The 72,089-nt window shown below is 45.7% G+C and overlaps 1 protein-coding gene across 1 annotated transcript; it reads right to left on the bottom strand.

The window, feature by feature from the left end:
• Positions 1-18,925: 18,925 nt before the first annotated feature.
• On the bottom strand, positions 18,926-48,588 carry LOC120393758 (GTPase IMAP family member 3-like). Its single transcript, XM_039518256.1, has 4 exons — positions 48,570-48,588; positions 46,514-47,307; positions 45,867-45,947; positions 18,926-19,045 (listed from the first exon to the last, which is right to left on the bottom strand). Exons 1-4 carry the CDS (start codon positions 48,586-48,588, stop codon positions 18,926-18,928), a joined length of 1,014 nt encoding a protein of 337 aa, XP_039374190.1.
• Positions 48,589-72,089: the final 23,501 nt, after the last annotated feature.

Here is a 72,089-nt window from a genome sequence, read left to right as displayed (position 1 = left end):
TGATTTGCAGTTTATCACATGGGTTTTTGAAAGAATCATATACTTAGTGTTTAAATTAATCATTTGGCGAAAAGACGAAATGAAAAAACATTTGAAAAATGTCCAAGGCCATGATGCAGAGAGGCCACACCAGGGACTCAGTACAGTGCCGTGTGAAAGTTAAGGAGCTCAGACAAGCCTACCAGAAAACCAAAGAAGCAAAGGAAAGGTCCGGGGCAGGGACGAAAACATGCTGCTTCTACGCTGAGCTCCACCACCACTACCCCACCCTGTCCGTGGATTCCGAGGTGGGGGTGGTAATCTCAGCCATGGCTGAGGATTCTGCAGACGGGGAAGATGAGGAAGAGGAAGAGGAGGACGAGCTTGCAGAGAGCACACAGCACTCCATTCTCCCCAACAGCCAGGATCTTTTTCTCAGCCTGATGGAAGTACCCTCCCAGCCCTCCCAAGGTGGTATCCCAGATCATGAAGCCATGGAAGGGACCTCTGGTGAGTGTACCTTTGTAAATATAAAACATGATTTAAAAGCAAGCGTTTTTTAATGATTAATTTGCCCTGAGGACTTGGGATGCATTCGTGGCCAGTACAGCTGCTGGAAAAGTCTGTTAACGTGTCTGGGCTGGAGCGGAAATCCTCCGAGGACATCTCCATGAAGCTCTTCTGAAGGCACTGCAAAAGCCTTTGCAGAAGGTTTCTGGGCAGGGCAGCCTTATTCCGTCCTCCATGGTAGGACACTTGACCATGCCATACATGTAGCAAGTAATCTGGTATCATTGCATGACAAAGCCTGGCAGCGTATGGTTCTGGTGTTTGCTGGCATTCAAGCAGCATCCCTTCTTTATCTCGCTGTGTTATCCTCAGGAGAGTGATATCATTCATGGTAACCTGGTTGAAATACGGGAATTTTATTAAGGGGACAGAGGTGGCTGTACCTACTGGGCTGTTTGCCTGTGACTGAAAAGAAATCCTTTCCTGCAGTTAGCCAAGCAGGGGGGTGGGGGATTGGTGCTGAGCTTTTTCGCATTTGGCTAGCAGGGATCTTCCTGATACCAGCCACATGGTGGGGAGAGGGGTAAAGCGATCATCTCACAGAATTGGATAGGTGGTGGTGGGGTTTAGTTCGGTTTCTGCTGCTGCACGTTAACAGGAAAACTGCAGCACTCAAAGGGCTTTGCTTGCTATTTGGGAAAGGAGGGCGCTGGATATATGAAGGCTGCAGAAGTCGAAAGACAATGGCTTACCATGGCCGCATGCAAGTTGAATTCTGTTGCCTGGACCTGCATCTGTGATCTCTAAAACCGAAGCCGCAGGCACTCAATATAAGATGCAAAATGCAACCTTGTACTGAAATCACATGTGCTATGTAATGTGAATAGTGCTGTTCAATGTGAAAGAGTATAAGCATTGTTATGTAAAATGTATCTTTTTAAATACTTCTCTCCCTTTTCTCCTTCCCTCCCGCAGCTGCAAATTTTTTCCAGAAGGCTATCTCAGATAAGGCAGTGAAAAAAACGCACACAAGATTAAATGTTCTCGGAAATCATGCAATCGGTCCACAATAAAAGAGCTCATCTGAATGAAGGAAGGACATGGTATCAAAGTAAAGGAAAGATGACAGTGAATGTGAGGACAGGAGGACCAACGTGAGGACAGGAGGGACGCTCGAGATGAGAGGTGGTGGGATGCAACCCTGGGGCTACTGCGTGAGCAAACGGACATACTCCAGCAACTGGTGGAGCTTCAGGAATGGCAGCAGGATCAGAGTGCCACTGCAGCCCCTGTATAACCGCCCTCCCTCCTCACCATGTTCCATAGGCTATGGCTACATTAGCGCTTCAAAGCGCTGCCGCGGCAGCGCTCCCGCGGCAGCGCTTTGAAGCGCTAAGTGTAGTCAAAGCCCCAGCGCTGGGAGAGAGCTCTCCCAGCGCTGTCCGTACTCCACCTCCCTGTGGGGAATAACGGACAGCGCTGGGAGCCGCGCTTCCAGCGCTGGGGCTTTGACTACACTGGCGCTTTGTAGCGCCGCAATTTGCAGCGCTGCAGAGGGTGTTTTTTCACACCCTGCTGCAGTGCTGCAAATTTGCAAGTGTAGCCATATCCATAGTCTCCTCACCCAGATGCCCAAGAACGCAGGGCGGCGAGGCTCCGTGCACCCTCCCACTCCACCCCAGTGGACAGCTGAAGCAAAAGGCTGTCATTATTTTGAACTTTTGAATTGGCCTTTTCCTTCCGTCCTATCCTCCTCCCAAACCCCACCTGGGCTACCTAGTCAGTTATGTTTATAATCAATTAATAAAGAATACATGATTTTTAAATGATAGTGACTTTATTTCCTTTGAAAGCAAGCTGTGATCGAAGAGGGGAGGGCAGGTTGCTTACAGGGAATGAGTCAATCAAGGGGGTGGGTTTTCATCAAGGAAAAACAAACAAAACTTTCACACCGTAGCCTGGCCAGTCATGAAACTGTTTTTCAAAGCTTCTCTGGTGCGCACCGCTTCCTGATGTGCTCTTCTAATCGCCCTGGTGTCTGGTTGCGTGTAATCAGCGGCCAGGCGATGTGCCTCAGCCTCCCATCCTGCCATAAAGGTCTCCCCCTTATGCTCACAGAGATTGCGAAGCACACAGCAAGCAGCAATAACAATGGGGACATTGGTTTGGCTGAGGTCTGAACGAGTCAGTAATGTGCGCCAGAGTCCCTTTAAACGTCCAAATGCACATTCTACCACCATTCTGCACTTGCTCAGCCTGTAGTTGAACAGCTCCTGACTACTGTCCAGGCTGCCTGTGTATGGCTTCATGAGCCATGGCATTAAGGTGTAGGCTGGGTCCCCAAGATAATTATAGGCATCTCAACATCCCCAACAGTTATTTTCTGGTCTGGGAAGTAAATCCCTTGCTGCAGCCATTTAAACAGACCAGTGTTCCTGAAGACGCGAGCATCATGAACCCTTCCCGGCCATCCCACATTGATGTTGGTGAAACGTCCCTTGTGATCCACCAGTGCTTGAAGCATCATTGAAAAGTACCCCTTGCAGTTTATGTACTGGCTGCCCTACTGCTCCGGTGCCAAGATAGGGATATGAGTTCTGTCTATCGTTCCACCATAGTTAGGGAATCCCATTGCAGCAAAGCCATCCACTATGACCTGCACATTTCCCACAGTCACTACCTTTGGTAGCAGCAGCTTAGTGATTGCTTTGGCTACTTGCATCACAGCAGCCCCCACAGTAGATTTGCCCACTCCAAATTGATTCCTGACTGGTAGCTGTCTGGCATTGAATGTTTCCACAGGGCTATCGCCACTCGCTTCTCAACTGTGAGGGCTGCTCTCATCTTGGTATTCTGGCACTTCAGGGCAGGGCAAAAAGCAAGTCACAAAGTTCCATGAAAGTGACCTTATGCATGCGAAATTTTCGCAGCCACTGGGAATTGTCCCACAGCTGCACACTATGCGGTCCCACCTGGCATTCCATAGCTAGAACCTGCCCCATTAACAACATGATCTCCAAAGCGCCAGGGCCCGTGGATTGAGAGAATTCTGTGTCCATGTCCTCATCACTCTTGTCGAAGCACTGCCGTAGCCGCCTCCTCCTCGCCTGGTTTTGCAGGTTCTGGTTCAGCATAAACTGCACGATAATATGCAAGGTGTTTACAATGTTCATGACTGCTGTCTTGAACTGAGTGGGCTCCATGCTTGCATCTGCACAGTTCACCCAGGAAAAAAGGAGCAAAATGGTTGTCTGCCGTTGCTTTCCGGGAGGGAGGGGGAGGATGTACCCAGAACCACCAGTGAAAATGCTTTTGACCCCATCAGGCATTGAGATCTCAACCCAGAATTCCAATGGGCAGGGAGACTACAGGAACTATGAGATAGTTACCCACAGTGCAACGCTCTGAAAAATTGACACTAGCCTCGGTACATGGATGCACACTGCCAAATTAATGTGCTTAGTGTGGTCATATGCAATCGACTTTATACAATCGGTTTCCAAAAATCAAATTCTGAAAATTTAGAGTAATCCCGTAGTGTAGACATACACTTAGGAAAGAAGATGTGGGAATGCTAAACACTGAGGATGGGGTGGAGACTAAAGATACTCTGGGCATAGCCCATCTCCTAAATGAATACTTTGCCTCAATTTTAAATAAGGGTAACGAGGAACCTAAGGGTAGTGGCAGAGTGGCTAATGGAAATGAGAATAGAGAAATAGAAATTACCACATCTGAAGTGGAAGTCAAACTTAAACAGCAAAACACTACTAAATCAGGGGCCCCAGATCATCTCCATCCAGGAATATTAAAGGAACTGACACATGAAATTGCAATCCCAATAGTAAGGATTTTTAATGAATCTGTTAACTCAGGGGGTCATACCCACAGACTGGAGAATTGCTAATATAGTACCTATATTTTGAGAAGGGGGGGAAAAGGTGATAAGGGAAACTAGGTCTTTTAATTTGTCCTCAGAGGTACACAAGGTCTTGGAACAAATTTTGAAAGAGAAAATTGTTAAGGACATAGGCGGAAATGGTAGCTGGGATAACATACCACATAGTTTACAAAAGGCAGATCTTGCCAAACCAACCTGATCTCTCTCTTTGAGACGATAACTGATATTTTTTAGATAAAGGAAATGCAGTAGAGCTAATATGCCTGGATTTCAGTAATGCATTTGATAGAGTTCACATGGGAAATCATTAGTTACATTGGAGAATTTGGGGATTAATAGGAGAATTGAAAAGTGTATACAATGGGATTCTGTATGATTGAAATATGATCATTTATATAATTAATATTGCCCCTGTTAGACAAGTGCAACAAAACATATATAAGATGCCAATGGAAAAATTATGATTCCATAAAGATGATTATCCTGTTTAAATCCATGCATCATCAATGTATCTGAAGTTATGAATATCTGTGTGTCAGTATCTGTATTTGTTCCTGGGGTAACACCCAACAGGTAATATCTACATCAAAGCCAGACAGCTTTGTGTTGATGGCCCATCAGAGGCTATTAACTCTCACAATCAGCCATAGAAGAAACTCATTCTGCCCAGATGGCTCTTCCTGCAGACAACTGAGCCTCCAAGTGGCCAATGGCTGCTGCTGTGAGTCAGCAATCCATGTAAGGGCAGGTGACTTGCTCATGTGACCCTGGACTCCATCTTGTGCCAGTAATTTTCCAAAAAATGTGCTAGGAGCTTTGTTTTGGGATAGTAAAATTTCAAGCACATGGCAGAGGGTATAAAAGACCCTTGAATCATCTCCATGTTATCTCTTTCCTGCTCTGATTCTCTGGACTGTGGATTTACAACTAAAAGGAGCATACTGAACTTGGAAGCTACCAGAGACTTTACAAGTCAGCCATTTATTTCACCGCTGCTTCAAACTTGATACAAGAAATTTGCAATGATGTATATATATTATCTATTAACTATTTTAACTCTCTTCTCTTTGTGATACAGGAGGGTCAGGGAGCAGTGGGAGAGTAGTAGAGGGGAAGTATATAAGCCCTAGGCTAATTAAGGTGTGGTTCCCTGAAGATGAGGGAGGGTTGCTACAGGTTAATTGGAGCACCTGTAGTCAATTAAGGCCCTGTTAGCAACCTAATAAACCCCCCTGCTTCAGGCAGTCAGGGGGGAGGGAGGAAGGAGAGAGGACTGGAGCTTGGAGGTGCGCTGTGAGACTTGGAAGATCAGAGAACCAGAGTAAGGGAGACCCTGCCCCAGCAGGGGAGGGAGACTCCCTCCCTCAGCGTTTAAGGACTGAAGGTACCCCACGCAATGGGGAAGAGGGTAAGGACCCGCAGGGGTTGAGAGGGGCTGGAACTCAGAGTGAGAAGGAAACCCAGACCCCTCTCCTGCTTCCCTCCTTTATCACCTTCCCGGGGCAATAGTGGGGCCCTCGGTGCCCCAAGAGCAGGGGCAAGGGGTGGCATCTTAGCAACCCCCACCAAGGAAAGCGCAGGACCCACCATACTATATCGGCCATCTTGTCACACATGGTGTAGAAGTGGGATTTCTGCACCATGAACATAATCCAGAGTGGGTCACAACCACCCTGCCTCAAAATAGAGGATCTGGTCAAAGCACTAGTGCAAGCCACTGCGCCCAGCAGGAGGCTACCCGGGTCCAGGCAGCTGCCCAACAGGAGGCCATGCAGCTGCAGCAAGAGACCAATCACCTGCTGATGATCCAGGTCACCCAAGATCGGGCCATGCTGCAGGAACTAGTGAACCAGGTGAAGGCCCTTACGGAGTTGAGCCGCGGGTCTGATGGGACACAGACCATACGGGCCAGCTACTGTCGGCAGAAAAAGAACCAGGAGGATGATGTGGAGGCATACCTCCTGGCCTTTGAAAGGACAGCCCTGAGGGAGGCCTGGCCCCGAGACCAGTGGTCAGGTATCCTTGCCCCATTTTTGTGTGGGGAGGCCCAGAAGGCCTACTATGATATGACTGCAGAGGAGGCAGCAGATTACCCCCGACGGAAAGCAGATATCCTAGCCAGGGCAGGGGTAAAGATGGCCTTGTGAGCGCGGAGTTTCCATGAATGGCAGTACTGTGAAGAAAAGACACCGCGATCACAACTATTTGACCTAATCCACCTAGCCTGAAAGTGGTTACACCCAGAAGCTGTCAGCTCAGAGAAAATGATGGAGCTCTTGGTGCTGGGCCACCATATGAGGGGACTACCCACGGGTCTCCGAGCCTGGGTAGCCCAGAATGACCCCTCCACCTATGACGAACTAGTCACCCTTGTAGAGAGACAACTGGCAGCCCGTGAACTATTCGAAACCCCGGGAGGTGAAACACGGCGTTTCAGGAAGCCAGTCCCGACCCCGAGGCCACGGATCATCGAGAACTCCAGGAAAGCCATAGCTGGGAGAACAGGCACCAGGGAGTGGCCTGAGGCCCCAAAGGGACCTGGGTGTCTGTGAGGAGAGGGTTGGGAAAGCGAGTCAGAGGGCCCAAAACAGAGGCCAACCTCCGGAATAAGATATCGCTGTTATGAGTGTGGGGAGTTGGGGCATATAGCAGCCCAGTGCCCCAACAGGGATGAGCCCATGCAATGTAATCTGGGGGATCCCGGGGACCAATGTGGCCTAATCAGCCTGGTGGGGGTTGCGATGGCCCAACATGAGTACACCAGGCCGGTAAAGATGAATGGCATCCAGACCATAGCTTTGGTGGACTCTGGGAGTGCTGTCATATTGGTCTCAGGGAAGCTAATGGGGCAAAACCAACTGAGCCGAGCCAAGAGCACTGGAGTGACCTGTGTCTATGGCACAGTAAATTTCTACACCACAATTCCAATACGGATTGAGATCCAGGGAAATACTGTCAAGATGACTGCAGGGGTGGTCCCCAAGCTCCACTACCCAGTCTTAATCGGCAGGGACTTTCCAGGGTTCGAGAGTCTACCCCCCCACATCGAGTTAGGGGAGGGAAGTAAACCCCGAGCAGAATGTGAAGTGCCCACGGATGACTCTACCACAATTTTGGCTGGATTTTCCCCAGAGTTATTTTCACCCCCTGGAAAGTCCCGGAAATCCAGACGGGAAAGGAGGGCAGACAAAAGATTAGGAACCAGGATCTTAGCAGCAAACCAGAGAACTGCCCTGGTTAGGAGGGGACCCCGTGGAGACCCAGAGACGGGGGCCCCCAGTATGTGCAGAAGCACCCCAAAAGAAGGAGGGGAGCCCAAGTCAATAGAATCAGGCCAGATTGGTCCCGCATGCTAATGTTTCGGGTAGGACCAAGTCGATGACCCACTGTATGCGAATGTGAGGGAAGAAGTAGTAGAAGTAAATGGTGTGCCAGTAGAAGGGAAAACCAAAGGCACAGGGCCAAACTATATAATCAGGCAGGATCTGTTGTACCGGGTAGTGCCAATACAGGGGGAAATAGTAAAACAGCTCTTGGTGCCATGAAAGCATACTAGGGCTGTATTAGAGTTAGCTCACAGTCTTCTGTTTGGGGGATATTTAGGAGCAGACAAGACCCTGAATAGAGTCCTAAGAAGGTTCTATTGGCCAGGGGTATGGGCAGAAGTCCAACGCTATTGCACCTCCTGCCCAGAGTGCCAGATGCATAGTCTCCGACTTCAGTTAAGGGCCCTGTTGGTACCCTTGCCCATAATTGAAGTTCCTTTTGAAAGGATAGCAGTGGATCTAGTGGGCCCACTAGAAAGAATGGCCCAGGGCCACCGAAGCATACTTGTCATCCTGGACTATGCTACATGGTACCCAGAAGCCATTCCTCTAAGAAACCCCACGTCCAAGGCAATCACAAAAGAACTGATGCAGGTTTCTGCTAGGGAAGGAATCCCTAAGGAGATCCTGACAGATCAAGGGACTCCCTTCATGTCGAGAGTAATGAAAGACTTATGTACCCTGCTCCACATCCAAGCCTTGCGGACCTCGGTCTATCATCCCCAAACAGATGGTCTGGTTGAGCGATTTAACCACACTCTGAAGAGTATGATCCAAAAGGTGGTGGAGATATATATACATATACAGAGAGCATGAAAACGTGTATATATATCTCCTCAATATATGTTCTAGTCTATGCATCTAAAGAAGTGGGCTGTTGCCCACAAAAGCTTATGCTCAAATAAATGTATTAGTCTCTAAGATGCCACAAGTACTCCTGTTCTTTTTGTGGATACAGACTAACATGGCTGCTACTCTGAAATAAAACCAAATTGCATACCGGAGGCAAAAAGAGAAGAAATTAAGGCAGAAGTAAGGAAGATGCTGGAACTTGGGGTGATTGAGGAATCTCACAGCCAGTGGTCCAGCCCTATTGTCTTGGTCCCCAAGCCTGATGGCACCCTGAGCTTTTGTAATGACTTTTGGAAGTTAAGTGAGGTATCCCAATTCGATGCTTACCCAACACCACATATTGATGAGCTGGTGGATCAGTTGGGCAAGGCCCGATACCTGACCACCTTGGATTGACAAAAGGTTGCTTGGCAGATTCCCAGGAAAAAACCTGCTTTCTCTACACCTGATGGCCTCTTCCAATATACTGTCCTCCCTTTTGGGCTCCTGCAACTTTTTATAATAGGAGATATACCTATCTTCTAGAACTGGAAGGGAGACCTTGAAAGGTTATTGAGGCCAGCCCCCTGCCTTCACTAGCAGGCCCAAGTACTGATTTTTGCCTCAGATCCCTAAGTGGCCCTCTCAAGGATTAAACACACAACCCTAGGCTTAGCAGGCCAATGCTCAGACCACTGAGCTATCCCTCCCTCAACTTTCCAATGATTTATGGACAGATTACTTCGACCCCATGCCAAGTATGCTTCTGCTTATTTAGATGATGTGCTAATCCATAGTCCTGACTGGGAGCTGCACTTGGAGAAAGTGGAAGCAGTACTAGATATTCTTAGACAGGCTGGCCTCACCACTAACCCATCCAAATGTGCAATAGGGCTAGCCAAGGCCAGATACCTTGGATATGTAGTTGGAAGGGGCCTGGTGAAGTACCAATGGAACAAAGTGGAGGCAATACAGAAATGGGCCCGCCTGATTCACAAGAAACAAGTCAGAGCATTCTTAGGGATGGTAGGGTACTATCGATGGTTCATCCCTCACTTTGCCACAAGGGCAGCACCTCTGACAAACCTGATAAGAGCTTGGGGACCAGAGATAGTTAAGTGGACTGAGGAAGCAGAAGAAGCTTTCACAGACCTAAGGACAGCCCTTTGCAGCCATCCAGTACTCATGGCCCCAGATTCCACAAAGGAATTCATCCTACAAACAGACGCCTCGGAGGTAGAACTTGGGGCTGTCCTTTCACAGATGGTGGGGGATGAGGCGCACCCAATCCTTTACTTCAGCCGAAAGCTCCTGCCCAGGGAGCAACGGTATGCTGCAGTAGAAAAGGAATGCCTAGCAATTAAATGGGCCATGGAGATTTTACAGTACTACCTGCTTGGGCAGCAGTTCACCCTTGTGATGGACCACGCCCCACTCCAATGGATGCACACAAATAAGGAGAGAAATGCACGAGTGATTAGATGGTTCCTGTCCCTACAACATTTTCACTTCCGGATCCAGCAGAGCTGGAAGTCAACACAGTAACGTGGACAGCCTATCACAACAACACTGTATTTTGTCCCAAGTAGCCCAACCGCATGGTGTTGAGCAGGGTGGGGGGATATGTGGTACAGGAGGGCCAGGGAGCAGTGGGAGAGAGGTAGAAGGGAAGTATATAAGCCCTAGGCTAATTAAGATGTGGTTCCCTGAAGATGAGGGAGGGTTGCTACAGGTTAATTGGAGCACCTGTAGTCAATTAAAGCCCTGTTAGCAACCTAATAACCCCCCCTGCTTCAGGCAGTCAGGGGGAAGGGAGGAAGGAGAGAGGACTGGAGCTTGGAGGTGTGTTGTAAGACCTGGAAGATCAGAGAACTGGAATAAGGGAGACCCTGCCCCAGCAGGAGAGGGAGACTCTCTCCCCCAGTGTCTAAGGACTGAAGGCACGGCTGCACGGGGGGGGGGGCAAGTGGGGCAATTTGCCCCAGGCCCCGGGCTCCACAGGGGCCCCCCACAAGAACGGTTGAAGCTCTCTCCCTGGCCCGACCCGAACCCACCTCTGCCCCTCTCCCGGAGCCGCAGCGCATCCAGGAGCATCCCTGGACAGCTGCAGCGTGGCTCCGGCGGAGACTGAGCTCCTCCCTTCTCAGAGCCACATGGTAAGGGGGTGAGGCTGTGAGCTCCAGCGGGGCCTGAGGTCCCTCTGCTTGGCTTGGAGCTTGCAGTACTAGAATCATAGAATGCAGTTTTAGGATGCATCAGGCGAGGTATTTCCAGCAAAGATAAGGAGGTGTTAGTACCGTTATATAAAGCACTGCTGAGACCTCATCTGGAATACTGTGTGCAGTTCTGGTCTCCCATGTTTAAGAAGGATGAATTCAAACTGGAACAGGTTCAGAGACAGCTACTAGGATGATCCGAGGAATGGAAAACCTGTCTTATGAAAGGAGACTGAAAGAGCTTGGCTTGTTTAGCCTAACCAAAAGAAGGTTGAGGGGGGATATGATTGCTCTTTATAAATATATCAGAGGGATTAATATTAGGGAGGGAGAAGAATTATTTATGCTTAGTACCATTGTGGACACAAGAACAGATGGATATAAACTGGACACTAGGAAGTTTAGACTTGAAATTAGACGAATGTTTCTAACCATTAGAGGAGAACAGCCTTCCAAGGGGAGTAGTGGGGGCAAAAGACATAGCTGGCTTTAAGACTAAGCTTGATAAATTTATGGAGGGGATGGTATGATGGGATAGCCTAATTTTGGCAATTAATTTGGCAATTGATCTTTGATTATCAGCAGGTAAGTATGCCCAGTGGTCTGTGATGGGATGTTAGATGGGTTGGGATCTGAGTTACTACAGAGAATTCTTTCCTGGGTGTCTGGCTGGTGAGTCTTGCCCACATGCTCAGGGTTTAACTGATCACCATATTTGGGGTCAGGAAGGAATTTTCCTCCAGGGCAGATTGGCAGAGGCCCTGGAGGTTTTTCGCCTTCCTCTGCAGCATGGGGCACGGGTCACTTTCTGGAGGATTCTCTGCAGCTTGAGGTCTTCAAACAGCAATTTGGGGACTTCAATAACTCAGACATAGGTTAGGGGTTCGTTATAGAAGTGGATGGGTGGGATCCTGTGGCCTGCATTGTGCAGGAGGTCAGACTAGATGATCATAATGGTCCATTCTGACCTTAAAGTCTATGAGTCTACTTTGTGTACTAATTATGATGTGATGTGTTATGTAGCTAAGGCAATGAAACAACCCCAGCATATTATTATAATCAGGACAGTAATGCTTGCATTGCTTTTGTTTAGTCTAGGAATGTGTTATTGTTAGATATAATTGGAGATATACCCATCTCCTAGAACTGGAAGGGACCTTGAAAAGTCATTGAGTCTAGCCCCCTGCATTCACTAGCAGGCCCAAGTACTGATTTTTGCCCCAGATCCCTAAGTTGCCCCCTCAAGGATTGAACTCATAACTCTGGGTTTAATAGGCCAATGCTCAAACCACTGAATTATCCCTCCTCAATTTATAATAACTCTAATAACAAAAATGCCTTTCATGTTCATACTAATCATGCATTATTGTTATATCCAGCTAAGATGTATAGGGCTAGTCCTGATCCTTTGGAGCTAGAAACAGAAATACAAGGCATGATACAATTGGAGGTTTAAGAATGTTAGTTGTGCTAAAGACAAGCACAAAATGGGGGATTGTGGAAACAGGGTTAAAGGATTTAAATATAGGCTTCTCAGTTGTAAGAAACAAAGCAACTGTCGTGCTAAGTCTTAGCCTAATATCGCGGGACCTGTAGAAGCAGGGCTCATGTCAGAAGCAGGTGGGAAGACAGCAGAGTAGAGTCAGTGTGATCCAGCCTTGAGACAGCGATGTTTTGAGAACAGAAGTGAGAAAATACAGGAATGGGCAGGACAGAACATAAACAAACTGCAGATGTTTTTAATTAATGCATGCCATTAAAATGTATAAATGCTTGTGTGATATTGCTTGTATTTTGAAGAAACTGAGGCAGAGATGCTCTCTGTCAGCTGTGTTCTTCCCTTGTAATTGCATGTCCTGAATAAAGCTGTCTGATTTTGTTCCTTCCAACCTGAGAGTGGAGTTCATTTCTTCCACAGTTGCAATCCTGCACATAGGGGTTGCAAAATTAATAGTAATTCTAATTTCTATGGGCCAGTTTTTGAGACTAGAATCTACAAAACCCTACAGTATTAAGTGGGAATTCTTACATATTCAATAGAATTAATATACAATAAATAGATCAGGCAACATATCTCAGTGCGTCTTTCTAACATCTCCTTGTTAATGTCCAGCCATCAGCTGAAATGTTATATGGCCAATGGTAAGCTCCTGATCTTTCCCCCAAAACTCCTGTTACTCAAACCCATACTCTTGGCTTCATCTTTGACTCTCCCTTCTCTTCTGACCCACACTTACAAGCTACATATAAATTTTGCCATTTCTTGCTGCACAATGTCTCCTGGATGTGACCTTTTCTCTCTCACTACACTGCCAAAACTCCTCTCCATACCTTGATCATTCCACATCTTGACTATTGTAATCTCCTCTCTGGCTGACATCCCTGCAGTCTGTCTCTGCAAGTGAGAGTTAAGGGTTAACTGGAAGAGTTGTATGGGAATCCTATCAATGGAAAAATGTGCTGTGCATTGACAGAGCCCTGGAGAGGAGGGAAGAACTGGAATAATGGGGAGATTGCACATTAGGACCGAGGTACATTAGCAGAGCAACAAATCTTGTACAATTTTTTCTGCCATATACCTGGCTCTACTCAGTCTCACTTTTCCAACCAGTAATAATTCCAGAGTCATCCAAAATCAAAACAATTTAAAAACAAACAAACAAACTGCCATTTGGTCAGAAACACAGAACATTTGGTAGTCCTGGAAACCTGGATTTCCCTCTCCTGTTTGAGGAGACAGCCTATTCCCATCAGGTGAGGAGGTGTTCATCTGTTCTGGGGAGCCATTGTAGCTGTTCAGGTGGATAAAGGTATATCTGAGCTGTAAGTTGAAACCTATCCTTTTTGGAAATTTAATTTTCCACCACAGGGAAAGCTGAGTACAGCATAAAGGCAGCAATGGGGACACAACAAGGCCTTTGATGTCACTTTCTTACCATGGGAAAGTTCATCTCTTTCCAGATTTTCTTTTTCCATATCTGGGTGATTCATCTGTAGAAAAAACACAGACCCATTTACAAGCAGTTTAATGTGGAAATTCAGAAAACAGTGATGGACATACAGGCATGGGATACACATCTAAAGGTATGGCTACACTTACGGTTTGCAGCGCTGGTAGTTTGCAGCGCTGGTCATCCAGCTGTGCAGGGCCAGCGCTGGTGTGTGGCCACACTCACAGCTACCAGCGCTGGTGTGTGGCCACATTTGCAGCATTTGCAGCGCCGTTGGGAGTGATGCATTATGGGCAGCTATCCCAGCATTCAAGTGGCCGCAACGTGCTTTTCAAAAGAGGGGGGTGGAGTGGGGTCTAGTGTGACAGGGAGCGGGGGGAGAGAGAGAGGGGATTTTTGGAGCCAACACTGTGTGTTTAGCTTCCTGCCTTGAAAAATCAGAACATGTTTCCGACCCCTTAGTCTTAACTCTTAATTGCAAACAGCCTGCAGCCAACACGACTCCCCGCTGTTTCATTCACTCCCTGCCTGCCTCTCATTTGATTGTTTACAGCCAGGTACAGATGATCACAGCAAACAGGAGCTCTCTTTGTTTTTTAGATAAGCAGCAGCGGCAACGGAGCTCCACGTGGAGCTCGTTCATAACAAAACAAAGAGAGGCTACATAACAAAACAAAGAGAGTAATTTATAAAAGCATTCTGGGATACATCCTTATACCCTGGAGGCCAATCACAGCGCTGGTGTGTGGCCACACTTGATGACCAGCGCTGCAGCACCAGCGCTGGAATCCTTATTCCCCATGCCGAGTGAGGTGTACGGCCAGCGCTGCAGCCAGGGAGTTGCAGCGCTGGAAGTGCCCTGCAGGTGTGGCCACTTACTAATTGCAGCGCTGGTGGAGGCTTTCCAGCGCTGCAACTCGCCACTGTAGCCATACCCTAATACCTCTTTTATGACCTCTTGTAGAGAGGTGGTCACCTGCTCCAGCTCTGGCAGGGCTAAAGTCAGCCCTGGGAGAGGGCAGAGGGCTGGGAGAAAAGCCCAGGCTGATTGGGGAAGCAGCCACAGCTGGGCCACGCCCCAGTCAGGGGGCAGCTGGGCCCTATAAAAGGCTGTGAGCAAGGTGCTCACACAGTCTCTCTCTGACTGTAGAGAGGGAAGGTCCTGGCTGCCAGGGAACTGAGCAAGCTACCTGAGTAGAGCAGTGCTGGGGGAAGCCCAAAGGAGCTGGGAAGGGCCTTGTGCTGGACCTAAAGAGGTTCTGGGGCTGCAAAGGGGCAGCCAGGGGCAAGGGAAAGGCAGCAAGTCCAAACCCCCCTTGCTGATGATGACTGGCTCTTGTACTGCAGTCTACCTCAGGAAGCGGGGGCTCGTTCCTGACTGGCAGTAGCTGTAGACTGAGGTGAGGTGGGAATAGAGGGTTGGGAGTCCCTGGGGAGGGGATACCCTGAGAGTGGGCAGAACCCCTAGCTACAGGGGCACCACAGTCTGGGAGGAACACAGGGCCCAGTGGCAAACGAGACACTGGCAGGGGGTGCTCCAGAGCTGGTAAAAAGAGCTAGTTTCTGGACCACCAGCAGGAGGTGCCAGAGCGGTGAGTCATCACGCCGCTACACCTCTCTTCTGTACAATTGTGGAATTGGCAGAAAATTAAACCTTCTCTTATGATAGGGAAAATTTGCCCCACCTGTCTAGCCTAGGTTATTATTTGCTTGCAGCTTTTATTATAGTAGGCCTAAAGGCCTATAGTCTAGACAACTGTGATATATAAGCCAAGGTTTGCATTTTTGCTCTTATATGTTTATCTGTATAAAGGGCATTCAGGGAAAATAAGGAACCGAAAGAAGGAAATAAGATAGGAGTATTCAGCTTGTTTTTGCTTTCTGTATAAATTTTAGCTGGCATAAGTAACCGCAAAGAAAGGGTCTTAAGACTGGCAGACCACCAACAAAAACTGCCCAAAAACAATGAAAGGAAAAACCATATATGGAAAAAAATTGCAGTAGCTTGCTTATGTTATAAGTGTTACTCCCAAATAAGGGAATTTTAAAAAATGCTGATTTGCGGTTTTAACCTTTATAAACTTGATAAGATTTGTAACAGGCAGAGGGGAGCTTAACCCTTATAGGGGAAAACGCTACCTCTCTCCCTGCATGCATGCTTGTACTCCAATAAAGTGCCTCAGGCTGCCTGATTCTAAATTCAAAGGTGTGGTCAATTTTTTTACAACAATTTGGGGGCTCGTCCGGGATCCACAGATGGCATCCCTGGATCGGAGGACCGCGGGCGGTTCCCTTCCAGACCCCAGGCCCATCTGACAGGTAAGAGACCTTTTAAAATCTCTAGAGGGGTCTGAAGGAGGACTGATCCGTAGGCTCCGGCTTGGGGTAAGTCACAAGCTGGATCTAAACTTTTAACATCAGGCAGGCCGGACGCCTTTTCTTAAGGTTGGTTTGACCCGTGTAAATCCCGGTGTGGTAACGGGTCCGGAGTTGTTTGGTTGTTTGGTTGTTTAAAAGTGCCGGCAAGCTCAAGCCTCGGACCCGCGCTCCTTTTCGTCCGAGGGAACTAATCGCCTTTTTAGGAGTTCGGGGGTTCTGGAGCCGCCAGGTCGGGAGAAACCAGAGCAGTATTCGCCCTGGCGACTGTGCCAGGAACGTCCCTGTATGTGTGTGAAGGCCAAGCGGCCAGTGTGATTGTCGGTTGTGGGAAAACGCCCCGAACCTTCCGCGAAGCAAAAGCTAGTGACCGGGAGTGTCTCGAAAGCAAGCCCCACAACCCTGCTTGAAAAAAGACTGTGAAAGCTTCCCCGACTGGCAGGCCTTGGTAAGTGGCTAACCAGTCGAGGTGCATGTACGTTCCCTGTCCCGTTACCCTTTTCCCTCTCCACATCCCCATGATCCTGTGACCGCTCTTTAAGCACTGCCTTCACCGAAAGGCCGCAGGGTCCCTTTGTTTCCACCCCCCCGGAGCTATAAGCTCCCTTCCCTTCTCGGAAAGGAGAAAAGCCCCAGGAAAACCGCACTCCCCAGACCATTATCCAAGCCAATAATAGTTGCATAATAGTTAACTCATTTAACTTAAAAAATTCAATTTTTAATTTAATTACTAACTCTGGCACGCACGCAATTTATTGGCCAGCAAAAAAAAAAATCAACTTTCTTTGTCTTTTATTATTCCAGTTAATTAAACTACCCTAGTATACCCTAGTATAATTTAATTACTTACCTGCTGATAATCAAAGATCAATTGCCAAAATAATTTAAGAAGCTAATTTGCATTAAAACATAAACTTCAACTTTAAAATGTTGTGCAGTTTTAATAATGACATTCATTATCCTTCCTGACCTCTGTGATGGAGGTGGGGCCCCTGAATGGAGGTTCTCCCACAGAATAATCATTCACCCTCTGTGTGGTTATCTGAGCAAAAGTGGCACATGGCCAGAAAGAGTTAACAAACCCATAGACTGGATGACCCAAGATTGACCTTTAAAGACTTGTTAGGAAGGCTTGGTCTGCACTACCTGCTGAATTGGCGGGTACTGATCGATCTATCGGGGATTGATTTATTGCATCTCTTCTAGAAGCGATAAATTGATCCCCGAATGCGCTCCCTGTCGACTCCAGTACTCCAGTTTACAAGAGGTGCAAGCGGAGTCGATGGGGGAGTGGCAGTGGTTGACTCACCGCCGTGAGGATGGTCAGGTAAGTTGATCTAAGATATGCCAACTTTGGCTACGCTATTAGCATAGCTGAAGTTCCATATCTTAGGTCAACCCACCCGCTAGTATAGACCAAGGCGAAGATGTACATGATAACAACGTCATTCCACTAGGCTGGAGCAGAACTTTGAACTGCAAACCTGTATTGTTAGAGCTAATACTAATTCTGTGTGTTTACTTATATCTCATAGATGTTAACAGTGTAAACAGACAGTTCCTGCGTATTGCCATGGCTATTGCTACAGAGATCAAAAGGGAAGGGTAACTTTTAGATGAACCTTGAAGTAATGACTTTGTTTATCTGTCTCTTTAAAATTTGTGGTGAACTGTATATGAACTATTTAATGGATAAATCACCTTGTGTTAATCTGCATAGATAATTGCCAGTGATGCCTGGGAAACAAGAAGTCACATCAAAAGAATATTGTTCACCCAGGACTGAATGGTTAAGAGGCTTCCAGAAATGTATAAAAGCCTGAGAAACTGATTCTGTTTTTATCTCAGATTTCCTTCAGGTTTCATACAGGGGAAACCTAGGCCATAAGGACTGAGATCCCAGTCCTCGGCTGGAATCACTCTGGACATGGACATTGGGCTATAACTTATTGACTATTTCTAAAATTACTCTTTGCAACTATAAGCTCACCATCTCTGCTATGTATCTGAATCTCAAGAACTGAACTCATATCTGTATGTATATTGACCTTTAACCAACACACTCTCCCTTTTCTTTTAAAATAAATTTTAGTTTAGTTAATAAGAATTGGATGTAGCATGTATTTTGGGTAAGATGTAAGTAATAATTTGACCTGGGCATGTGGCTAGTCCTTTGGGATTGGAAGAACCTTTTCTTCTATATGATTAAATAAATTTTTTCAGTAATCATCATATTTTGATATTGGTAACTGGATGGAGGCCGGAGACTGGGCACTTTAAGGGAACTGCATTGTTTGAATTTCTGAGTAACCAATGGGGCAATACAGAAGCTGTTCTGTGCTGGTTGGTAAATCTAAGTATTGGAATATCCACCAGCTTTGGGGTTTGTCCGCCCCATTCTGTTTGCAGTTCACCCTAATTGAGCGCCCTCAGCTGGCTCCCACAGGGCACACCTTGTCACACCTCCTCTCCATAGAGGGGAGAAGACACAAAGACACAGGGGTCTGCTAAATGGGGCAAAGGGAAACAAAATGTGGGTTCACATGTTTAATACAGGGTTTTTTGGGGGGCGGGGGGGACCATGATCAAACAACCCCAGCTAATGACAAGTACTGCAAGGGAATCAATGATCACCAACCAGAGGAATTCTGCCTGTATGTGAGACTGTGTGAGCCTCAGGAAAGTGCAGAGAGATGTCCCATGACTAAGCTTCCTCCTACTGGACTTAGGTGTTCAGCTCGGCCAGCGCCAAGAGGAGATGCACAAGAAGATCCCAGGATTTGATGAGGCCAAGGACAAGGTGTCCAATGATAAAAATATGGGTGAAAAGTTCAGTCAGAAGCTCAGAAAGAAGCAGAAGAGGGGCTGCACCCTGGCACAGCGGCGATAGACATGCACAGTCTCTTTCTCACCCATATCCCCATGTAGGAGGCACCAGTGGATGTCCCCAACAGCCTAGGAAACAAGGGGGAGTACAGGCTTGTACACGAGGGACCCTTGCACTTGGACAGAGGCAGCAGCTCCTGTGCTTGCTGTCCGGGTTGAACACGAGACAAGAAGGTCACAGCCTGTATGCAGCAAGATCATGTACAGATATGGGTCAAATCTTGTTCCCTGTTCACAGCCCCAGCAAATGAGCATCTTGCAGGGCTGTTTCACAGGGTTCAGCAGGTGCTCTGATGATATAGCTGCTATGGTTTGGCCCAACCCCAAGGAGTGGATTTGCTGGCTGGTGGATCCATACGCTTGGATCAGTGCACGAGGAAGCAAATCACTCTCCATGTCCCCCTCCCTCTCCTTCCAGTCCTAAGTCTCCTGGTCACTAGGGCAGCTGAAAGAAGCAAGGTCTGGGGACACCTTGAGTGAGGTCCTCACCATCAGGGTCCAGGGCTAGCTGCATCTCTGTCCTCTTCCTGGTCTTTCTGAGTGCACTCCCCAGGTCTCAGGCCTGATGTCTTCACCATTCCCAGGATGGAAGCCCATTGTTCTGCCACTCTCAGACTGAGCCCTGGGCTGCAGAACCATTCTGACCCTGAAGGTCTGACTGAGTTTGGGTGCCTCTTTGGGATTCTGTGACTGTCAGGGTTCCCTCCCCACTCTGAACTCTGGGGTACAGATATGGGGACCTGCATGAAAGATCCCCTAAGCTTATTTCTACCCGCTTAGGTTAAAAACTTCCCCAAGGCACAAACTCCTTCCCTTGTCCTTGGATGGTATTGCTGCCACCACCAAGTGATTTAGACAAAGATTCAGGAAAAGGACCACTTGGAATTCCTATTTCCCCAAAATATCACCCCAAACCCTTTCACCCCCTTTCCTGGGGAGGCTTAAGAATAATATACTAACCAATAGGTTAACAAAAAGTGAGCACAGAACAGACCCTTGCGGTTTTAGGACACTAAAAACCAATCAGGTTCTTTAAAAAATGAACTTTATTATAAAGAAAAAAGTAAAAGAAGCACCTTTGTAAAATCAGGATGGAAGGTAATAAAAAGATTTTAAACACAGAGGATTCACCTCAAGGCTCAACTTCAAAGTTACAAAACCAGGAATAAACCTCCCTCTTAGCATAGGGAAAATTCACAAGCTAAACCAAAAGATAATTTAATACATTTCCTTGCTATTACTTACAATTTCTGTAATTTTGGATGTATCATTTCAGTAGGAGCTGGGTTACCTGCTTGGTCTCTCTCTTTGTCCCAAGAGGGAACAAAACAAAGAGCACAAACAAAACCTTCCCTTCACCCCCAGATTTGAAAGTATCTTCTTTCCCCATTGGTCCTTCTGGTCAGGTGCCAACTAGGTTAATTGAATTGATTAACCCCTTACAGGTAAAGGAGAGATTTTATGCCACCCTCAGCTGTATATTTATGACAGTGACCAAGAGTAACCCACACATCTCCTGGGTGTGGTGTTCTGTCCCATCTAGTTGCACTGTAGTGGCTCATGAACTAAGCTCCAGAGATCCCCAGTTCAATCCTGCCCAGTGGTAACCAGGTGTTGCAAGTTGGGGCTTGTCTACGATTTCAACTGGGAAGACCTTGAAACTCAGGATGTGCTTCCTCAGCTAGGAGAAGTATGTAACCCGCACATGGCCTGGATGTAATGTTCTGTCCCATCTAGTGTCACTGAGGCCACTTAGAGAGAGGGTAAGAATGGTGTCCCTAGCCTCTGTTCGTCAGAGGATGGGGATGGACGGCAGGAGAGAGATCACTTGATCATTGCCTGTTAGGTTCACTCCCTCAGGGGCACCTGGCATTGGCCACTGTCGGTAGACAGATACTGGGCTAGATGGACCTTTGGTCTGACCCGGTACGGCCTTTCTTATGTTCTTATAGTTAAATGAGTTTGCTCTACAGTGTTAGCTAACAGCAAGGTGTCTTTTAGCTCATGCGGTAGAGGCTCATGCACTGAGCTCCAGAGGTCCATGGTTTGATCCCGCTCGCCAACGACTGGGGTCTGTTGGCATTACACAAGCATAGAGTGACACAAAGACCCTCCTTAAAGCAAAAGTATTATTTAGGTCATAGGAGCAAAGCTTTAGAGAGAAAGGAGAAACAACAAAAGGTCTACACATGTGTATCCTACCTAGAGTCCTGTCAGGCCAGCTTCCCATCACCCCTAATCTCTGGGCCTGGAGGTCAGCCTGTTCCCCTTAACTGTCTCCCTTGCTGCTGGAGAGTGTGTGTGTGTCTTTTAACGTTGAGTGAGGCTCTCTGTTCGCCTGTGTTCATAGGGTTGGGCCCCTTCCCTTTGCAAGCTACTCTGCAGGACAGCCTCTTCTTGAATTAACCCTATATATTCATACAGCAAACCCCCTAACAGTGACACGACAAACAGAACATTGGCAGTCACAGTCACAGGCAACTCCAGCTCCATTACATGATTCCTGCCTTTACATCGTACTGGATGGGCATGTTCACAGCCAGGCATAAGAGGCTTTCATGTGCCCTCTCATGCTAGCGTTACCCCAGAACTTCTAGGTCTGAAGTTTTGGCTGGAATTTATGTGGGGTAGTCTTTAGTCAGTGGATGTAAGTTACATTTTCACTGTGATATTGAGATGGGATTCTTCAGCTCACTAAACCTCCTTAATACTTGCAATTTCTTCTGATTTCAGAATTGAGCTAATCAGTCACAGAAATGCAGGCGTGAGTGAACTTTAAATGGCCAATCCACAGCTTTAGTGTGAATATTGACAAATCCCATGTGATTATGAAAACACACTTCTCTTCACACATCTTCCCACTGAAAATAGATGTTAACATTAACTGTGTAGTTACAGCCAAATTCTGCTCTCAGTTACACCACTGTAAATGGAGTTACAGACACTAAACACAAACAAAAACTACATTTAGTGACAGTTAAAGGTGCATCCCAATGCACTTGACACACACAACACCTAGAAAGCATGGAGAAAGGAAGCTGAGGGAAGAGTCTCCTGCATTCTTTGCCACCTTCATATTGCCTACAGCACTGTTAATTACACATTCCAACACTCCTATAAAGCTTTCACTTCAGTGTCCAGCAGATAACAAAAAATAATGCACATTCCCAACATATCCTCCCATCCCCTCGCTCTTTGTGAGGGTTCTTCTGACCAGTGGATCTGTAATGTTGTCACTCTTAAATGCAGTAAGTTCAGCCTGGTGCGCTTATTTGCAGCTCTCAGGAAACCATAATTCCTCTCCCCCCTCAAAAATAGAATAAGTGACACAGATAAAACACATGTGCTTCCCAGCCATATGTTTTCATTAACTGGTGAACCAAATCCCATCGATTTTTAGAAAGTAATTTTAGGATCAGAGAAAACTAAAAAAAAGGCAAGACGCTGCCTTGCTAAATTTGTCAAATGAGTAGGTGTAAGTCCTTCTTATAAAAACAATAACCTCTTAACTCCATTCTGAGCAACTGCAAATTCAGCCTCTTCCTCCACTATAACCTGCTGTTTTATATTTTTCCCTGAGCACTCCAGAATGACCAGGTGTGTTTACTTGCTTGTACCAACTGAAATCTGTAATACAGTCTTAACTATAGAATCACTACCAGGTCCCCCATGGCACAATCTCTACAGCTGTGATACCGAGGGAAGAACATGCCCCTCTAACATAAAAAGGAGGTCTCCTAAAATCTGCTTTCTCTCTCTAACTGGCACTTCACCTGCCAGTTACACAAACTTATTTCAAACATGTTAAGAAAACTTAATGTAAATATATTACCTTTGGGCTTCTGTCTCACTTCACAGAACACTTGATTACTCTTCCTCCAGTGTCTGCAGCTCTCCAGCTTCTGCGCTGTCCTGCCAGGAAGCTGGTGTTTTAACAGAACAGCCAATGCTGTTCTTACAGTTTCTTGTCTTAATGAAGTTTGGATTAAAATTTGTATCAGAGACAGCATTCAATAGTGAAGAAAGGAATGTAAAGAATTAGTTCAAACTCTTGCTGCATATGTGCAGGGTGTAATGGATGAGAACAATCATTTTTACCAGCAAGACAACCCTAGAACCTTTCCCAGGAGCTGCGTTTGTGCAGAGCAGCAACCCAGACGGAAGCTGAAGTCCCCAGTGTTTGAGATGTGAACGACAGCCTAGGACAAGCACTTCTTATAGGAGCTATAGTTTTACTAAATTATTCATTGCAAACAATTCACCTTACAATTCCGACCTTCTTCTCATTGTGAATTAGTGGTGAACAGGTAGTGACTTTTACTAATGTATTCATTATTTACATTCAGAGTGCCACTACAATAGAAATAATGAATAAGAATAATAATTGTGTCAGCAAATTCATGCCTATGGATTGGTTTCAAACTGATTGTTCAAATATTCCGTTTGTGCTGTGCAAGTATACAGCTAAGTCACATGAGACCAGCTATTTTAAAGTATTTAGGTACCTAAAGATGCAGATCGGCACCTTGTAAATTTTTCAGAAGTGAGTAGATGCCTAACTGCCATGTAAGTCAATGGGAGTTAGGTACCTAGGGGCTCTTGAAATCCCGGTAGCCACCAAACTGCATCTTTAGGTGCCAAAATACATTTTAAAATCTGGCCCGTGGTATCATTTTGTTCCCTGGTTGGATGACCCGGTCTTATAAACAGAAGTCTCTCTTATAGTGAATTTTCCATGAACCAATTCCAGTGTCTATGTATTTATTTATTTATTTATTTGTATTACCTCAGCATGTAGGAGCATCAATCATAGACCAGGGCCCCTGTTTGTGAGGCACTGTGAAAACAGAGAACAAAAAGACAGTCCCCAAAGAGCAGACAATCTGTGTAAGACAAGAGACAGCAGACGGATACCCACAGACCGATGGGGAAGCGCAACGAAACAGGGAGACAATATTGGTCAGCATGGCAGACAGTGGTCTCTGCACACCAGCAGCCTACCTGTTGTGAAGTTTTTTGTAGGCATCGCAGTAAAGGAGAATTTTATGGAGGGATTTGAAAGAGGATAATGAGATAGTTTCCAGATATTTATAGGAGGCGCCTCCCAAATATCAGGGGAAGAAGGGAGAAAGGATAAAGGAGCTTGTTTGAAAATTTAAGAAGTTAGTCAGGGTGGATGTGATCCACTCCCAATAGTTGACTAAACTGGCCTTCAACATTGGCTCTCCACTTGTAAAGTTACTCCCTTCTCTTCATGTGCCAATCTATATTTATGCCTGTATCTGTAATTTTCACTTCATGCATCTGAAGAAGTGGGTTTTTTACCCATGAAAGCTTATGCCCAAATATATCTGTTAGTCGTTAAGGTGCCACCGGACTCCTCATTGTTTTTTGTAGATACAGACTAACATGGCTACCCCTCTGATACTTGGTACCATGCAAAGTTTGATAGAGGGATTTATAAATAATAATGAGAAGTTAATTATATAGTTATCTAGATCTCTTGATAAACTGGGCTCATTTTAATACTGCCAAATGTAATAAGTCATACATCTTGGAGCAAAGAAAGTAGATCACACAGGATGGGGGACTGCATTCAAGAAAGCAATGCTGTGAAATGGATAAAGGAGTCATGGCGGATAACAAACTGAATATGAACTCCCAGATGTTGTAATGAAAATGGCTAACATAATGCTTGGAAGCATAAGCAGGGGAATATGAAATAGGAGCAGGGGGTGGTACTAGCTCTGTATACAATATTAGTGAGACCATTACTGGATACCTTGTCAAGTTTTGGAGTTGACACTTCAAAAAGGATATTGGCAAATTGTAAAATGTGCCTAAAACAGCTACAACAATGATCTGAAATCTGCAAAACCTGCCTTAGAGTGGGAGACTTACGAAGTTTTTATCTATTTAATCTAAAAGAATGTTAAGAGGTGACTTGATCATGGTCTATATGTATCTATATGAGATTTCTGTTAGTAGAGGGCTCTCGTTTAATCTAACAGAAAAAAGACATAACCAGATCCAGTTTCTGGAAGCTAAACATATTCATACTGGAAATAAGGTGCAATTTTTGTACATGGATTTATAAATAGAGGAATCTCAAGTAGCAGCAGGAAGATTACATTACCTCTATATTTGGCACTGGTGTGACTGCTGCTGGAATACTGTGTCCAATTCTGGTTTCCACAATTTTAAAAGGATGTTTATCCTTTTTTGTGAAAGTTTCTCTATTTTCTTGGGCAGCCTTTTTTTCTCACACCAGTTGGCTTGCACTTGACAGTTTCATGTGGGAGTGTATGTGTTGGCATCTGGAGAACATGCACCAAATATATCCAATGCTTCTTTTTGGTTCTGGGGGAAAACAGCTGCTGGCTGGTGATTTCTTGGATCTCTTCATTGGTGATGACATCTTTCCAGCCAATGCTCAGGATCTTTTGTAGTCATTTACTTTAGAAGGCATCTAGTTTTCTGTCTGATAGTTTGGTAGATCTCCTGCTCTCACAGCAATGCATTAGCAGTGAAATTACGTTTGTACTGAAAATTCTCAGTTTTGTTCTGGTGCTGTATATCTTTGATTTCCATACATGACTGAGTTTTGTAAATACGGTGGATGCACTTCCTATCCTGGATGTCACTTCCTTGCTTTCATCTTTCTAAGATGATGACCTCAAAAATATCTTGGGACAGTGAAATACACAGATTAATTATGGGTTCTATAAATAAAGTATTTTGTTTATCATTAAATATGTTGCACTGTAAAAATAATTTAAAAAAAATTGTATTTTTCAATTCAACTTATACAAGTACTGTAGTGCAATCTCTTTATCGTGAAAATGCAACTTACAAATGTAGATTTTTTTTGGTTACATAACTGCACTCAACAACAAAACAATGTCACCTGAAAGTGAGAACAGGCGTTCACATAGCACTGTAGTTGGCGTCACAAGATATTTATGTGCCAGATGCACTAAACATTCATATGCCCCTTAATAAACACTCAAAATATTTAAATAAATGGCATTCTATTATTGTTGAACAGCACAATAAATCTCGTGATTAATCACAATTAATTTTTTAATCCCGTGATTAATCATGATTATTTTTTATTTGCTTGACAGCCTTAATTATTACTTCTTATTTTTTTTATTATAACAATGCTTATGGGACACAATAGGTGTCACATTATATTCCATGCTATTCGATCAGAAAATGACAGTGTCCTCCATGAAGATCTTACAGCTGAAATAAACAAGACAATAAATATAGCTAATGAAAATATGCCAATTTTTTTTGTTAAAAATTTCAAAGGAAACACATGAACTTTTTTTCATTCAAACTTTTGACACAATTTTCCAGTCTGTTAAAACAAAATTGTTCTCTTTATTGTGATTGCAAATTAAACAAATCTTTTTTATTGATTCAATCTGAAAATGTACATGTAGATTCAATTTGATTCAAAGCAAAATTAAAATATTATATTTTTTAGTTTTAGGTCACTTTTAATTTCTTCTCCTGTCCTTTCCACTGCTGAGGAATGGAAGAAGGACAAAAAGTAGAAAATGTTTCTTCTTATTTCAAATTAAATCAAAATGATTTTTTTTTTATTTCAAGGTGAGTTTTTAAAATGATTCTTTTCCTCATGAGTGAGAGTGAGAGAATCTGGTCCTTTGTGTTGCTCACAAGTAACATAGAATCATAGAATTGTAGGACTGGAAGGGACCTCAAGAGTTCATCAAGTCCAGTCCCCTGCCCTCATGGCAGGACCAAGCACCATCTATCCCATCTCCGGCAGATGTTTGTCAAACCTGCTCTTAAAAATCTCCAGAGAAGGAGATTCCACAACCTCCTTAGGCAATTTATTCCAGTGTTTAACCACCCTGACAGTTAGGAAATTTCTCCTAATGTCCAACCTAAACTGCCCTTGCTGCAATTTAAGCCCATCGCTTCTTGTCCTATCCTCAGAGGTTAAGAAGAATAATATTTCTCCCTCCTTGTTTAACCATCCCTTTAAGTTACTTTGGACTTAAATGATAATACTAATTATTTGTGGTCATAATAAAACCTCCTTTATGTGTATCACCTAAGGGGAAATATACTAACTGGAACTCCATTGTGCTGTACATTGTACAAACACATAGCAATACACAGTCTCTGCTCAAAGGAGCTATCCTCTTTCTCTCTCCTTATATCCAGCACAGCCATGAAATGAGGCTTTGTGTGCTTCTGCCTAATCCACCATGGTCTCTATTTCCACTTCTTGGTCCCTAAACCACATTTCCTTTCAGGTACTTTCAAATACAAACTTTTCCTGAACTTTTCACCTGGCCTATTCTGCACATGGACTATGCACCCAAGGGTGGGGAGTCTCTGATACAACATTTACCTTTGGAGAAAGGTGAATGTTCAATAAGCACAAAGTTAATGATTAAATCTAAAGAAGCTACAGTAGCAGTAAGTTTGAATGATAAGTGAGGCACTTATTAGAGGGTGTTCGAGAGACTTTCCTCTGCTAAGGGAAGCACAAAGCAGATGGTAAAATGGTTTATTAGCTTTAGATTACTCATTAATTTTCATAGTTTTACTTTCATGTTAACCTTTGTAATGTAGGAATCTTATATGTTCTAGCTACTGCTTTCTTCTTGAGAGAAACTTGGTAAATGATTCATTCTTGTTTTATGTATTTCAGTTGCCCTTCCCAAGAACATTTTATTGATTTACAAGAAGCTTCCTCAATAAAACAATAAAACAGTTTGACCATGAGATGATCCCAAAGATGGTGTCCAGTTACATCAAGTAACTTCTACCATGGCTGCACTGAAAGAAGAGACTGATTTTTGTTATATGTAATACAATGCTGCCCTAACGCTATTATTATGGAGCCCATCTTCGGTTGTCTCTGGTTTTCCCTTTAAACATTGTGCAGGACAGGAGAAATAACTCAATTTTCTGTTCAATATGTTACAGTTGCAGTGCCTAGTTATTTTATACTCCTTGATATTAAATCAGTCATGACTCTTTCAGCAGAAATTGAAATATGCAGCCAGGCCTTAAAAACCTCTAAGGAAGGAGCTTCCACCACCTCCCCAGGTAACCCATTCCAGAGCTTCACCACCCCTCTAATGAAATAGTGTTTCCTAATATCCAACTGTGATGCGTTGGATCACAGAAACTCCCTTGGGAGTTGCCACCCAATGTGCCAAGACTCCTTCTGCCCCTGCTTTCCCTGCCAGCTCAGGACTCCAGCACCCTGTCTTGCTGAGCCAGACACTCCCATCTGCTCCAACAAAGACCCAGGGTGTGAATTACTTGCCCCAAAGCTGCAGGTTTACCTGAAAGCAGCTCACAGAAGTGTGCTTGTCTTTAACACTCAGATGCCCAACTCCCAGTGGGGTCTAAACCCAAATAAATCCATTTTACCCTGTATAAAGCTTTTACAGGATAAACTCATAAATTGTTCGCCCTCTATAACACTGATAGAGAGATATGCACAGCTGTTTGCTCCCCCAGGTATTAATACATACTCTGAGTTAATTAAGAAGCAAAAAGTGATTTTATTAAATACAGAAAGTAGGATTTAAGTGGCTCCAAGTAGTAACAGACAGAACAAAGTAAGTCACCAAGCAAAATAAAATAAAACACACAAATTTATGTCTAATCAAACAGAATACAGATAATCTCACCCTCAGAAATGCTTCAGTAAGCTTTTTCCTCAAACTGGACACCTCCCAGGCCTGGGCACAATTCTTTCCTCGGTACAGATCTTGTTGCAGCTCAGGTGGTAGCTAGAGGATTGTTCATGATGGCTCCCCCACTCTTTGTTCTCTTCCACCCTTTTATATATCTTTTGCATAAGGCAGGAATCCTTTGTCCTTCTCTCGGTTCCCCTCCTTCTCAATGGAAAGGCACCAGGTTAAAGATGGATTCTAGTTCAGGTGACATGATCACATGTCACTGCAAGAATTCATTGCCCACTTGCCAGCACACATGTATACAAGAAGACTTACAGGTAAAACACACCCATCTGCAGACAATTATCCTGGTTAATGGGAGTCATCAAGATTCCAAACCACCATTAATGGCCCACACTTTGCATAAGTGAATTGTTCCTGCTTTGAGCAGGGGGTTGGACTAGATGACCTCCTGGGGTCCCTTCCAACCCTGATATTCTATGATTCTCTGATAATTACATTAGGCCCTCAGACTTATATTTCATATTTCTAGTTTAAAATAAAAGTTTGGCCTTTTATAATAGCAGTTTTTGAATGGTGAAAAGATTTCAAACTTGCTACCCAGTTGGCACATACCCTAAAAGGCCTCCTCAGTCTTCAGATGAAGCATGAGGACTGTAAGACAAAGAGGAGGATTTATCTGTTTGTTTTGAGAAGGTTAGGTTAAAAATAAGGATGAAAGTCTCTGCTTTAAGCCTTCACTATGAGGGCACTATTCTAACTTGATAATCTTAGATTTTTGCCTGAGAATTTTCTTAGGTTCTTTAGCTAGAGCAGTGGTTCTCAAACCTTTGTACTGGTGATCCCTTTCACACAGCAAGCCTCTGAGTGGGACCCCTGCCTTATGCAAATAGTATGATCGCACCGAGTGTATATAAGCTTTATAATATCTTACAAGAGACCTTTTGCAAGAAGCATATCCCAGTTACATTATATTCACTCATTAGCATATTTTTATAAAATCCTATAGACTGCTACATCACACCAACCTAGACCTCCCCAATGCAACTTGAGACCATTGCTTCTTGTTCTGTCATCTGCCACCACTGAGAACAGCCATGCTCCATCCTCTTTGGAACCCCTTTCAGGTAATTGAAGGCTGCTATCATATCCCCCCTCACTCTTCTCTTCTGCAGACTAAATCCCAATTCCCTCAGCCTCTCCTCGTAAATCATGTGCCCCTGCCCCTAATCATTTTTGTTGCCCTCCACTGGACTCTACAAATTTTCCACATCCTTCTTGTAGTGTGGGGCCCAAAACTGGACACAGTACTCCAGATGAGGCCTCACCAATGTTAAATAGAGGGGAATGATCACTTCCCTCGATCTGCTGGCAATGCTCCTACTAATACAGCCCAATATGCCATTAGCCTTCTTGGCAACCAGGGCACAGTGTTGACTCATATCGAGCTTCTCATCCACTGTAACCCCTAGGTCCTTTTCTACAGAACTGCTGCTTAGCCAGTCGGTCCCAAGACTGTAACAGTGAATGGGATTCTTCCTTCCTAAGTGCAGGACTCTGCACTTGTCCTTGCTGAACCTCATCAGATTTATTTTGGCCCAATCCTCCAATTTGTCACTCTGGAACCTATCCTTACCCTCCATTGTATCTACCTCTCCCCACAGTTTAGTGTCATCTGCGAACTTGCTGAGGGTGCAATTAATCCCATCATCCAGATCATTAATAAAGTTGTTGAACAAAACTGGCCCCAGGATTGACCCTCTGCAATCACATCTGCCAACTCTCTCAGCACCCTTGGATGCATTAAATCTGGACCCATGAATTTATGCATGTCCAGCTTTTCTAAATAGTCCTTAATCTGTTCTTTCACCACTGGATTCCGTATGAGAAGAGATTAATAAGACTGGAACTTTTCAGCTTGGAAAGAGACAGCTAAAAGGAGATATGATTGAGATCTATAAAATTATGACTGGTTTAGAGAAAGTAGATAAGGAAGTGTTGTTTAGTACTTCTCATAACACAAGAACTAGGGGTAACCCAATCAAATTAATAGGCAACAAGTTTAGAACAAATAAAAGGAAGTATTTCTTCACACAACACACAGTCAGCCATGGAACTCCTTGCCAGAGGATGTTGGGAAGGCCAAGACTATAACAGGGTTAAAAAAAAAGCTGAATAAGTTCATGGGGGATAGGTCCATCAATGGCTATTAGCCAGGATGGACAGGGATGGTGTCCCTAGCCTCTGTGTGCCAGAAGCTGAAAATGAGCAACACTGGTGGATCACTTGATGATTCCCTGTTCTGTTCATTCCCTCTAGGGCACCTGGCACTGGCCTGTGTCAGAAGAAAGGATACTCGGCCAGAGGGACCTTCTTATGTTCTTATGCCCTTATGTATGGAAATGAGCTAGGCAAATTACAGGAAGATCAAGAGATTCTAAATGTGACTATGATCAGCCTTGGGAGGAGCTGTATATGAAATTTAGAGAAGAAATTAGAAATTGACCAGGGGAGCCTATACAGAAAAGCCTGTGTCGATGGTGCTTTGGATGCACAGGGGTACGTACACTCAAGATAGACACATGTTGTCCCTGTAAGATCATCGGATTTACAGATGATGGTAAAAACATTGGGACCAATAACTATAAAAAATATAGCCACATGGTTGGTACAATGGGCTGAGTTGGGAGGAACAGGGAATTTGAATAAGCATGAAAGTTTCAGATTGATAAGAAGAGCTACCCCTGGGGAGATTAGGCAAGCAGTAGAGTGAGTTAACGAACTTCTGGATAGACATCCGGCAGCCCTTCGGGAACTCTCATGATTTATTTTGTTATTGGGGAAAGAAATAGGTCAAAGACTAATGAAGGTGTTATCCAGTACAGATTATATGAAGCCAGGAGAGGCACGCAGGGATTATCTGTTGAGAAAAATTATGTTAGCACTGTTCCTAACATTGTTAGCAGGGGAAATACAGCCTATAACTAATCCTGCTGCTGCTTGATCTATTACAGCTGACTCTTTGTTAGCTATTGATTTGAACCAAGGAGATTTTTGGGATGAAGTGTTTGCAGGGCTAGATAAGTCTCTATTAGCAATGTCCACTAGTCTTATACATTGAGCCATTCAGCAGAGGGCTTAACTGCATTGGAAATTCTGGATCACTGAGTTGTTTGTCAACAGATGATAAAAGGGAGAAACCAAGTAGAGGGGACAAAATCTAGGGTGCCTTTTATTGAGGCATTAACATATTCAAATGAATGTGCTTGTAGACCTGAAGGCCATGGGAGAGGGAGATGCCATTGTAGGGGAATGAGTCTCAGAAAGGAGTAGATGTGATTCATAAGAACATAACATAAGAACATAAGAAAGGCCGTACCGGGTAAGACCAAAGGTCCATCTAGCCCAGTATCTGTCTACCGACAGTGGCCAATGCCAGGTGCCCCTGAGGGAGTGAACCTAACAGGCAATGATCAAGTGATCTCTCTCCTGCCATCCATCTCCATCCTCTGACGAACAGAGGCTAGGGACACCATTCTTACCCATCCTGGCTAATAGCCATTTATGGACTTAGCCACCATGAATTTATCCAGTCCCCTTTTAAACATTGTTATAGTCCTAGCCTTCACAACCTCCTCAGGTAAGGAGTTCCACAAGTTGACTGTGCGCTGCGTGAAGAAGAACTTCCTTTTATTTGTTTTAAACCTGCTGCCTATTAATTTCATTTGGTGACCCCTAGTTCTTGTATTATGGGAATAAGTAAATAACTTTTCCTTATCCACTTTCTCAACATCACTCATGATTTTATATACCTCTATCATGTCCCCCCTTAGTCTCCTCTTTTCCAAACTGAAGAGTCCTAGCCTCTTTAATCTTTCCTCATATGGGACCCTCTCTAAACCCCTAATCATTTTAGTTGCTCTTTTCTGAACCTTTTCTAGTGCTAGATTCGGAACATCGCCTGGAAATATTTAAAACTGAGAGGCATGTATATGGAAAAATGGGATGGGAAGCCCACTGAAGAATTAGTTAAGGAAATGCAAAGGAGTGAAGAGCAGGTCTTTGAGGAGCAAAGGGGAATTGCAGTTGTGCAAATTGTGGGCTCAGGAAAGCCCATCTAATAGGGAAGCTCCGATGACAGGTCACTCACACTGGAAATGGATCCCCAGGAGTGGAAGATAATAATTAGGTTGAGATGGGACTCAAATGGGAGACCTAGAACAACTGTCATTGTGGGAGAGAATGGACCCAAGAATGCCTTACTGGATAGTGAGGCTGGTGTAAATAATGTAGATAAAAATTGTGATTTAACTCTCTATATATCTGAAATTGTCACTGCAGCATCTTTAATAGGGGAAGAGGTGACAGGGAAGATATCTCACTCAGTGGGAATTACGATATCCATGGGATTGACATGAGCCCAAAGAAAGCCAAGCTGTGCTCCCAGTGTGAATTATTTTGGAGGAACCCTGGGACAAGAAGGGTTCTCCCCTGGCTAACAAAGGGTAGAGCTCACACTACAACTCTCTGCCCCCACTGATGTAGCTATGTTCAGACCCTTCCTGGAGATGGTAATGTTTTCTCTGAGATTTCATCCAGGGATTTTCAGAGAAAGCACCCCTTTGCAGGAACTGTTTAAGAAGGGAGCAAAATGGACTGTGCCCCCCAGCAGCAGGAAGCTATGATTCAGCTAAAGTAAGCCTTAGCCCCAGCCCTAGCATATCCCTGGGTAGGAGAACTGTTTGTATTACATGCATCCGACAAAGTGGGTATTCATCCACAAAAGCTCATGCTCAAATACGTCTGTTAGTCTATAAGCTGCCACTGGACTCTTTGCTGCTTTTACAGATCCAGAGTAACATGGCTACCGCTCTGATGTTTGTAGTACAGTTAGTGACCACAGAATGGAGGATACTATGCACCCACTGTTATATCCTTGGGGGCAGCCGGTTTAGGAAGAAATCACTTGAGGCCATACAGCAGACAGCTAACAAAACTGTTGTGTATTTGGTTGTCATGGTTTTGTTGCTATGGCAACTGAGTTAGATTATTATGGGTTAGCTCAACCGGTTTCAACCGGTTGAGGAGCTCTGTATATATGTAAATAAAATGGAGGTTTTGGTTAGCTGCCTGTTCTCTGGCCTCAAGTGATTGCTTCCTACACCGGCTGCACCAAGGACATAACACTGGCGACGAGGATGGGATTCCGGTGCTGCTCCAGTAACAGAAGGAAGTAGAAGTCAAGGTAAAGACCAAACAAAGGAAAAAAGCTGCTTCTTTGCACTGACTGTGAAAGTGAAACTAAAAATCATGGCTACTCTGACCAGGCCCCTGGAGACTTTTGATGAGAATACAGAGCAGTGGCATGTTTATACTGAGCGTTTTGAGCTTTTTGGTATTGCAAATGACATTACAGAAGCGAAGAAGGTGCCAATATTCTTAACTGTTGTAGGGGCTAAAACCTACTCTCTGCTACGCAGCTTACTACACCCTGTTAAGCCTGAGACTAAATCTTACAGTGACATTGTGGAAATCCTGGGGTCTCATTTCTCCCCAAAACCACTGGTAATTGCTGAAAGATATAGGTTCCACAAAAGAGACCAAAAGGAAGATGAAACAGTTGTACAATTTGTAGCCATTTTAAAAAAGCTAGCAGAACACTGTGAATTTAAAGAAATGTTACATGATGCCCTGCGTGACAGGTTAGTGTGTGGCCTGTACAGTGAAGCTATATGGAAGCGCCTATTGACAGAGGCTCAGCTTACCTTACAGAAGGCTGTTGATATTGCTGTCTCCATGGAACTGGCTACAAGGGAGGCACACATCGGTGCACCCCTAGGGTGCAAAAAGTGTCACAAGAACCGACCCACAAAACTGTGCAGAGTCAAGAATGTTACCGCTGTAGTAGCCGGGTCACCAGGCATCAGAATGCTGGTGTAAGGACCTGGTGTGTCGACACTGTGGCAAAAAGGGACACATTCAGTGTGCCTGTAAACAAAAGAAAAAGAGGCCTGTGGTCTGGCCGACAAAAAGAGGAACCCTGCATACCCTAGAGCAGACCCAGGATGATCAAGGTGACACCTCATCGCAAGAGGAAGTGCCACTGCATGTTTTGTCTTTGGCAATGGGCTCACATGAATACTGGGTAACCCCGTTATTGGATGGCAAACGTATACGCATGGAACTGGACACCGGTGCAGCCGTCTCACTGATCTCCGAGACTGTGTATAAAGAAAAGCTACAGCATCTTCCGCTTAAGGCAACAAAAACTGTTCTGAAGACGTATACGGGAGAAGCTGTGCCTATGCTGGGCACTATTGATGTTAAGGTGGAGCTCAATGGACAGGTGGCTAAATTGCCACTGTTTGTGGTGAGAGGTAACTACCCAGCCTTAATGGGTAGGTCTTGGCTTGGGAAGATTCAACTGAACTGGGCAGAAGTGCACCGGATGACTAAAGAAGAAACCAGTCTAACCCCTATACTAAGGAAACATGCTGCTGTTTTTGGAGATGATTTGGGAAGTATGAAGGGAATCACTGTGACATTGAACATTAAACCTGGCAGTCCACCAAAATATCTGAAAGCCCGAACTGTGCCATATGCCATCAGGCCAAAAGTTGAAGCAGACCTGGAGCTCCTGGTCACCAATGGAGTCCTAATACCAGTTACCCATAGCTCATGGGCCACTCCTATCGTTCCAATCGTGAAGAAAGATGGCTCTCTCCGGATTTGCGGTGATTTTAAAGTCACTGTCAACCCAGTGTTGTGTGCAGAGCAATACCCACTTCCCCGCATCGATGACCTCTTCGCAGGCCTGGCTGGGGGACAAAAGTTCAGTAAGATTGATCTGAGTCAAGCATATTTACAGATGCACGTCGATGAAAAGTCCCAAGAGCTGTTGACTATTGTGACTCATAAGGGGCTTTATCGATACTGTCGTCTACCCTTCGAATAACATCTGCTCCCGCCCTGTTCCAGAGGGCTATGGACCAGATCTTGTGTGGCTTGTCAGGAGTTCAGTGCTATCTGGATGATATCCTGGTCACTGGAAGAAATGAAGAGGATCACTTAAAGAATTTAGAGGCTACCCTACAAAGACTGGAAGAGTATGGCCTACGAGTTCGCAAAGACAAGTGTGAATTCTTCAAGCCCTCTGTTGAATATTTGGGACACATCATTGATTCTGCAGGTCTTCATAAGGCCCCTGCAAAAGTTAAAGCTATTGTGGAGGCTCCCCCACCTCGAAATGTAAGCCAGCTGCGCTCGTTTCTAGGACTCCTGAACTATTATGGAAAGTTCATCTCACAGTTAGCCACACTGCTAAAACCACTTCATGAGCTCCTTGGGCAGAACAAGGCCTGGAAGTGGACTGAAGCCTGTGATGTTGCGTTTAACAAAGCTAAGGATGCATTGCTAAATTCTGAAGTTCTAACGCACTTTGATCCATCCTTACCACTGCAATTGGCCTGCGATGCCTCCCCTTATGGAGTGGGAGCAGTCGTGTCACATATTATGCCTTCAGGAGAAGAGAGACCTATTGCTTTTGCTTCACGCACTCTAAGCAAAGCAGAAACTAACTACGCCCAAATCGAACGTGAGGCATTAGGAATTGTTTTTGGAATTCGGAAGTTTCATCAGTACCTGTTTGGGCGAAAATTTACTCTTCTCACAGACCATCGACCTCTGACATCAATTTTTGGACCTTACACAGGCATTCCCCCATTAGCTGCTAGTCGTATGCAACGTTGGGCATTGTTACTTTCAGCACACACATATGAAATCAAATATCGGAAATCCACTCTACACGGCAATGCAGATGGCCTCTCAAGGTTGCCTTTGCCGGTCAAACATCAAGATAGTGCCCAAAAGGAAATCTTCTACTTTGAACAGGTAGAGAATACACCCATCACTGCTACTCAGATAAAGAAGGCAACTCCCGTTGACCCAAGTTATGGACCTGGTGATGCATGGAAAATCTCGACAAAGCTCTCTGGTCTCACCCGACCGTCTTACCTACATGTCCAGGAGGACGGAGTTATCGGTCCAATCTGGTTGTTTGTTGTGGGGGAGACGTGTCATTATTCCACCATCATTGAGATCACAGATGTTAGAACAGCTCCATTCCGGTCACTGTGGAATAGTGCGCATGAAGGAAATTGCACGAAGCTATTTTTGGTGGCCTGGATTGGACAGTGCTATTGAAGAGAAGGCAAAAGCTTGTATGTCATGTCAGGGTGTGAGGAATGCACCCCAGTGGGCACCCCTACACCCATGGGACTGGCCTGAAAACCCGTGGCAACGTATTCACGTTGACTTTGCTGGCCCCCTTGAAGGAAGCATGTTCTTGGTGGCAATAGATGCCCATTCTAAATGGCCAGAAGTCTCTATAATGCAGTCCACTTCTGCAGAGAGTACTATCCAAAAACTACGAGGACTCTTTAGTCGTTTTGGTCTGCCAGAACAACTTGTGAGCGACAATGGACCGCAGTTCGTTTCTCAGGAGTTTCAAAATTTTATGAAAGCAAATGGGATACACCACATCACGTCAGCACCATATCATCCGTCCACCAACGGATTAGCTGAAAGATTTGTGCAGACAATGAAAAACGCTTTGAAATCAGCAAGGGGACATCACTCCATTCAAAAGAGACTGGATACCTTTTTACTGTCATACAGAAACACACATCATGCTACGACCCACGCATCTCCGGCCTTTCTAATGATGGGACGACAGCTGCGCACTTGCTTTGATCTGCTGAAACCTTCTGAACCCCGACAAATTGTGCAACATCGGCAGCAATATCAAGTCATCAGACGGGCACCCAGAGCAAAAGACCGAACCTTTAGCCCGGGACAGCCAGTTTTGGCTCGGAATTATACTTCCAGAGCTAAATGGGTTCCGGCCACAGTCATCACTCAAACAGGACCTGTTTCCTACACAGTCCGGACTGCAGAGAATCTTACCTGGCGGCGACATGTAGATCAGCTGTTGCCAGGTCATGCCAGTCCTCAGGACCCATCTGCAGTTGAGGGGTCTGACTTCACCTCTTCTGGTGAGGGATCGAATCACGAGTCACCTGTTTCTGACTGTTCTCCTCCATTACTGCTGGCGGTTGAGATACCACTTTGCCCAGCACGAGCTGATACCACCTTCTCACCTGTTCGTGCTGTGGATCCTGAGCACATGGTACTTTCGGGTGCAACAACACCAGAAGTTCGCCGTAATCCACCTAGAGACAGAAGGCCTCCTCATCGGCTGGACTTTAGCTAGGGCGAACCCACAGTTATGGGGCAAAATAATCCCCAGGGGTGGAACAGAAGAAAGGGAGGAAATCATCATGAAGAATCCCTTAGCTACCATCTGAGCTGGAACAAGAGCTGTACCAGGGGAAAGAATTGTGCCCAGGCCTGGAAGGTGTCCAGTCTGAGGAAAAAACTTACTGAAGCATCTCTAAGGGTGAGATTATCTGTATTCAGTTTGATTAGACAGAGATATTATTTATTTATTTATTTATTTTGCTTGGTGACTTACTTTGTTCTGTCTGTTACTACTTGGAACCATTTAAATCCTACTTTCTGTATTTAATAAAATCACCTTTTACTTATTAATTAACTCAGAGTACCTGGGGGAGCAAACAACTGTGCATATCTCTCTATCCTCATTATAGAGGGTGAACAATTTATGAGTTTATCCTGCATAAGCTTTATACGGGGTATAACGGATTTATTTGGGTTTAGACCCCATTGGGAGTTGGGCATCTGAGTATTAAAGACAGGAACACTTCTGTTAGCTGCTTTCAGGTAAACCTGCAGCTTTGGGGCAAGTAATTCAGACCCTGAGTCTGTGTTGGAGCAGACGGGAGTGTCTGGCTCAGCATGACAGGGTGCTGGGGTCCCGAGCTGGCAGGGAAAACAGGGGTAGAAAGTAGTCTTGGCACATTGGGTGGCACCTCCCAGAGGGTTTCTGTGATCCAACTAGTCACAGAGATATCTGGCATGAACAGTGTAAAAAGTCTGAATTATGTTTGGTGCCAATTTCACTGAAGGACACCCTGTGGAATTTCAACACAGTTCAGGAACGATTATCCATTGATGCAGTTACCAGCTTGCTGCTGTATGAAGGTACCAAGATTGCCTTGCCATCAAGTTTATGGAGAAAAGTACTGAAATATCTCCATGATAATAAAGCAGCAGTCAACTGGAGTATGAAAAGACACTGAGCCAGGTATCTGACAGGTTGGCTGGACCTTGCTGCAGATATTGAGGACAGGGTATTTTCCCATCTAAGTTGTCAAGAGAGGAAAATGACAGCATGAAGAGGCACAACTTCTTTAGGGGAAATTCTCCAGTCTAGTAAGTCCTGGGATTTCATGAAGATTGACATGAAAGGAAACATCAGCAGGAATCAGTATTTTCTGTTAGTTTATGACATCTTCTCAAAGGAGGTGGTGTCACAGCCATTGAAGGAGCAAAGGACTGAGACAGTTATGGCTGCATTAATGGAACAATGTTGCAGTTCAGCCCACTAAGCGGTATCTGCCGTGATCAGGAGGACTATAAATCAGAGATTGCACAAGGTACGCCAGATAACCATGGTGAAGATGAGTGTTGTCCACCCTGTGAGTAATGGGGGAATGGAGAGAGTAAACTTCACCATGATTCTATGCTTAGAGTCTCAGTGAAGACCGATGAGACTAGGATACAAACATACTTTTTGTCATCTTTACAGATAATGCCAGCCGGCACTCAACTATCCATTACTTTCCCTATGGGATTATATCTGGACTCTGCAAATCCATGCTTCCCGATGACTTTATGTTAAGGCAGCAAAAACTGGCAAGGCCTGCTGCCCCTACACAGGTGGGAGATAGGGCAGAGTCTTATATCAGTGACTTGAGGATAGCATTCCAGAAGATGGAGGAATGGATGAGCCAAAAGCAAGAATGAGAGGCACGTGGTGCTAGGAAAAAAAGAGAAGTATGTGCTCATCCAGGAAGGAAAGAAGGTGTGGCTGTGCATCTGGACACAACAGCCTGGAAGAAATCGCAAACAGTCTCCTCCTGAACAAATCCTAACTAATACAAAAAAGTGAGAGGCCATTTGATTGAGAACTGGTGCACAGATTCATTGAATTAAAGGAGAAGTTATTTATCATTACAGTATTTTTATTACATGATGAAAACAGCAATGCTCTTCCAAGATCTCACTGTCATAGCTTGTATCACTTTGAATAAGCCTGTTATAAGCCAAGGCTCCTATGATTCATCAAGGAATATCGGATGTGAAACAGCAAGAAGGTATTTAAGAAGCCAGCTAAAAGAGTTCCTCCTACACAAGCATTCAGGTCTTGAGCAGTCCAGGCAAACAACGCACGTTACAACAAAGCTTAAACTTGTTCTTCATAATAATTTAAAAAACAATACTAGCTGCCTATTTAATTTTAAAAACAGCAAAAAAAATCCACCTCTCTTTCCATTTCTTATAAGGAGTCTTCACATTTAAATCTCCTCAGTATGATAGACCTGCTTGCTTTGATCTGCTTAGCTCTTGGAAGTCCAGGGGCTTTGAGCTGCTGGCCCCATGCTGCCCACGGTCCCTAGGGCCAGCTCTGTCTGCTATTAGGGATTTTTTTTTCCCAAGAACCCCCTGTAACATTTTGTGAACCCCAATTTGGGAACCACTGGCCTAGAGGCTGTTCCCAGTGGAGATCTGCTGCACAGAACAAGGACCCCCTCAATTGCTGAGACCTATAGACCACAGTGACCACTATAGACCACAGTGCCAGGGGCAACTGGAAGTCATGACATGCCCCAGAAAGGGAATAGTGAGATAAGAAGAGACTCATGGGAGTGCATTACCCTGACCGCAGGTAGAGGACATCTGCCTTTCAGTGCTCATGAGGGGCCCATGGGTTGGAACCCAGTAGAGTGAGAGGGACTGCCCCCCCCATCCCCATACCACCAGGCAGTGCTGCCTCCACAGACTCTAGCCACTAGGAGAGGAGGCTTGCCCTGCTCACACCTCCTGTTACAGCTTGTATTTTTCACTTTAAGCTTGCAGACACAGGGACTGTTTTTACTGCATGTTTGTTCTGCACCGAGCCCAATGGGGATCTGAGTTGGTCGAGGTGACTAGATGCTACTGCATTATTATCAGTTATCTCATTACTATCTGAAGAGATGAACATTCGATCTTCTGTGCTTGAGTTTTATCCAGATTTGCTCTGGGGGTGCTAGGAGAGCTTTGAGAGCAGCTTGTGCTTTGGGCAGGTTTCCTTCTGGCTGCTGAGGCATTGGGTTCTTGACTTGTGAAGACTGCCAGTGCCTCTCTTGAGGAAAGAGGGTACAAATTGCTTAATGGATGCTTGTATTTGACCTCAGCTCAGAAACATGTGACAATTTATCCAATGGGGAACCAAATGTTAGTATTCCATTTTGGTTAACGTTATGGAAAAGGTGGTGCCAAGACAACTCAGATTATGGCTCAGATTTCCTGAATCCTGGGTAATTTGGCTTCTAATGTGCATATGGCACAGCAACTGCTTCTGTGTCAATGATCGATATTCTCCTCATGATGGATGAAGATCAGGCGCTAGCTCCACAAAGGAACTCAGGCTCCTAACTGCCATGTTAGATGCCTAATGCAAAATTTAAATTTTCCAAATCCCAGCTCCACTGCCACCTAACCCTGCAGGCACCTACATTTCCTGCTGTAAAGTCCCCAAAGTGCCTAAATTTATGCCACTGTGCAAAGCTGAGTCCTCACACCTAAGCCCCACGAGATGCGCAAATTAGTAATTTCCCACCCCGACCTAGCTCACCTGTCATGCCAAAATGGTGGCTGAGGAAGAAGTGGCTCCCCACACTATACTGCTAGCCCAGTAGATAGGGCACTCATCCAGGGTATAAGCAGAGCTAGGTTCAAATCCATACTCTGCCTGGTATGGAACAGGGACTTGAACCCAGTTTCCCCCCTCCCAGATGAGTTCCCTCACCACCAGGCTATTGGCTGTAATAGAGGGGGTGTCTCTCAGCTTCTCCTGTTCAAGGTGTTCCACTTTGTAGGACATGGAATCACAGAAATGTAGGGCTGGAAGCATAGGCACCGACTCTGTGGATGCTCCGGGGCTGCAGCACCCACAGGGAAAAATTAGTGGGTGCTCCACACCCACCAGCAACCAAGTTCTCCCTCCCCTCCTTCCCCACTCCCTCCCAGTGCTTCCCACCCACCTGCTGCCTAACAGCTGTTTGGCAGTGCTTAGGACTTTCCGGCAGGAAGTAGAAGGAGCAGGGACGCAACACACTCAGAGGAGCCAACTGTCCCAACAAATTACATTTTATTGCACTGGGGTCACACCAAAGGTCTTCAGGCCCAAATGCCGCCCAGATACGCTCAGAGCAAAGGTAAACAGTGAATATAGGCGGGAAGAAAGTTACAGCGTGGAGGGACACTGGAGCTTAGGTGTCAGCTATCCACCAATCCTTAGTGGACCCCAAATTCATCAACCCAGAGGCCCAAGTAATGATTAAACCCTTCAAGTCAAACTCTTTTGACTTGCCTAAAGCCAAGTTGCTTCTCCAATACAAGGGCTGGTCAGGAATGTGGACATTTGCAGTCTATGATGATTATCCCATCCCCATGCTGCTGGGGGGAAGACTTGGCCAACCATGAGAAGCTAGCCAAGAGGGTGGGAATGGTCACCCGCAGCAGGCTAAGCAAGCTTTCACCCCCATCCCTGTTCCTGAGCTTTCTGCAAGGGCCCCGTCTGTGTTACCAGAGACTCAGACTGAGGTGTTGGAACTGGACCCCATGCCAACATCTGTGACAGCAGTAGTGGATCCAGTCACAGAGATCCAGCCAGAACCAGTCCTAGAACCGGAATTTGCGGAGCAACCAGTACCATTGCCAGCACTGAATCCAGCAACCCTGTCTGCAACTCTAATGCCAGAGGGCACCACTGAGCCTGCCCTGGCAGCAGCAGATAAACCTACGCAAGAGGCTCAGCCAAAGCCTGAAATATAACCTAGTGCACCAGTGGAGAGCGGTTCTCAGTCGACGGAAACAGCCCCATCACCTACATCACTTCCCGAGGGACCAAACCCAAGTCCACAATCCAGTGAGGAACTGATGTCTCCAGCATCAAGGGCACAGTTCCAGGCCGAGCAGGAAGCAGATGACAGCCTCCAGGAGTAACCCACCGCCTCTCAGCTTTCCTAATCGATCCCAGTTTGTTGTAGAAAGAGGACTTTTATACAAGGAAACTCTTTCTGGTGGGCACCAGTAGGACGTGGGCATGTGTCCCCCTCTTGGACTAATTCCCTCCTGCAGCAGACCCCCAACCTTTCCCTTACTACCTGCCCCACCTGCCCCTTGCAGCCTTTTACTCCCCCCCCCGTTTTTGCCCCAGCCCCTCAGCAGTTTCAGTTTGTTTGCCTGCCCTGCCCTTTTCCCTCTGCAGTTGTGTTTGCCCCGCCCCAGTCTCTGTAGCTAGCCACTTGGTTTCCTTGTCCTATCTCCAGTGTGGTTGTCTCCCCGCCTCCCTCCCCGTGGTTCCCTGACCCTTCTTAGCCCCTTGCTCAATGTGCCCATGCCCCCCATGCGCTCGTGCCTTTCCCCTGTTTCAGTTTGAACCCCGTCTCACTGCATCCCCCACTGCTGTTATAGCCCCCTTCCCTAGTGCAGCTAGAGGAGCCAGAATCCCTTCCTGAGTTGGTGACTGAACCCCACCCCCCAAGTCCTTCCTTCATAGGCCGTCCCTATCCAGCCTCACCCTTCCGGTGCCCTTCTCCCCTGCCCGCAGCCTAGCAGGGAGGAGTGGTTGCCCTGTTCCCTGTGGGTGCAGGAATAGAGGAGGTCCCAGTGCTAGATCAGGCCTGCAGAGAGCTGAAGGCAGTATCTTGGCCTAAGAGCTTACCCTCATAATTCTCCGCAGAAACCCCCTGTGGAACAGGAATTGCCTCCAAGCCACAAAGTTCTCTGTTTTGGGGCCTTACCATAAGGCAGCTATTCAGTTTCTGCTGCTAGTAAAATAAGGCTTCAATTTATCACCATATTAAGAAGCAAACATGTTGGGTCTCAAGAGGGGCACTTATCACCATATTAGGAAGCAAAAGGATGATTCCAAGGGTAAGGGATGGGGCGTGTACCAAGAAGAGGGATGTGGATAAAAGATGCTGTAACCATAACTCGGGGCTCACTCCATTGGTTGTGAGACAGAGGGGAATGAGCGGTCTTGATGCTGTAACTGAATAAATCACCTCTTTCCACTCCACCCGGACTCATCCACCATTCAACCATGCAACATTCCCCCTTTCCCCTCCCCCCTCCTGTGCTTCTCCTCCATCTCCTTTCATTATTACAGAGGACAAGGTCGGTGGGACCCTTCGGAAATAACCCGCAGCCCCCCCCACCCCGCTTGCCCCCTGTCAGCCCCTCTGGCTCCCACTTAAACCGCTGCTTCCGAACTATCTGCTATCACCCCCACTGGGGCACCGACAGTGGCGGGCAATGAGGTGGACTCCACTGCTGCCACGTCCCTCACCCCCTCTGATTCTGGGGAAACCCCCCCCAGCTGGCAGGAAAGGCCAGGGGAAAAAGAAAGGTAAGGGCCCCACCAAAAAGGCTAGGCCCTCTATGGTAGGGGCTGCCCCCTCTGCCATGGTCCCGCCACCGGCCACAGTGTCCTCTTCGCAGCTCCCTCCTCCAGATCTGCGGGTGCCTCTCTCCCAGCCCCAAGGGCATATGCCCAGGTGGTGGCAGCCCCCACGCCTGCCGCTACATCATCTCTCCCGGCCACCACCTCTGCTACTATCTATAGCAGCCAGGGATCCTTCCCCACCTTGACCAGGAACCATGGCGTCTGTTGGCTCTTGGTGCCCGCCTCACCCCACGTGGAGACCTATGTGTGGGCTTTGGTGATGGTGATGGGGCCCACGGCCATTGTGGCAGCCTCCAAAATGCAGGGCTGGCTCCAGACCCCAGCGCGCCAAGCGCGCACGTGGGGCGGCATTTTGCTGGCAGGGCTGCAGGCGGCTCCGGCGGACCTTCTGCAGTCATGACTGCGGAAGCTCCACCAGAGGCCTGGGACCAGCGGACCTCCGCAGGCACGTCTGCAAGAGGTCCCCCGGAACCGCAGGCCCGGCGACCGGCAGCGACTGCCATGCTTGGGGCGGCCGGATTCCTAGAGCCGCCCCTGCCAAAATGTAAGGGAAGGCCATCTTCTTCCTCGCCTAGGAGGCCGTCAGCCAGGAGGCAGTGGAGAATGGCCTGGTAGTGAGAGGGGCGTGTTCGTCCCCCTGGAGCTGCTGGAAGACCTGAGCGTCCGAGTGGTCCTGACCTCCGTCCCTCCCTTCCTTCCCAATGCCGCCCTGTTACCCGCCCTCTCTACCCTGGGGAAGCCCCTCTCCGTAGTCAGTCTTCTTTGATTGGGCTGCAAAGACCCTGCCCTCCGTCACATTCTCTTGTTCCACCAGCAGGGTGTGGCTTCAACTGCTGCTGTCAGCATGTTACAGTGAGGCATTCGAGGGGTCCTTTTTGATCTCCTACCAGGGGGACTGCTACCGGGTGCATTATTCTACCAGGGACGCTCGGAGCAATGTCTGCCGGGGGATGGGGCATATCCAGAGGGACTGCCCCTTGGCCCACCACGAAGGAGCATCAGGGACCCCCGAGCTCCAGCAGGGCGCTGGCCCCGTCATTGCCGGTGCTCCTGGATGCCAAGGGCCAAGAGCCACCCCTTCTCCTCCCCAACCCACCACTGCTCCCGTTCAGGCCCTAGCGGTACCTCCCCTGGGGTGCCCAGATGAGCGGGAGAGCTCTGCCACCACTGCCTGTAATCTGGTGGGGCCTGTGGAGGAGGGTGCAGTGGGATTACCAGTAGGCATGGGAGAGGGCCCGCCCCAGGAGGAATCTTTCCTCTCTTGTGATGCCCCACTGCTATCTCCCTGAGTCCCCGTGCCATCGCCCTTGCCCCCCAACCCAATCCCTGCTGGCCAGCCCACAGATGATGCCATATAGGGCTGGGCCATAGTACATAGTAATAGGGGCAAGTGGAAGGCTCGAGCTCCACTGCTTCCATCTGATGTGGACAGGGGCGGCTCCAGGCAGCAGCACGCCAAGCACGTGCTTGGGGCAGCAAGCCACTGGGGGCACTCTGCCGGTCGCCCCGAGGATGGCAGGCAGGCAGGTCTTACCTTTGGAATGTTGCCTTCCGCACACTGATCCAAAATAGCCTGACGCTGCTGACCTTCTGCACACCCTGCAACGTTCATATTCTAAAAGACAGAAGCAGTTGTAGGGGGTGGCTCTGTTTGGGAAGAGAGTCTGGTGTGAGGGGAGAGTTTAAATCAACACTGGGCCTGCTGACTCTTCATCGCTATAAATTAGGTGTTGTTTGAAATGACCAAAATTTGATACAATGAGATTTTAATGGAAATGCTGCCATGTTTATTATATTGCCACCATTTGGTTTTCCATAAAAAAGTACATATGGGACACATCTGTATACAATCCTTAATGGAGTCTCCTGTGTGAAGTTAATGTAAAACAAATCTAAATGATTTCATCTAATCATAATTTGCATGTTTGTCTTTTGCTGTACTAGTGGTAAGAAGCTGAGCTATAGAACATAGGAAGCTGTAGGATTAGAATTAAGAGAAATTCAGTCCATGATTATTAATAAACTACATTTCAACTTTAAAAGGAAAACAAATACGAAACTGAGTTACTGTCATTAACCAAACCAGTAATTATACAATGAAAGAATGCACCTCCATCCTCTCCTACATATAGCACATCCTATCCTACATATAGCATATATCACAGGTCTCCATAGATAAACTGTAATTATAGAACAACATGCTTTCCTAATTCTGTTTAATACCCAACGCTGCTCAGCTTCTGCTATGTCTCTTTGGTTTGTTATGTGCTGTTTCACTTTTTCTCCAAAGTTTCTGCATTTTTCTTCAAAGTTTCCATTAACATCACTGAACATCACCTCTGCCTTTTCATATAATTCACTAGTACAATATGAGTTTCCGTTCTCCCACCCCATTCTCTCAGCTATTTCTATCAGCTTATTAACCTGCTCTTTCTGTTCTGCTCCACTTGCTTTGTTATTGAAAGCAAAGTATCGGTTGCCACACTTTTGAATCAGCGTCTGGAGATCTCTGTTATCCGAGTGTCTCACATAGTCACTCAATGAACCATCCCCTAAATCTTCTTTTCGGGTGAACAAGACGATCATGTACCTCATGGCCTTAAGTCCGAAAATTTCCTGTACTGTCCTCACTGCTTCCTTGTCTTCTTCAGTGTAACGGCCCAGCTGGGTCACCAGCACCAGAACGTGGGGGCCTGGGACAGAGAGTGCGATACAGCGACCAATCTCTTGGTAAGTGTCTGTACTGAAGATCTTTGGATTAAAAATTGCAGGAGTATCAACCACTCGAATCGTCTTCCCATTCCAGATCCTACTGCCAGCTTTACAAATCGTAGTCACTGTCTGTGCTCCCAGTATGGATGCAAACACTCTCTCACCAAGGATGGTGTTTCCTGTTGCACTTTTCCCAGCTCCTGTTTTACCTACAAGGACGAGTCTCAGTTCTGATTCCCCATATTGGCTGCGGTAATACGAATCTGTTCAGAACAAAAATGGTAACGTCACTTCAGAGGTGATAAAGTTCAGTGGGGGGGGGAGAGATTGATGTTTTGACATTACAACAAAGACAGGGATTTCTTGGGTGCAATCTTGCCTAACACTGCTTTGCTGTGTGGCCTGGGTTAAACCGCTTCCCCTTCCTGTGTCTCAGTATCACCACCCCGGTAATGGAGCGGCAGTACTGCTATAGTTAAGGCTGAGAATCACTTATTGTTTAAAGGATAACTGTTCTAAATCCTCTAAAACCCACTTGGATTGTCTCAAAATTTGCTGTGCCTCCTGGGGCAGGATCAGTGATCTACATTTGGGGTAATTTGAGCCAGGGGTTCCTAAAATATCATGTGACATCAACACTTTTTGATTCTTCTAAGATTTGTTTTGCCTGCAGCTGGGGCTCCGACTGTGACACTGATCCTCCCTAAATGGCTATAACCCATTCAGGATTGATCTCAGTAAGTGCACCCACCCAGGTCTCCTTTGGGGAAGGAATACTGAAACAGTTATTGTGGCTAAGGTTTAGAACTCCAATAGGGGTTGACTCAAAGTGATGCTCTAGAGAGAGTGAAATGTTCATGTGCAGCAGCAATGGGGCTCTGTTGCAAGCCAGAAGTTTGCAGGGAGTCTGTAGTCACTGTAGCTTGATGGCTCAAGGTGACAGGCTGTTGTCCTTGAATCTGAACACTTCTGGTTTAAGAACATATTTTAAAGTGTGCCATATGCAGACTCTGATTTTAGGGCATGTCTACAGTACAAAATTAAGTCGACCTAACTTATGTCGGCATAAGCAGCTAGAGTCATTAGATCTCTTGTGCGTGTCTATACTTAGCTCCCTGTGTTGGTAATGCATGCCCTCACCAAGAGTGCTTGCACCAAGTGAACTGTCAGTGTGGGGCATTGTGGCACGGCTTCCGAAAGCCACCAACACTCAATGCGAGCAATGCTGTGTCTACACTGACACTGCATCAACCTAACTATGTCGATGTTGACTCTACGCCGCTCATGGAGGTGGAGTTATTAATTCGGTGTAGTGGGAGAGATTTCATTAGTGAGAGTGAAATGTTAGTGTAGACACTTACAGAATTAGTCGACATAAGATGCCTTGCATCAACCTTACTCTGTAATGTAGACCAGGGCTTACTTTGGAAGTATTGTAAAGGAAACCAGCATTGACTGACTAGAGGGAAGATAAAAGACTCAAGAGAGCAGTTAGGCTCATACAATCATGACTCATGCGCCTCACCGGCTTCTGAAAGGGCCATGGCCTGTGGATGGAAGGAGCTGACGCAGGCCAGAACAATGAAGGGGAGGGACAATTTTCAAAAGAGGATATACAAATGACCAGGCCCACAACTATGCACAGCCACCAATTAGCATTTCATTAGCATAAGGAACTAGTCATATGTTAACAAGGTCCTCATGCTCAGGGAAGTGCTTAGAACCCAAAGAGGGTTGTTTACAGGGATGTGTTCAGTGACCTACAACACACACACATACATACACAAAGACACAGCTTGCTGCACCAGGTGCTGGAAATGCTGGGTAGCAACCTCAGGGTAAGGATGGGTCTGAACTAGTTGGGGAGGGGATGAAGAAAGGGGAGAAAATTCAGTTTATTTTTTTATTTTAAAATTTTGAAACATTCCAACCAGGTCTTGTCTGGCTAGCACAAGAGCTGAAGGAACAAGGAAAGAAGGAGAACCTCCCTGAAGATGATATTCCTGTATTAGACTCGTAGGCTTTAGGGCCAGAAGGGACCATCATGATCATTTAGTCTGACTTCCTGCACATTGCAGGCAACAGACCTCATCATCCACTCTCCAGTTTAAACCTGCAAGTGACCCAGGCCCCATGCTGCAGAGGAAGGCTAAAAACCCAACAGGGTCTCTGCCAATCTGACCTGGGGGAAAATTCCTTCCTGACCCCAAATATGGCGATCAGTTAGACCCTGAGCATGTGGGCAAGACCCACTGACCAGACACCTGGGAAAGAATTCACTGTAGTAACTCAGAGCTTTCCCCATCTAGCGCCCCATCTCCGGCCTTTGGGGATATTTGCTACTATCAGTCACAGATGAGCCACATGCCATTGTAGGCAATCTCATCAGACCATCCCCTCCATAAACTTACCAAGCTCAGTCTCAAAGCCAGCTAGGTTTCCCCCACCCCACAAACTGCTCCTCTTGGAGGGCTCTTCCAGAACTTCACTCTGTTGGTCAGAAACCTTCACCTAATTTCAAGCCTAAACTAGTTGATGGTAGGTTTATACCCCTTTATTATTGTGTCAACATTGACACTTAAATAACTCCTCTCCCTCCCTGGTGTTTCTCTCTCTGATGTATTTACAGAGAGCAATCCCCTCTACCCTCAGCCTTCTTTTGGTTAGGATAAACAGGCCAAGTTCCTGGAGTCTCCTCTCATAATATAGGCCTTCCATTCCTCTGATCATCCTAGTAGCCCTACTCTGGATGGGTATTGAATCCAGCTGTTAAGTCTCCCATTTTTCTCATGAGCTCAAGGCCACCCAGAGGATTCAGGAGGCCTCGGGCAAAGCAATTTTGAGGGACCCCTTCCATAAAAAAATTTGCAATACTATACAATACTATATTCTTGTGGGGGCCCCTGCAGGGCTCAGCGCAAATTGCTCCACTTGCTCTCTCCCCCCCACGGGCAGCCCTCGGGAAAATTACCCTTCTGCATCTCGGCACAAACCCAGTTTTGAGAAAACTTCTTTACAAGGTATCACTGGTTCTCAGCATCAGCTAATGCTAAAAGGCACTAAAGCTCATTAATAAGGTTGGAAAAATATGTTCCATCAAAACTTTTTCTGGATCGAAAACTAGGGGGTTCAAAAAAGCAGAAAAAAATCTTGGACAATGTCTGCTTTCCTTCAAAATTTGTTGTTTTTTTTAATTGAAAAGTTGAAATTAGTCTGTGTCATAAAAAGTTAGTTAAGGATTAAGGTCTCTTTTGCCTGTAAAGGGTTAACAAGCAGTACCTGAGGAACACCTGACCAGAGGACCAATCAGGGACAAGATAATTTCAAATCTCTGTGGAGGGAAGTTTTTTTTTCTGTGTTCTTTGTTTTTCAAGAGAGTCTCTCTTGGGACCTAAGAGAGTCCAGACATCTTAATCAAGTCCTCCCAGGTTTCTGCAGTATTTTTCATCTATTCAGTCTAGTGAATATTAGAAAGGCGTACTAGTATTATAAGTTTATTTCTACATTTGCAATTGTGTGTTTTGCTAAAGGAATCTCTTTATTTCTATTGCTGTACTTTGCTTTTACTGAGAAAGAAAGGGGGTGTGGAAGCCAGTAAATAATTAACAAGGATTTGAAGAGATCTTAATGAATGTTAGGCTAGCTGTGACCCTGGTGACGTGAAATTTGTGGAAGCAAGATAATGTAAGACAGAGTGAACTGTGTGAAAGTTATTACGACCTTGCAATATGCAGTCTTGTTTTTTTCTAGTAAGATAGCAGAAAAGCTTATGTATAAACAAAATGTATTTGTTGCTTTTTACTGTCTCCATGATTGCTAGAAATTGTCTGTAACAAAGGTATAAAGGCTTGATGTAATTGTTTACCAGTTGAGAGACCTGTCCAGGACCCTGTGTCCTATGGCACTCTCTCCCTCCATTGTAATTACTGGAGAAAATAATAAAGTATTTGATTTTGCTGCACCCAAACAAAAAGCGAGAACTAAGTTTTTCTTCGACAATTTGGGGGCTTGTCCGGGATGGCAACGCCCACGGACCCACAGACGGCTACTACGGATCATTCCCCTTCGAACCCCATGGCGCCACATGAGAGGTATGAGACCTTTTGAAATCTCTATTGGGGTATCGGAGGAGGACTGTCCGTGAGAACGTCTGTCTCTGATGGGCTCACGCCATCTGAACTTATTGACTGTGCAGCAGGATCAGATGCAAAGTGGTATTGGGGAGAGGCCCCAATAAGGTTAGTTTATAGCAGTACTGGGAACTGCTGAGTTGGCCAAGGTAATGCATAGGTAAATGCATTAGAATGCACTGGTGCTGAGGGGTTTTTTACCGCCTCGAGAGGGGTTGTCATACCGCCTCATGGTATTGGTCCGGACCAGGTAAAGATGCATCGTGGGTTAAAAAAAAAAAAAAGAGATAAAAAGGTTAAAAAAAGGGTTAACAAAAAAAAGGAAGAAAAGAGGGCTTGGTGTGTGTGTGTGTGTGTGTGTGTGTGTGTGTACACTAGTGTGAGTGATCGTTATCGGAAGACACCCAGAGTACCCTGTGAAGCGGAAGCTAATGATCAGGACTGCTCTAACGCAAGCCCGGTAACTAGTGGATCTTTAGGAGATCCGACCCACGGTGGGCTGACTCAGCCTGGCATAGTCCGGCGAGGAAGCTGCCTGGGTCTAGGAGTGTGTGAACCCATCTTCCCATCAATTTCCTTGTGAGTCTGTCCTGTGTGAGTGCCCTGTAGGGAAAGATCCTTAGTTTCTGAGCTGCTAGCGCGGACAGGGCACCCTCTCTGTGTGTGTAAGTGGAATATGGGTAAGGGACTGTCTAAATATTACGGTCCTAAAACCTGCAGGTATTTAGCGAATTGGAATCTTCACACGCGTGATAATCCATCTAAATAATGCCCATTAGAAGGTACCTTCAATCTAGATAAGATCATATATCTCAGAGGAGCTTTTAATCATAAAGAAAAGCCTCTGACACAGTGTGAGCAATTTGTCTAGGAACGGGTTAATTTGAAACTCGGCTAACCCCAGAGATAAAGAGAAAGCTGCTCTGCGTACAAGGTCAAGAACCAGCACAGACTATGCTAAGTGCAAAGAAACTGTTTTCAGCCCCAGCTGGTTGTGAAAAATAGAGACAGAGGCAAACCAAAGGCAGTACAAGTTACAGAATTGGAATTATCTTTGCAAAGCTTAACTTTCCAGTGAGACATGTGTGAGTATTAAAGTGGTTTAAGGCTTGGGGCATTCATGTTTTTCCTGTGTGAGGTGGGAGCATTCCCAACACTCTCCATTGTTGTTTTATTATTTTTAATGAAGCTTAAAATTTGATTATATGCTCTGTCAGTCTGATCACCTGACATGAGGGATAAATTAGTAACAGGAATTTGTCACAGTTTGGTGTGCAATTAATAATGGGGGAGCCCTGCAGAATTTACACCATCTATCTGTTTTACCCTTGTTATTTTATGTTTGCTTTGTTTGGTATTGTTGGTGTTATATGATAAGGATTGCATGATTAAAGGTGAGCTCTAATAGAATAAGGAAACACTATTTGGTTTTGGTACACCATCTAGTTTTGGCTCTGTTCTGTTTAACCGGTTACTGTTGTTTTTTGGCTCTGTTCATTTGGGCGTTAGGTGTGTGGGCGGAACTGAACTTCTCGTTCGTAATTCCTCAGGGTGGAAGCCATGTGTGCGATGAAGCTCTAAGGTTGTCCTGAGATTTTACTGTCCCGCCCCCCTGTAACGGACAATGTAATAGAAGTTGAAAATCTGGCTTAGACTGTAATTTTCTCTGCTCTCTGTGTAATTTTCTTTTCTGTTTCAGTGTCAGCAGGCAAATGGGTGGGTCTCTGGGTAGACCCCCAAAGGGGTTTGGATTATGTGTTAAGTAAATGGCCATGTATTTTTGCCCAGGTGGCAAGCCTTCAAAGGGAGGACTCGGGTAGTCTTGTGAGTAGAAATGTTTTGGGGAAAAGACCAGAAGGGTGAGGGCTAGTTGTGAAGCCCACCCTCCTAGCTAAACTGGTAGTGCCTAGGATAGGGACGATTCAGCGAGAAAAGCAGAATCGGGCCCAGGCGGGCAGGCAACAGACAGAGTGATTGGAAAATAGGTTGGAAACTTTTGAGGGTGTAGTGGAAAGAAGGAGTAAGTGAGTATAAGCATGAAAATTTCAAATACGCAGAAGGATATTTGGAATGGTGATTTGAATTGGTAAAGTGGCTGTTGGAAGGGAAAAGCAAGTGATTTTTAAGGGAAAGTGAAAAATTGACTCTGTAGTTGCTGGAGGGAACAGCAGTTGAACTTTGTATAAATGCTAAAGAGAACAATTTTTGGTGTCTTTGAAATGTTTGTAAATGAATTCAGGCAAAGAAATTATTAGATTGCAATCACTTGGCTATATTTTGTTAAATCAGTTGAAGAATGTATACAGTGCTATGTAATAAAAATTTTATTAGGCTCTAAAGGTGCTATAAGTGGTGTTGTTTTCTTTCAGTGTTTATAAGCAGGAGTTAAAAGTAAAAAAAGCCAGAAAGCATCTGTGTTACTGCAAATTAACTAACTGATACGGTAGAGGCCGCTGAAACCAGGGCTGTCTAAGAAACACATACGAGAAATATGGGGTAATTCCTCTATTTTGCCTGAAATCAACAAGAGTATTTGTATATTTTAAGTAATGATTGACTGCCCAGCAGGGGTAGACCTGTTTTGTCTTTCAGATAATCAAAGAAAACTAATGCCAGCTGCGCTGCATTCACCGTACCATGATTTACTGGCACAGTAAAAATTATGTTGTGTGTTCTATGTTCTGTCTTGTAGTGTTTGTCTCGTGGCCAGAATTGTTGTGTTTATTATTTTCATGAGATGGTCTGATTTGAAATCAAGCGAAAATGTTGCATTGAAATGCAGATACTTGTTTTGTTCAACTTAGAATACAAAGTGTTTGGTTACATCAGAAAAATGTGATATACTAAAGTCTAATACATTTTCTTAAGTAAGAGAAAAATTGGCCAAATCTTTTAATTAAGAATTGTTGTTAAAATGTGCATACTGCCAGTCTTTGAAAGCAAGGACATAAAAAGTTAACCCACTCCCCATATTGTACAAGGGATCCTTCTGGCTACCTCGGACTTTTATCCAGAGGGCTGGGGATGGTGGATAGCTATTGGACTAGAGGTTATATTAAGTGAACTTCTCAAAGTGGGTGTGCTTGTCCTGGCTTGTTAGTCCAAAGTTCTGTAATAAGGTTATTTTAGTGAAAGGGTATATGTAGCATACATTAAATAATAAGACTTATGTACTGTATAATAGTAATGTTTATGTGTTCCTGGTATAAAAAAGGTGTATAAGTAAAGAGTATAAGTTTCCTTTGTATGTTAATGGAAAGGGAAAAAAAAAGTCAAGAAGGGAGAAAAAAGACGAATAGCTAACATGCTACAAATAAACTGGCCAATATTTGTGCTGAGACAAACTTAAAGTGGCCAGATGCCCTTCCTTTGGCACTAATAAGTACAAGAACCATTACTTGGCTGAAAACCAGAAAAAGGGGGGACTTAAATTTGCTCATGCAGCTGTAAAATTTTTAAAATCTGCAAAGACACTAATGCAATGTGTTAGGTTTCTTTTCTCACAGGTAAAGAAGATACAACCCAAAGATCCTAGCAACCCTGACACTCCTTGGAACCAGGGGACTGGGTCTACATAAAGATCCATCAACGGAAGACTGCCTTGGCTCCACGCTGGAAAGGCCCTTTCCAAGTCCTGCTGTCAGCCAACACTGCTGTGAAGTGCCAAAGACTGACTGCTTGGACCCAGGATTCTCACTGCAAAAAGACCCCTCCACCTCAGGAGAATTTTCCTACTGATGATTAGCCTATCCCTTTTTCTAGTTCTATTGTGCTTCTGGACAGCAGGGAAAAAGGACAAGGTGACGTGCTGGTTAAACCTCTCCCTTGTCCACGAACAAATCTGCTGTGCCTTTGAATTTTTCTATAAGAAGCAAAATCATTACAGGATAATGTCCTGGTACTCTCCCCTGTAGGATGCTGACAGGGAAGGGGGGGTTCTCTCCAGGTTTATAATTTAGACTCTGTATATTGTTCCATCCTGGTATTACAGAGATAGTGTACTTCCTTTTTGTTCTTTTTAATAAATTCTTTTCTTTTCTTTGGACTTGGTTAATTCCTTCTCTTGTGGAAATTCAGGGGAAGGGGAGGGGGGAAGAGTGAGTTCCTCCTGGGTTTGATTCACGGAGTTGAATCGCTGTGTATCTCTCCGGAGTAGGCTAGGAGAGAGGGAGAGGGGAAGTGGGCTGCTTCCCTTTGTGTTGAAATTCAGGGAGATTGAATCTGTGTTTCCCAGGGAAAGTTTGGGGGAACAGGCAGTGTGTTACTCACTTAAAACGTAACTGGTGGCAGCAGGACCAGATCTAGACTAGGATTAGTTTAGAGGAGCCCGATGCAGGTCCCCATCATGGAACCCAAAAGCTCCAAGTGGGGGAGAAAACCTATGACATGGTGGCAGCGATGGGAGGGGTTTACGCCTTCTCCAGGAACTAACATTCTGGACTATGTTAGCGACCTACAAAGCACCCTCCGACACTCTTTGGCCCTTGCTAAAGAGAACCTAAAGGATGCTCAAGCAGAGCAAAAGGTCTGGTATGATAGACATACCAGAGAGCGTTCCTTCAAGGTAGGAGACCAGATCATGGTCTTGAAGGCGCAACAGGCCCATAAGATGGAAGCGTCATGGGAAGGACCATTCACAGTCCAGGAGTGCCCGGGAGCTGTTAACTACCTCATAGCATTTCCTAATTCCTCCTTAAAGCCTAAAGTGTACCATGTTAACTCTCTCAAGCCCTTTTATCCCAGAGAATTACAGGTCTGTAAGTTTACAGCCCAGGGAGGAGATGACACTGAGTGGCCTGAAGGTGTCTACTACGAAGGAAAAAGAAATGGTGGTGTGGAAGAGGTGACCCTCGCCACAACCCTGGAACGTCTACAGCGGCAACAGATCAAGGAGCTGTGCACTCAGTTTGGCCATTTGTTCTCAGCCAACCCAGGACGGACTGAGCACACGTACCACACCATTGACACAGGTACTGCTCACCCGATTAGAACCCCACCGTACCGGGTGTCACCTCATGCCCAAGTTGCTATTAAACAGGAGATTGAAAACATGCTGGAGATGGGTATCATCCGCCCCTCTACCAGTGCATGGGCATCTCCAGTGGTTCTAGTTCCCAAACCAGATGGGGAAATACGCTTTTGCGTGGACTACCGAAAGCTTAATGCTGTAACTCGCCCCGACAACTACCCAATGCCACGCACCGATGAGCTATTGGAGAAACTGGGACATGCCCAGTTCATCTCTACATTGGATTTAACCAAGGGGTACTGGCAAGTACCACTAGATGAACCCGCCAAAGAAAGGTCAGCATTCATCACCCACGCAGGGGTGTATGAATTTAATGTGCTTCCGTTCGGACTGCGGAATGCACCCGCCACCTTCCAAAGGCTAGTAGATGGTCTACTAGTGGGATTGGGAGAATGTGCAGTTGCCTACCTCGATGATGTGGCTATTTTTTCTGATTCATGGCCCGAACACCTAGAACATCTGGAAACGGTCTTTGAGCGCATCAGGCAGACAGGACTAACTGTTAAGGCCAAAAAGTGTCAAATAGGCCAAAACAGAGTGACTTACCTAGGGCACCAGGTGGGTTGAGGAACCATTAACCCCCTACAGGCCAAGGTGGAGGCTATCCAAAAGTGGCCTGCCCCAATTTGGGTCTACTAATGACTGGTGGATAGCTGAAACCTGTGCCCCAGTGTCTCTCCACATGGTAATCTTCTCCCCACCCCCCACTCACAAGGTTTCCCTGCGCTTTGGGGGTATTTGAGAGATATCTGGGCCTGGGGATCCTTGGTGTGACGATGGTGTAATGGACTGTACTCTATGGGGGTTCTTGGGGCATTTGGCCTTTATGTGTCCCAGTTCATTACATTTAAAACATCGCCCAGCTGACGGGTCACTGGGCCGAGGTGGATTGAGGAACCATTAACCCCCTACAGGCCAAGGTGGAGGCTATCCAAAAGTGGCCTGCCCCAAGGTCAAAGAAATAGGTCCAATCCTTCTTAGGCTTGGCCGGATATTACAGGCGATTTGTACCACACTACAGCCAAATCGCTGCCCCACTAACTGATCTAACCAGAAAAATGCAGCCAAATGCTGTTAAGTGGACTGATGAGTGTCAGAAAGCCTTTACCCAGCTTAAGGCGACGCTCATGTCTGACCCTGTGTTAAGGGCCCCGGACTTTGACAAACTCTTCCTAGTGACCACAGATGCATCTGAACGTGGGGTAGGAGCAGTTCTCATGCAGGAAGGATCAGATCACAACTTCCATCCTGTCGTGTTTCTCAGCAAGAAACTGTCTGAGAGGGAAAGCCACTGGTCCATCAGTGAAAAAGAATGTTACGCCATTGTGTATGCCCTGGAAAAGCTACACCCATACGTTTGGGGACGGCGGTTCCAGCTCCAAACCGACCATGCTGCGCTAAAGTGGCTTCTTACTAACAAGGGAAACAACAAGAAACTTCTCCGATTGAGCTTAGCTCTCCAAGATTTTGATTTTGAAATTCACCACATTTCAGGAGCTTCCAACAAAGTAGCTGATGCACTCTCTCATGAAAGTTTCCCAGAATCAAATGGTTAACAACTGTTCTTGAAACGTGAAATATCTCGTTGATTACATACTTCGTAGTATCTGTAATAGTGCATGTGCTCCAAGTGGGGCAGAAAACCTATGACAGTCTGCCAAAACCTGAATATGGTTTGGGGTTTCAGAAGTGTGTGGCCAAATATTTGCTGCTTGCTGTGTTTGATTGTTTAAAGAAACAATAAAAAAAATCTGTTTAAAAAAATCCAAAACTTTTGAACCACCTCAGCTTGTGACCAAACACCTGAGCCCATCCAGTCAGAGATTTTTCCAGGTTTCTGATACTCTGCTGGCTTCCTTGACTCATATCTGTCTTCATAACTTTGGGTTCATTTAGGTTAGAACATAAGAACAGCCATACTAGGTCAGACCAAAGGTCTGTCCAGCCCAGTATCCTGTCTACCAACAATGGCCAATGCCAAGTGCCCCAGAGGAAGTAAACCTAACAGGTAATGATCAAGTGATCTCTCTCCTGCCATCCATCTCCACCCTCTGACAAACAGGCTAGGGACACCATTCCTTACCCAGCCTGGCTAATAGCCATTAATGGACTTAACCTCCATGCATTTATCTGTTTCTTAAAGACTGGCTCCATGGGGTCCCTCACAAACTGGAGATGGTTGCTGTGGGTTTGTCTTTAGTATAGCTTATGGACATACTCCACGAACTGAGCATTTGAGCTTGTTCCAAAATCTGGGATGAGCCTATGTTGTGAAAACTGAAATGCTCAAAATAGCACATGCATGTGAATGGACACAGGGTGCTGAAATTAAATTAACCCAGGGGGTCTCAAAATGGGGGTCAGGACCCCTCAGGGGTTCACAAGGTTATTACTGGGGGTCGCGAGCTGTCAGCCTCCACCTCAAACCCTGCTTTGCCTCCAGCATTTATAAAAGTGTTAAATATATAAAAAAGTGTTTTCAATTTATGGGGGGGGGTTGCACTCAGAGGTTTGCTATGTGAAAGGGGTCACCAGTATAAAAGTTTGAGAACCACTGAATTAACCCCTCTGGAGCCTCAGGGAATGCAGGGGAGGGTGTCTCCCTTGGTAGGGTTGGGAAGGAGGTAGATGGTGTAGGATATTGCTCTTCTCATGTGATCCCTCCCCCAGTGGCTAATTTTAAATGAAGCTACCCTCCCCTGACATGAATCTCCCTATGGCACTGAAATTAAATATAGACTATAATGTGGCATTTGAGAAGTGAAAGGGATGGCAGCCCTAATGGAAAAGCTAACAGCTTGGCTCTTGTGCAAGCCTCAAACCGCTGAATGAGCTTTAGGGTAGGGAAGGCTGTGCCTCCCAAACAGCCTGGCTCTGCCCCATATCTGACCCCCACCCACTTCTTGCCCCCCAACTGCCTTTCCCCCTCAGAATCCCCAACCCATCCTGCTCCTTGTCCCTTCACCATTCCCCAGAGACCCCACCCACAACCACCACCCCGGGACCCCACCCCTGCTCCCTGTCCCCTGACTGCCCTGACCCCTATCCACCCCTCTGCTGAGTCCTGACAGACCCCTGGAACGCCCACAATCCAACCTCCCCATTCCCTGTCTTCTGACCACCCCCCCAACCTCTGCCCCCTCCCTGTGCCCTGACTGTCCCTGGGACTTCCTGCCCCTTAGACAACCCCCCCAGCCCCTTACCCCCGACTCCCCCCTCTCCCAGAGCCTCAGCACATCCAGGAGTGTTACTGGACAGCTGCAGTGTGGCTCTGGCGGGGTCTGAGCTCCTCCCTGCTCAGAGCCGCGTGGTAAGGGGATGGGGCTGTGAGCTCCAGGCTGAGCTCAGCTCCCTCTGCTGGGCCTGGGGCTCGCAGCCCTGCCCCCTTACCACACAGCTCTGAGTGGGGAGGGTCTCAAGCCCCGCCGGAGCCATGCTGAACTGCTGTTCAGGGATGCTCCTGGATGAGTTGAGGCTCCAGGAGAGGGGCGGAGGCGGGTCAGGTCAGGCTAGGGCCGGGGAGGGAGCCTCAGCCATTCTCATGGGGGCCCTGCAGAGCCCAGGGCCTGGGACAAATTGCCCCACTTGCCCCCACTCTGGGTGGCCCTGTATGAGCTTCCCAATTTCAGAGGCCCTCTTATGCTACAAGTAGATGCCTGAATCTCCTAGGGACATGGGAGTTTAATAGGAAGTTGGAGTGAGATGCTGTATCCACTCACACACTCCAAGGCTGAGCTAAGTTTCTCCAGTCCTTGTCTAGCTGAGACATTAGAGACAAGGAGCATGTGTGTGGTGCATCTCCCTCCAGCTTCTGGTAGAAAGACCTAACAGAGTGCAGACTGTGGAGAATGCTGAGGTTAAAGTACCTCACACTCTGTGGATGCAGCAGGTGGGTCCACAAAGGGACTCAACCATTGTGTCACTGGGTGTTGCATCACTGAATGTTGTAACACCTAATTTTAGGTGCCTGGAAAATTCCTGGAACAACAGTGGGATCCAGAAACCCTGGGCTAGGCATCCAGGCTACCAATACAATCCATAGGAAGAGACAAGCACCCTAGAATGGGATCTACGAAAGCCAGCATGGTAGGTGAGAAGCTGCCCAAGCTAGCCAGGGGAGATGCTTACAAGAGAGGTGTCTGCTAAGGCCCATCTCTCTCAGAGTTTGGCACCTAAGTCTGGGCTGGAGAGAGGGGCCTGTCCCTGCTTGCGATCCATAGCCAGAAACCTCTCTCCTGGGGTCAGGCAGTTTAAGCACCTAAGTCATTTCTTATGAGCATGAATTAGGCTCCTGCCTTGCTCCACACAAAACTGTGCCCACCATATAATTTTAAGAGTAGTTATTGGGGCACTCATCTGGGAGACCCACGTTCAATTCTCCCCTGTGCTTGATGGATAGAAAGGATTTGAACAGGGTCTCCCACCTTTCAGGAAAGTGCCCTAATTCCTGGGTTATAGATTCTAAGGCCAGAAAGGACCACTGTAATTATTTAGTCTGACCTCTGAATAACAGAGGCCCTAGAGCATCTCTGAAACATTTCGTAGAGCAGATCTTTTAGAAAAACATTCCTTGCATTTATCACTAAAATGCAGGTTTTCTAATCCTTTAATCATTCTTCTGGCTCTTCTCTGAACCTCTCCAATTTATCAACATACTTCTTGAGTTGCAGACACTGGAACTGGACACTGTATTCTAGCAGTGGCCACGCCAGTGCCAAATACAGAGGTAAAATAACCTCTTTATTCTTACTTGAGATTCCACAGTTTATTCAACCAAACAGCCCTTTGGGCCACAGCATCACATTTTTCAGAGTAGCAGCCGTGTTAGTCTGTATCATCAAAAAGAACAGGAGTATTTGTGGCACCTTAGAGACTAACACATTTATTTGAGCATAAGCTTTCGTGGGCTACAGCATCCGAAGAAGTGGGCTGTAGCCCACGAAAGCTTATGCTCAAATAAATGTGTTAGTCTATAAGCATCACAGTGAGAGCTCATGTTCAGCTGATTTGCCACCGCAATTCCCAAATCTTTTTCAGAGTCACTGCTTCCCAGGATAGAATCACCCATCCTGTAAGTGTGGCCTTCATTCTTTGTTCCTAGATATACACATTTACATTTAGCCATAATAAAACTCATGTTTTCTTCTGCCCAGCTTACCTCATGAACTAGATTGATTTGTATCAGTGACCTGTGCTCTTCATTAGTTACCACTCCCCCAGTGATTGTGTCATCTACAAATTTTTATGTTTTCTTCAAGGTTCTTAATCAAAATATTAAATAGCATATTTATAGCATAAGTATGGATCCCTGTGAAACCCTGCTAAAAACGCACCCATTTGATGATTCTTCCCCATTTACAGTTACATTTTGAGACATATCAGCTAGACAGCTTTTAATCCATTTAATATTAATTTATATCTTTCAAGATTCAAAATCAAAATGTCATGTGGCACCAAGTCAAATGCCTTACAGAAGTCTAAGTCTATTACATCAACATTATCACTCTTCTCAACCAAACCTGCAATCTCATCAAAAAAAGATAGCAAGTTAGTTTAGCAGGATCTCTTTTTCCATAAACTCAGGTTAATTCACATTAATTACAATACCCTCCTTTAATTCTTTACTAATCAATTCCCATATCAGCCACTCTATTATCTTGCCCAGGATCAATGTCAGACTGACAGGCCTATAATTACACAGGTCATCCTGTTTACCCTTTTATAATATTGACACAATCATAGCTTTCTTCCTGTCTTTTGGATCTTCCTCAGTGTTCCAAGACTGCCAAAAATCAACATTAACAGTCCAGCAAGCTCCTCAGCCACCTTTTTTAAAACTCTTTGATCCAAGTTATCTGGACCTGCTGATTTAAACGTCTGACTTTTGTAGCTGCTGTGCAATATCCTCCTAAGATAAAAGGGAAATGGCAAAAAGTCTTATCATATTATATAACTATTACATCTGTTTTTCCTCCAAATCTAGAACAGAGATATTGTTGAACACTTCTGCCTTTTCTGCATTCTTACTGAGAATTCTACCGTTTCCATCCAGTAATGGACCAATGCCATTTCTCTTTTTATTCCTAATGTATGTGTGTGCTGTGGCAAGGCACCTTCTTTGTCTCACCAGCCTCAGCACTCCTCCCTTTGGTGAGATGGCCCTGGGGTAAATCAACCCCTATCCGCCGCATTGGGCAGGCTTTCCCCTAGCAGGCACTCAGGTGTGTCTGTTTCCCCTATGGGAAGAAGCACAGCCTCTCCTCCTGGAGATGCTCACTTCCCTGCTGCCACTAACTAGTAACAGCTTGTCTCCCTCTCTGTCTTCTCTTCTCTCAATAGGGGAGCAGATTTAAAAAGGTCTCAGGCAGCCTTTCATTGGATTCAGGTGTTTCTCTGAGGTTACCCCTTCTCAGCTGATAGGGAAGAGAGCCTTTAACATTCTAGGGCTTATACATCTACCTTCCAACTTCCTGCCTTTCTCTTAGACTCCGGTGGGCACACATGCGGCCCTGCAAATAATTTTTGGTATTACCGCTGCCGTGTGCCAGGCCGCGTTATCATGAGCTTGCCCCTGAACCCCAAGCCCTTCCTGGACGGGCTGACGGGGAAGCCAGTGATGGGGAAGCTGAAGTGGGGGATGGAGTACAAGGGCTACCTGGTGTCTGTTGACGGCTACATGAACATGCAGCTTGCAAATACAGAAGAATACATAGATAGTGCATTGTCAGGACACCTTGGTGAAGAAGGAAGAGAAGATGGAGAAATGAGAGAATAAGTTTGTATATTTCTAGAAAATAAAAATCAATTTTTCACACACAGAAAAAAATACCCTCTTGCAGCTGACCAGCCTGACTTTGTCACAATGTGTGTGTATTTATATATTCACATACCCTTTAAACTAGGTCAGTTTTTTAATCAATCCAGTACAAACTTCTTCTTGCATTGTGGGATTATGACATTATCATTTTTTCTGAATAAATTTTTCCTCCTGATTGAGTTGGATGTAATTAATTTTCTGGCTTTGTGAAATTGCCCTTTTAAAGAACCATCTGTGTATATCTAACTATCACTGCTCCAGACTTTATTCTGTTTTCCTATTATAAATGTAGTCAAGTCATGATCACTTGTACCTAAGCTACCATTATGTTTCATTTCTGTGATCAGTTCCTCTTTATCTGTCAAGATGAGGTCTAATATAAAACTCCCGTCTGTTGGCTGCAACACTTTTTGAGGTAGGAAATCGTCGTCTATAATATTTTAAAATGCCAAGGATGTTTCAATATTGGCTGCATGGGACCTCTAGCATTTGTCACTCAAATTAAAATCCTCCATAATCACACACCTTTTCCTACTGTAATTTGGTGATCTGTAGCAGACACCAACTAATACTTCATTTTGTGGTTTATCTCTTAGGACATTGATCCATAAGCATTCAAGATCATTTTCTTCCAAGTGATTAGTAACTCAGAAATAAGTAATGCCATTTTTGACAAGGAACACAACTCCTTCACCACTTGTGCCCATTTGATCATAGGCGCTGACTCCGTGGGTGTTCCAGGGCTGGAGCACCCATGGGGAAAAATTAGCGGGTGCTCCACACCCTCCAGCAGGCAAGCTCCCCCAGCCCTGCCTCTTCCCGGCCTAGGGTGATCCGACAGCAAGTGTGAAAAATCGGGACAGAGAGTGGGGACTGATAGGAGCCTATATAAGAAAAAGCCCCAAATATCAGGACTGTCCCTATAAAATCGGGACATCTGGTCACTCTAGGATCTTGGCATGTGCAGGAGAAGTTGTCACAATGACACCAAAAGCTCCTCTGATTCTCTGGTTTTCAGGCATGTTGGCAGGACTGCGTGCGAGAGCCTTGGGGCTGAAGACAGAGCCCTGCCCTGCCACTCACTGAGCCCTGCCTGCATGTATGGCCTGGAGCAAAGAGAAGATTCCTGGGCAGTGGGAGGCAGGAGAGGGGGGAATTGGCAAAGTTGTGCTGCTGGGAGCTGGGAAGAGGAGAAGCCCCCAGGCAGTAGGAGGAAGGGGAGCAGGAAGCTGGGAAGTGCTGCTGCTTGATCAATGGCGAGATGCCTCAGAGCAGGAGGAGGGAGAGACGTATTTCTGCTGGGTTCGGACAGTACTAGTGCATGACTGGCAGTTCCCCCCTGGTAGGGGTGAGGAAAGGGCAGTTGGAGTCTCCAGCTGAGCAGCCAGGAAGAGGCCTGCATTTCTGAGTACATTAAAGTTTGACTTGTCAGCAGAGGACTAGAGGACAGTTACAATGTGCAAAGACAGACTGTGATGAAAGCAGTAAGTACGGTAAAAGGGCAGAACTACACTGAGACTGGAGAAACAGATCTTGGTTCAAAACTGTGTGAAAACATGGACAATCATCCCAAGTAATTTAAGAGACAGCTGGGAGGGGTGGGTAGGTTTGAGTTAGGTCATAAGAGTCAAAGCTGTCACATGTACATATGTCATAAACAGACAGTTAAGAGTTAATCCCTCTTTTACCTGTAAAGGGTTAAGAAGTTCACCTAGCCTAGCTGACACCTGACCAGAGGAACCAATGGGAGAACAAGATGTTTCAAAAGGAAGGAGGGAAGTTTCCTTTGTTTAGAGTCAGTTTCAGTTTCAGCCGGAGTGGAAAAGATCAAGGAACCAGCCTCTTATCATAGTAGTGAGTTTCAGAAAAGAATAAATAGGTTTATGTTTATTTCCTTTTTGTAACTTGTCTTGGCATTAGGGGAATAATCAAATTTGGGTATTCTTGTGTGTACTAAGATTTTTACCCAGGGGAACATCCTGTGTTTTAAATCTGTTGTCTGTCAGATCAGCTTGTATGCCATCTCCCAGAGGTTTTTCTTTTACCTTTCTTTTCTTTAATTAAAAGCCTTCTTTTTAAGAACCTGAATGATTTTTCCCTGTTTTTTAGATCCAAGGGGATTGGATCTGGACTCACCAGGGATGCGGGGGAAGGGAGGGAGAAGGAGTAATTCTTCCTTGTTTTAAGATCCAAGGAGTTTGGTTTGGTGCTTACCAGGGAATTGGTGGAGGAGTCTCTCAAGGCTACCCAGGGAGGGGAAGGTTTTGGGGGGGAAGACAGAGTTTTCCAAATGACACAGACATTTGGATGGTGGCAGCCTATTGATCTAAGCTGGTAATTAAGCCTAGGAGGTTCACATGCAGGTCCCCACATCTATACTCTAAGGTTCAGAGTGGGGGTGAAACCTATGACAGCATACATTGCAATTTGACAATGTGCATGTTTCACATTCATCGTCTCTCTGTTTATTGCCACGTTTTCTCCCAGCAGTCACTGTTACTTAACACTGTTACTTCACCTGTCTTTATGAATTGCAGCCAGGCAACACAACAGGCTTTCATTAAATATTTGATTAAATAATCATTGGCACAGGAGGAATAGATCCTGGGTCTCCCATCTCCTAGTGGGTGCCCTAACCATGGGACTATAGATTCATTCTCCTTCTCACTGGCCCTGTGACTAAATATCTATACACAGTGGAACAACTTCAGCAGGAGGGGCTGAGGGCGCTCATACCAGATTATCCTGTGCTCTAGTAGTTAACGCATGCTACTGAGACGTGCAGGAGATCCCTGTTCAAATCATCTCTCTGTCAAGCAGAAGTGGGGAAGTGAACGTGGGTCTCCTGCAGCCGGGGTGAGTGTTCTAACCACTGGGCTAATAGTTAGAAGGCCCTGTCTCCTCCCTCTGGATTCTGAATGGGACCTGATCTAGCAGGGATGTTCGAGTGTGTGTCCTGGACTGGGCCTTGCAGCAAGAAGGTAAGAATGTGCTCCTCTGCCTGTCTTGTCCCAGTTTGTGGATTGCGCTGGGCTCAGGCATTCACATGCCTAGGGTGAGGCAGCATGTGAATGGCCAGATGCAGACATGTAGGTGCCTAGGAGGATTTGTGGATCTCAGTGGGCCTTAAAACTGAGATTCAGGCACCTATGTATCTTTGGGGATCAGGATCTTGAGAGTTCCTGCTTTAGGAGGCCCCTGTGGAATAAGTAATATGAATAGAGTTAGCATGGCATGTTCCTTGGCTTGCCTGACACAGCACATGTCTTCCCCTTCACTGAGGTGTCTGGGCTTTCTTGCTCCTCCTCTTTTAGGATATGTCTGCACTTCGAGCTGGAGGGGTAAATTTAACCTCAGGGAGACACACCTGCACTAGTTCCAATAGCATTAGCACACTAAAAGTAGTGTGTAGCCATAGCAGCAGAAGGGGCTATCCACCCACGTACATACCTAGCGTCTTAGTTACTTACCCGGGGCTGCTAGCCAGTCACGACACTCAAGTCGCTGTGACTACACCTTATATGTAGCGCACTAGCTCAATCAATTTGTGTGGGTACGTCTCCTGGGCTCAACACATAGACATACCATGAGTGGCCATGGAAGGTTCCAGGTTGAGTGAGACCCCATCAGATTGACAGGCAATAATGCCTTTTAAATGGTAAGTGTTTAACTTTAGTTCGTTCTTATGCTTGTTCCACTGGGATTTAAAGGCACCTAAATGTCTAGTTACATTATTTAAATTATTTATAATTAAATTATTTAAATGAAAATTCTTATTTTGATAGCATGCCTATCACTGTAGCAGAGCAACTGATCCCATGGTAAGAGGAGAGAATAGGAGTGATAAGAATATAGATGTTAATTAAAGAAAGACAAAACATTCATATGGCATGATGCATATTCCTCAAGTGTACAAATGAGAGAATTCCATCACTAGTATAAAATGTCCAGATTTCTGGACCTTCAGCCTTAACAAGTAAAGATGGGTCAAACAGGTGCTGTTAAGGGAGAGGATTAGCTGACTGCTATCCCATACAAATAGTGTAGGCCAGAATTTCAATCAGAACTCATTCTGTTGGGGTATCTGTGAGGAATCTCTTGGGCATGAAGAACAAGGGGTGTCCTCTGCAATACAAGTCCCAGGACAACTTAGAGGAGGACAGGGATTGTCATTGCTACAGAGGGTATCTGACAGATGTGGGACTTACTCCAGGGTCTGCTGTCCTCAGAGTCCAGAACTGCATTCACTTTGCCAGTGCCGATTCTTCCACACCACCTGCTATTCCCTACATAATGCCACTGTCTACCTGAGGTATTCATGAAGCCCCATCACTGGAGTATCAGAGAATCTCACAATCTTAAGGCCAAGGTCCCCACAGGTCACTTAACTCCCATTGAAATGGGAGCCCTGGTCTCCCGCAGATTGAAGAATTGAAGGAAAAGTCCTGCTCAGCCCATAATACATGTTTCCAGTTTCGGTTCTCCCTGTGTCCTATGTGTTTGTTGTTGGCGTGAGGATGTAGAGGACAGTAGGGTGGAGCTAAGAGCACACAGACCCTGCTGCATGTGCTCCTGGACTAGCCCTGCAGTAGGGGAAGGGAAGATGGGTGCTGGGCAAGGAGCTGTACACTTGAATCTGGTAGCTGAGTCAGAGCCAATGGAGCAGCGAGTGGGAGTGTGAAGGGCTCCTGCTCTCCTCTGCAAGTGGGATGACTAGACATAGCCTGAACCATGTCCTTTCTGCACCCCTTTGTTTCCTGTTGTGACAGATATGGGAATTTGCTGCACTACCCTGCACAAACCTCACTGAATTAAGTTTAAGTAGCTTTGGAGTCCATTGCTTTAAAAATGCAAAGATGATCTATTATTGTGAGATTGTCTGAAACTTCTCTGGGAGGGAGTGTCCTGATCTTCAGGGGACTCCTTCAAACGATGTGCCAGACAAGAATGGTCTTTGGGGACAATATACGTGAAGGGGAATTCCTGGAAAATATCTAGAGGGAGGTGAATGCAAATACCTTCCCTGTTTATGCAAAGACCCGACCTTTTGAAGCTACTCCTGAGGAGAGAACCATTGTCTATGATTTACCCATTCTCAGATTAAAGTCCAACACTGTGTAGGGGAGGGACTAAACATTTCACGAGTGTGCTTGTTCTGAGGGAAAGGGGTTATGAATTTGTAACCACAGGAAAACCCCTGTGTGGGGTTTGAAGGACTAATCCCCGCCAGAGCCATTATTTGGTATAATTATAAGCACATGTGTGTATATTCTTTTATCTAGAACACAGGAAAATCTGAAATGAACCCTATGGCACAAGGAGAGCAAAATACGATATATTATTTTCTTACCAGGGGGAGCTTCTTCATCTGCTGCCTGCTGTTGTCTCCTCATATTTTTCTGAAATATTAATGGAAAAATAGCGCCATTTAGAAATTTATAATCACCAAGAAGTGTGGCAAATACAACTGGAGAGCTAAAACACACAGCATCTCCTTACACACATTTGTGCAGTACAGATCACCAGAAATTGAGAGGGATTTGGTGGGAGAATCAAAGATTGCCTGAAGAGTATTTTTTTCTCTCTCTCTCCTTTTTTGTATGTAGTTATTTTTACAATGTTGAGAGGCTCAGGCATCCCACCTTCATGGAATTATTTAACTACTGTGTGAAAATTCTGCATGGAGACCATGGAGGTTAATCAAAGCCCTGACTCAGCTTGTTTTGGTCCTTCCAGGCCACCGGAGACCCATGAAATCAATTATCCCTTCTGCAGAAAGTCCGAACACAAGGAGAAGGGGAAGTGCAAGTGGAGCCCTTCACACTGTTACAATGATTGGTGAAACTCTACTTCAGAGCTACTGTACAATGAAAAACACATGGAAAAGTGTGTGTGTGTGGCGGGGGAGGAAAGGGGGGCATTTCAAACTCATCTAGGTGGCTTAAGAATCAATGGGCCTTGTGCTCCTAAGTTACATGCCAGGATTTTCAAAAATGACTAGTAAATTTAGGTGCTTACATTTTTGGGTGCACAACTTAAGACACCTTGAAGGGGACAGATTTTCAGAGAGTGTGTGTCCAACAATTTCTGCAAATCAGACCCCTTTTAGGGGTCACAAGTAGGGACCTCAAAATTGAGGCACCAAATTTCAAACTAGAATAGATGCGGAGAAGGGCTACTAGGATGATCTGAGGAATGGAAACCCTACCTTCTGATAGAAGACTCAGGGAGCTTGGCTTGTTTAGTCTAATGAAGGAAAGGTTGAGGGGAGATATGATCATTCTCTATAAATACATCAGTGGGAAAAATACCAGGGAGAAGAGTTATTTAGGTTAAGTGCCAATGTGGACACAAGAACAAATTGGTCACCCACCTGTTTAGACTTGAAATTAGATGAAGGTTTCTGACCATCAGAGGACTGAAGTTCTGGAACAGCCTTCCAAGGGGAGCAGTGGGGGGAAAAATCTAACTGGCTTCAAGACTGAGCTTGATACATTTATGGAGGGGGTGGTATGATGGGACTGCCTACAATGGCATCTGGCCCAACAGTGACTGCCAGTAGCAAAAATCCCCAGCAGCCAGAGATGGGGCACTAGATGGGGAGAGCTCTGAGTTACTACTGAGAATTCTTTCCCAGGTATCTACCTGGCAAGTCTTGCCCACATGCTCAAGGTCTAACCAATTGCTGTATTTGAGGTTGGTAAGGAATTTTCCCCGGGTCAGATTGGCAGACCCTGGGAGGTTTACACTTTCCTCTGCAGCATGAAGCATGGGTCACTTGCAGGTTTAAACTAGTGTAAATGGTGGATTCTCTGTAACTTGAAGTCTTTAAGCTATGATTTGAGGACTTCTGTAACTCAGCCAGGGGTTAGATGTCTTTGCCCTGAATTGTGCAGGAGGTCAGACTAGATGATCAGGATGGTCCCTTCTGACCTTAAAGACTATGAGTCTAACTCTCTAGTCAGTTTGAAGAATCTTAGCTTTAGGCACTTTTGAAATAATTCATATAGAAACTGAGAGAAAAATGTAGGAATTTAATTTTGCCTTTGGTTTCAGGTTCAGTGGGGGGAGGGATAGCTCAGTGGTTTAAGCATTAGCCTGTTAAATCCAAGGTTGTGAGCCCAATCTTTAAGGGGGCTACTAAGGGATCTGGGGCAAAATTGGTGCTGCTAGTGTAGGCAGGGGGCTGGACTCAATGACTGTTCAGGGTCCCTTCCCCTTCTATGAGATAGGTATATCTCCATTTACTGTTCTATATTTCCTGGAAGTGTTTAAAATAAAAGATAATAAAAAGTGCTATAAAAGTAACCTGGCTATTTTGCTTAAATGTAATGCTGTGAGTTAACTCTCTAAACATTTCTAAATTATTTTTCTGTAATACAAGACATAAGTAATTCAGCCATCCCAAACTCATAGTGATAAAACTTTTATGAGATCACACTATCTTACCCACAGAATAATATATTTATATATTATTTCACTGTAATAGCTATTCCATACATATTAGTAAAGAGAAAAAAATATTTTAAAAAATGGTCAAGGGATAACATTTTTCAAAAGAGAAATTTGTCTAAGGTACAGTAATAATTAAACAGAGGCTAATACAAAAGGGTTAAGGAATAATAATGGTAATAGTTAAAAGTTAATAATTGGCAAAGAACACTCTGAGGTGGATAAAAATAGATTTTTGCATGAACTATGCATTATCTAAATTAAATGAACAATGAGAGGAAAAGGTCTTCTCTGTAATTCTATGTGACAGGAAACAGAGCCAGTTCCAAAGGGACAAAATAAATCAATTTGATCACACCCTATTTCAAAACAATTGAATTGTTAAATTAATTTAACAAATGGGCTCAGTAGACCAATATGTGTTTTAACACAGCCAAATACAGTGTCACCCATTCATAACAAAAGAATGCAGGTCCCAGTGGAAAGAGGGGGATTGTATCCAGGGCAGCAGTGACTCTAAGAAAGGAGTAGGGATCATAGTGCCCTAACTATCAGTTATGAGCTGCCAAAGTCTGAACAACCGGTTCCCTCCTCACCCCATGAGGGGGTCATGGCCCACCCCCGCTCCCTGGGATTCCTGCCCCATCCAACCCCCCGTGTTCCTTGACGCTGCCCCCCTGGAACCCCTGCCCCATCCACCCCCCTTCCCTGTCCCCCCCTCGCTACCCCATCCAACCCCTCCTCTCATTCCTGATGGCCCCTCAGAACCCCTACCAGCCAGCCAGCCAGACTCCTGCCCCATTCAACCACCCCTTCTCTCTGCCCCTGACTGCCTCCCGCCACCCCATCCAACTCCTGCTCATTCCTGACTGCCCCCGGGACCCTTGCCCCCATTCAATCCCCTGTTCCCCGCCATCTGACCATCCCAACTCCTATCCACCCCCCCCAAACTCCCCTCGATCCAACACCCCCTCCCTGCCCCCTTACCGCGCTGCCTGGAAGCGGCTGGAGCTGGGCCGCGCCACCGATGCACAGCGCTTGGAGCCGGGCAGCATTGCCAATGTGCAGCGCCTGGAGCCGGGCCATGCCACCACCTCGCAGCACCTGGAGCATCGGGTTATACCGAGCTTGCAGCCCACCTCCCAGAGCATGTGCCCCGCCAGCCCAGCTCACCTCTGCTCTGTCTCCGCCTCCCTGGGCCTGAGCGCAAAGCTGCCGCTTGCTTCTCAGCCCTCCCAGGCTTCCTGCACGAACAGCTGATTCGTGGGAAGTGGGGGGGGAGGAGAAGTGGGGTGGAGCGGTCAGGGGAGGAGGTGGTGGCAGAGCAGAGGTGAGCGGGGGTTGGGGGCAGGGCGAGGAGCTGCTCGAGCTTTACCGGTTGTTAAATTTAAAAGCCCTTTTAGAACCGGTTGTCCCAGTTCTAAAAGGGCTTCTAAATTTAACAACCGGTTCTTGTGAACCGGCTCCAGCTCACCACTGCTAACCATGAGACATCACACTAAGATTAAATAGGTTATGTTGTCAAGAGAAAAGGATCCACTGGTAGTGGTTCAGATTGGCACTAATGACACTGCGTTGAGGTAGATCTTTATATATACATTAAATTACTTCAGGGAC

This window comes from Mauremys reevesii, unplaced genomic scaffold, assembly GCF_016161935.1.
Source record: "Mauremys reevesii isolate NIE-2019 unplaced genomic scaffold, ASM1616193v1 Contig3, whole genome shotgun sequence".
Classification (NCBI taxonomy): Eukaryota; Metazoa; Chordata; order Testudines; family Geoemydidae; genus Mauremys; species Mauremys reevesii.
This window is presented reverse-complemented; position numbering and strand designations above follow the sequence as displayed.

Coding starts and splice junctions, on each gene's coding strand:
- LOC120393758 (XM_039518256.1), bottom strand. Junction 45,948..46,513: donor CATGTTGTTCTATAATTACA/GTTTATCTATGG, acceptor TCTGTCTTTTAG/AATATGAACGTTGCAGGGTG. Junction 19,046..45,866: donor CGGAAGGCAACATTCCAAAG/GTAAGACCTGCC, acceptor CTTGTTTCCTAG/GCTGTTGGGGACATCCACTG.